Raw genomic sequence first — 72,089 nt, forward strand, 5'->3', positions numbered from 1 at the left:
AAATTTTGTATTCTCATATAATCTTCTTTATCGACAAAATCCAGCTATGAGAGATATATACTAATGTGTTCCACAGCGGTCTTATCATCTTCGCCACTAAATTTATAAAAATCAGATACCCACCAATCATTAGGAGTTTTCAAGTAATCATAGCATAATGTGTAACAACCCAAAAGCCCACACACCAAAAATCACAACTACAAAATTTTTCTTAAAAACTCCCATGTAGTGATGAGTGTCATGTATAGAAACCCAACCTAAGAAATGCATTAGGTCTAACCCAACCAAGACAACACATAAGCATGGCATGTCATTTGTTGATTATGATTATTTAATTTCTAACAAAATAAAATGTTGCATACAATGTAAACTTAAATTGTGATTTGGATTCTCATTTGCTTTATGTTATGCTTAACAATTCCAATAAAGTAATAAGCCATAAAGTTATTATTAAACAAAATTCCCTAAACTCCAATGAACAAGTTACCTTAGTTTTAAATTCAAATTCTAAACCAAATTTGAATTCAAACAATGGAAAAGAAATGAAAAATAGAAAAAAAGAAAAGGAGAAGAAGGCCTCCCAGCCAGCTGCTCGGCCCAACCTGCGCGACCAACTATCGGCCCAGCCCTCCACTTCTCCCCCTCCGCTGGCCCCCACGCGCGCAGTAGCAGGCCGGCCCCAACTCACGCGCAACAGCCCAGCTCATGGCCTAGCGCGTTGCCCACGCCCGCGTGCCCTGCTGCCTTCGCCATCTGCCACTGCCACTTGGCCCCATGCGTCAGCCACACGTCGCCCATGCCCGCGTGTTTCCCCGTCTCACTTGTAGCCGCTGCCGTTGGACCCCGCATGTCAGCCCTCCTGTTCTTCTTCTCCATGCCGCGCTCAACCGCCGTGCGACCAAGAGCCGACAGCGGTGGCAGGGGCGGGCTAGGGGTCATGCCCAGGGCATGGTCCTGTCTCCCCCTTGGCGCATCGCCCACGCGACCTCCACACCAACCACCCCACGCCGCAATGCCGTTCGATGCCCACGGTGCATCACCAATCGTCCGCCCGTCCGCCGAAGATGGAGCTCAGAGCTCCGGCTATAAAAGCCCTAGCCCTAGAGCCCTAGCGCTCGTCCCGATGCCCCGCTGCCACCTTAGTGGCCGTCCACAGCCCACCTAAGCCAAGAGGGAGAAGAGGAAGAAGAGGGGGAAAACGCTAAAGCCGCTGTGGGGGAGGAGACTGCCGGAGCCGAGAGCGATGCCGTTGTCTACATCACCGACGCGGTTTGGCACTGACACTGCACGACTACCAGAGTTACATGGCCTCGAATTGACACGACACCACCATCCATTCTTCCATGCCACCCATGGTGAGCCCCCCCCCTTCCGGTCTCTCTCTGCCGCCGAACCTCACCGTCGGCCATGGCGCTCCACACCTAGGGGCACGTAGGCCAGCGCCTTGTCTCCAGCCACTAGGAACACACGCACCCACACACACCCCACGACCATGCTGTGACCACCCCGTGGGAGCCCCCTTGATCACCCATGCGCATCGCTGTCGTCACCCTATCGCCATGGCCGCTGGAGCCCCCACCGATCACCAGGGAAACCGAAGCCCCACCTCGAGCTCAGGATGCGCTCGCCACGTCCACACAAAGCCGTAGAAGCCTCATCTACCCAGCACTAGCCACTGGAGAGCCTGCGTGTGTGGCCTCACCACCGGCTGCCGTGGCCAACGCATTGGAGGACCTCGACCACCACTTAGACCTCAGGATCATGACCGTCGTGGCCCGGGGAAGCTTTCCCCCTCCCCAATTGAACACCAGCACTGCCACGGAGGCTCACCGGGCACTCGCCGTCGATGGGAGCACCGCCGCAGAAGAAAACAGGGGAACACACCCTCGCCGGCCACCCATGCGTGAGCTCAGTGCACGTGAGCCGAGCCAAGGAGAAGAGACGGTGGACTTGGTCCACCATGCGCCCTGCCATAAGTCCATGGACCATGAGTGCTGGTCCACTGTGAGCCACACAGTGTGAGCCACGCTGTGGACGAAGCCCAACAAGAGCCCACGGCCGTGACATGGCAGCGTCACAACGTGCCATGTGTCCGGCCCGGCCTGGCCCAGATCAGCCCAACCCGAAGCCCGTTTGAGACCTGGTCGTGTTGACCGTTGACTGGTCAACATTGACTGTTGACATGGCCCCACATGTTAGTGACACGGACATTTTAGACCCACACGACAGGCAGCTGACGTCATGCTGACGTCACACGGGACCGACATGTCAGCAGCCCACGCAGCCAGGGTGACGTCATGCTGACGTCATGTTGACATCAGCTGCTGACGTCAGCAGCCCTAGGCCCCACATGTCAGTGACCCTAACTGTTGACCATTGACCATTGACTTGACGTTGACCGATGTTGACTTTGACCGGACCCACCTGTCAGTGACCCAATAGCCTTTGGCCCCACCTGTCGGTGTGGACGACGTTGATGACGTCACGCTGACATCATGTTGATGACAGCTGGGCCCCACCTATTAGCTCAAAACCGTGATGCTGACATCAGCAAGCCACGTGGACTAACCACAGCATGACACGTGTCAGCCCAGGATTAATTCAGCCTTTTCCATTTTTAGAAATAGATTTAAACTTCGAAAATTCATAACTAATTCATATGACCTTAGAAAAATACGAAACTAGGACCAAAATTCATCTAAAATCAAGCTCTACGCAATGAACCCATGTTTGAGTGCATTTGGCTCTTTTGAATTTTCATTGCTTCTTTGTGCTATTCTATAGATGTCGCTAACGCGACTATAATGCTATCGTTTGCAGACTCAGAGGAGAAACAGACAGACGAGGATCATGAGTACCGTGAGGAGTATGGAGACGACTACACTGAAGGTGCCACATCCCACCCAATCTCGTAGTACCTATTACGCATGGCAAAAATAGAAATGCTAGTGCTTTACTTTATAGTTATGATCACACTATGGTAGGACTTGCATGGTAGTATGCTTTCCTGATGGCCTTTACCTTAACACAACCTTACCCCTGCTCACCCTGCTGTTAGGCTAGTCACACACTTGCTTATTACTTCTACAACGCTTACACTACATTGATGCGTATTGGAAACTAGGTGATAATTGAACTATGAGGAGAGTGCTGCGTGTGTGACTTGGGTGCATGGAGGGTGAGGGTTGTGTCGACCAAGTTGGAGTATACGACGAGCCTAGGGCAAGTCATGCCGTGGGGTGCTACCTAGGCACCCCTAGAATGGATACCTATGGTGGGTAAATGGTATATGAGGTGGCCCTAGGTGTGAACCTATGATGGGAGGAGCCTAGGGTGGAGGTGCTATGGTGGCATGGTAAATGGAAACCCTGATGGAGACATTCTGGCTTGGTCACCCCTAAGGACTTACTAGTACTCAGATTCACCAGGAAGCCTTACGTACCACTCACCCTATATGATGTAGGACGGCCGGACTACTTGGTAGGATATTGCCACTACTGCTAGGTTGATAGCAGACAGTGCGAGGGAGGTATGGGGTGCGGAGGATTTCCCCCACAAGCTTTCGAGACTTCATGGAGACCTTGTGGACCCTGGCTCATGACTCATAGTTTTAGCCACCCCAGACTAGACTTGGGGTGTACCAGGGCTGAATGGTAGAGTGGCATTATCCTAGGCTAGCAAGCGGCCGGAATCAGCCCAGTTGACGACGGTCAGCGACAAAGGTGGATCTTGTGGTTATGTAAAATCTCTGCAGAGTGTATGGTTGATCGATCGATACATGTGCCGACTTGTCGGCTATGGACCTTTCCTGGGTTTCGCTTAAACTAGATAGAGAGATGAGTGCTTCTTTTCTCCCCTGGTGAGTGAGTATTCGAACATAGCCAGGGGCTATGGGCCTTGAGACAGTGCTGAGAGGGAGTTGGCCTATCGACTGAGTGATGGTATGGTTATGGTATGGTGATGGTGTGGAGATGGTGGTATATCGATACTAGGATCAAAACCTGACGCTGGAATGGGAATGGGTGGAATAGGTGTGGGAATGGCATTAAAACTAAACAAACTACTATTATATATTTGATATGCTAATGCATAGGAAACCCCTAGCCTTATAGGTTCCTTTTGCATATATCTAGCTTGCATCCAATTTCCACAAAGCAATGCTCATAGGGTCGGGAGTGGCCAGTACAAATCGTACTGATAAATTTTGGCACATAGGTTCTGCTGAGGAGTTTAGCTCCGAGGAGTTTGACAGATGAGGGGTTTGTGCCTACGCTCGAGTTTGGCAATCTTATCTTCATGCTGTTCTGAATGAATGCTACTTTTGATTCTACCAATGTGGCGATGTAATAATTTATGTAATTCTGCACTATTTGTACTCTGATATTATCATTGTATGGATGTGATATTCAACTGAAATTTGGGTAATATGATCTACAACGATCTTATTACACTTCAACGCTGTGGATTTCCCTTCGTGGAAATTGGGGTCATTTCAGTTGGTATCAGAGCCATACTTGGCCATAGGACGAAACCCTCAGAAATGGACGATAGAATAGTACGTGGACAACCCTTCTTTTAGTTATATACCGACCCTGCATTTACTTTTATGCAAGGCTTATCTATTTATTGACCTGCTAACACCTGTCCCCTTGAAACATGCAGATGGCAACAAACATCGATTGGCCACCTCTAGGACCACTACCTCTGGACCATGCCAAGCTTACCTTTGACCTACATGAGCTCAGGGGTTTTGCACATACCCTCTGCCGAGTTCTCATCATGTTAGGAGTCCCTGATGAGCTTGTCAAGGTCACCTGCACTGGGAAACCAACTCAGGAAGGAGGAATCAAAGGACCAGTTGTCACCTCAGTCGAGTTCCCAGCTAGCACCACCCTACCTTCTATTCTAGCTTCCACCGAGATGACCATAGAGGACACAGTTGAGGAGGGACTGCGAGCTGTCTCCCACAAGGCACTTTATAGAGTGATGAGGGACCACTACAAGCACCTGAAGATGACTAGAGTTCTATCTACTCCCCTAGGCCCTTGACCTCAGCCTTACCCCTAGTGAGCAGAGTTTCATAGCTGGCAGAGTTATCCTTACTGAGGAGGATAGATGCCTTCACGTCTCAGCTATCCACCTACTAGAGCATGATAGGTATGTGACTCAGCTTGAGCAGAAGAGACGTTAGGACAGGACCCTTCTATGGGAGCACCAGGAGCGAGACTCGCAGGGAGCATAGGAGCGAAGCTAGTCTACTTGAGATAGTTGCCAAGTTATAGGATGAGCTCAACCATCATGATGAAGTCCACAGAGCCGAGGTCACTGACTTATAGGACAAAGCAGCTGACCTAGGACAATAGGAACTGCTACCTCAATAGCAAGGTCTTGGAGTTGCAGAGAGAGCTTGGACAACAAGAAGGCTAAGTTCAATCCGCAGAGGAGATAGAGAGAGATCCAAGGGGATTGATATGTTGAAGATCCAATCTTGGAATAAGACCATGACTCAAGAGCTAGAGGAGTTCAGGAAGAAGGCCGTTTGCAACCAGGGTCACCTGATTGAGGCACTCAGGTAGACCGAGTACCTATAGGACAAGTGTGAGAGGACCTGGCAGGCTTAGGCAGAAGTCTGATAGGAAGCGCCTCAGGGAGATGAAGGGTATGTGGGATCAGCTACCCAAGGAGATTCACAGCAAGACGAAGCCTAGGATAGAGGAGTTTGAGTTAGCCCTGACTTGCCTCAACCTAGATGCCTATCCTACCCTACCTAGAGCCAAGCCTACTGAGGAGCTCGCCGAGGCCTTGAAGTACGTGTCCTGACTTCACAAGTCTGATGAGGAGATTGAGATTGAGAACAGTCGTATCCCAGCTGCGGTATACGAGTTAGAGTAGAATGACCCTACGTGGTCATGAGTCATGTCAGTAGCTTCCGTAAGTTGTACCCCATGATGTACCCCTTATGAGATGTATTATGAGACATTATGTGTAGTACGATTCTCGCACGTCTTTAAGTGTAGCTACTGGAGATGATGCTATGTAATAAAACCCATGTAATGAATGTTTTGGATCTTATTGCATCTTATGGATCTTATTGCTTCTTTGTAATGAGTGTTGGATAGTAGTGAATGTTTTTCTTTAAATCATCAAAAATCATGTAATCATATTGAATTATAAGCACTTTTGGCACAAGCACTAAATTCTCTATGATCTGTGTTGTAGATGCCGAACCGCTGATCTAATCGCCTAATGAACCATGGACGTGCGCCCACCCCTGAACCAGTTGAACCAAATGGGAGACGTGGTGGCAACAACCGTGGTCATGTGGCCGTGGCCGTGGACGTGGAGGGATACCCTTCCACCTGGAGAATACCCCACCACCTGAGGAGAACATTCCACCACCACCACCACCAAACCTGGCAGAAGTGATGGCACATCAGACCCAGCTTCTTGCAGCTCTTGTTCAAGGAGCAAACCGTCGCTAGGGAGGTCAGCAGAATGACTTCCAAAGGAAGCTAGAGGGATTTCTAAAGCTAAGGCCACCTACCTATGATGGCACCGACCCTGACCCGCTTGTAGCTGATGACTGGCTCAAGGAGATGGAGAAGAAGCTTGATCTCACTACTTTCACTGATGATGAGTGTGTTGGAGCAGCCACACACCAGCTCACAGGGTGCAGCACGCGCCTAGTGGGATAGTTTCAGTGATTCCATGAGGACCCTACCCACATCTCGTGGGATGAGTTCAGTTGAAGCATTCACTGAGTACCACATTCCCAAGGGTATCATGGAGGCCAAAGCTGAGGAGTTCCGCAACATCAAGATGGGAAAGGACTAGGGTGACTGAGTACACTACCCGTTTCACTAACCTTCTACGCTATGCGCCTCCCTATGTTGTGAACTCGGAGAAAGAGAAGCTATACTATTACCACAAGGGACTTAACCCGCACATCAAGCTGAAGTTTGGCGATATTGAGAGTAACACATTGCGTGCTCTGGTGGATCGCTGCATCTAGATTGAGAAGGATCGTGCTGAAGCTTGGAGAAGAGTACAGGGAGAGGAAGCGTAAGCCTGAGGAGTCCTTCCATGGATGTGATCGCAAGAGGTTCCGCAGAGATGCACCCTCCAGGGAGCACTCTCGCCACAACAGGGATGACAACCCTGGATCGAGTAGGGCTAGTGGAGGCTACAATGCCAAATACTCCCGCCCTGCTCAGGATCGTTACACCCAGGACCATTATGCTCAGGACCGCAACACTTAGGACCGTTCCAACCGTCCCCGCTCAGTGAATGAACGCCCAGCACAGAACCGCTCTACACCAAGCACTAGAAACTGGAAGGCACCCACGCCAACCCCTATAGGCAGTGCGCCTTTCACCTGCTTCGCTTGTGGCCAACCGGGTCACAAAGCTGCTGAGTGCCCTCAGAACTCAGCTGCTCAAAAGTCTCAGTTCAAGGGATCTACTACTCGTGGACGTCTCAACCATCTGGACATCGAGGAAGCACAGACTGCCCCTGACGTTGTGTACGGTATGTTTTTAGTTAATGGCAACACTGCATCAGTTCTATTCGACTCTAGAGCAACTTGTTCATACATATCATCCAAGTTTGCACGAGAGCATGACCTACCTGTAACCCCACGTGAAAAGCCTATCATCACCAGTTCACCGTTAGGAGACCTAAAATGCACCCACATCTGTAAGGGAGTGAGTCTTACCATTGAGGGCCTTGTCTTTAAAGCTGACCTAACCCTTTTACCTTCCACTAACCTAGATGTCATCTTAGGTATGGATTGGTTAATCATTCACCGAGGTATCATATCATGTTCACCTAGATATGTCCAAGTGACCCACCCATCAGGCCAAGTCATTAGATGTGAACCCTAGTCTAGGAAAGTCCACCTCTATCCTATGTGCCCTTAAAGCAAGTTTAGAATCACAAAAAGAGGAGAAGACAGTTCATGATGTGCTAGTAGTCAGAGACTATCCCAATGTATTCCCTGAAGAATTACCGGGTATGCCACCAGACCGTGATGTAGAGTTCATCATTGATCTATTATCGGGAACGGGACCCATTGCCAAGAGACCCTATCGCATGTCAGTTGATGAACTAGGCTGAGCTCAAGAAATAGCTTGATGAGCTCATCTCGAAGGGATATATCAGACCCAGTGCTTCACCCTGGGGATCCCCTGTTCTATTTGTCAAGAAGAAGGATGGTTCAATGAGAATGTGCATTGATTACCAGAACTTGAACGTAGTCACCATTCAAGAACAAGTACCCCCTGCCAAGAATTGATGATCTGCTTGATCAGCTTCAAGGTGCCAAGTATTTCTCTAAGATTGATCTCAGATCTGGCTATCATCAGATGAAGATTCGAGAAAGTGATATTCCAAAGACAGCTTTTGTGACTAGGTATGGGCAGTTTGAGTTCACTGTGGTGTCCTTTGGACTCATGAATGCTCCCGGCATACTTCATGAACATGATGAATAAGGTTTTCATGGATGAACTAGATAAGTTCATAGTGGTATTCATTGATGACATCCTTGTCTATTCACCCACCGCTGAAGAACATGAACATCATATGAGAACTGTGCTTGAGAAATTAGCCCAACATTAGCTCTACGCAAAGTTCAGCAAATGTGAGTTTTGGCTATAGGAAGTTGCCTTCCTAGGCCATGTACTATCAGCTGAAGGTGTCGCAGTTGACCTAGCCAAGATTGAAGCTGTGAAAGAGTGGGATCAACCCCGTAATGTGATAGAAGTTAGAAGTTTCTTGGGATTGACTAGATATTATCGCCGATTCATCAAAAACTTCTCTAAGATAGCCCATCCAATGACTAATCTTCTAAAGAAGACCAAGGAGTTTGAATGGATGCCCAAGTGCGAACAAAGCTTCTAGGAATTGAAACAGAAGCTTACCACAACTCCTGTGCTAGCATTGCCTGGTATCGGCAAAAATTTCGTAGTCTATTGTGATGCATCCCGTCAAGGACTTGGTTGTGTATTGATGTAAGATGGAAGAGTGATAACATACGTGTCTCGACTAGTTGAAAGAACATGAGAACCGTTACCCTACTCATGATCTTGAGTTAGCAGCAGTTGTGCATGCCCTGAAGATCTGGAGACACTACTTGATAGACAACAAGTGCGATATCTATACGGATCACAAGAGCTTGAAGTACTTTTTCACTCAAGAAGATTTGAACATGAGGCAACACCTGTTGGCTAGAGTTGATCAAGGACTATGACCTAGAAATTCACTATTCATCTAGGAAAAGCTAATGTAGTCACAGATGCTCTCAGTCGCAAGAGCTACTATCACACTTTGATCATTGAATCCGTACCGCCTGAGCTCAAGGAAGAGATTGATGATTTCCAACTTGAGATACTACCACACGGCTTGTTGAATGAGCTCCACATATAGTATGATCTCACAGAACACATCTATCAAGCTCAGAAAGATTGTGAAGAAATCGAATATCTCCGTGGTCTGATGAAACTAGGCTATAAGACCAACCACCATGAAGATGAACAAGGAACCATCTGGTTCAAGAAAAGAATCTATGTTCCATCTGACCCAGTGCTATGAGAGAAAATTTTGTCAAAAGCTCATGATTCTAAGTACTGTATCTACCCTAGAGGTTCAAAAATGTATCAAGATTTGAAGAAACACTTTTGGTGGAAAGGCATGAAGACAGACATTGCAGGACATGTGGCACGATGTGACACCTGTAATAGAGTCAAGACTGAACATCAAAGGCCTGCAGGTTTGCTAAAGCCTCTTGACGTCCCCGAGTGGAAGTGGGAGAGCATATCCATGGATTTCATAGTTGGATTGCCCCGTTCATAGAAAGGCAATGATTCCATCTGGGTGATTGTTAATCGCTTGACCAAGATTGCTCACTTTGTACCAGTAAAGACCAAGACCAATGCCAAAAAACTAGCAGATCTATACATTGAACATATTCTCAGACTACATGGAGCTCCCTCTAGTATTGTATCTGATCATGGCCCTCAGTTTGTGTCTCGATTTTGGGAAGCCCTACACAAGTCCATTGGAACCAAACTTGACTTTAGTACCACTTATCATCCACAGATAGATGGATAGACTAAACGAGTAAATCAGATCTTAGAAGACATGCTTCGCTGCTAGTGTACTGAATTATGGCTCTGATTGGGAGAAGTGCTTACCCTATGCAGAGTTCTCTTACAACAACAGCTACCAAGCCAGTATTAAAATGTCACCATTTGAAGCTCTGTATGGCAGACCTTGTAAGACACCTTTGATGTGGTCCCAACCAGGAGAAAGATCGTTCTTTGACTCCGCCAAGATTCAAGATGCTGAAGAAGGAGTTGCTCAAGTGAAGGAGAATTTGAGAATTGCTCAAAGTCGATACAAGAGATATGCTGACAAAAGAAGAAGAGAACTTGAGTTCAATGTGGGGGACTTCGTCTATCTTAAGGTATCCCCGCTATGTGGGACTGTCAGATTCCATGTGAAAGGGAAGCTTACCCCTAGATTTGTTGGCCCATACAAGATTTGCAAGAGGATTGGAAGGCTCGCCTACAAACTTGAGCTACCCGAGGAATTAGTGGGTATACATCCCGTATTCCATGTCTCTCAGCTACGCAAGTGTTTGAGGGTGCCCAATGAAGTAGTCCCAACTGATACACTTGACATTCAAGATACACTTGAGTATAGAGAACATCCTATCAGAATTCTAGGACAGAGATACCAAAGAGACCCGAAGCAAGACTATTCCTATGTGCAAGATCCAATGGAGTAATCATACTGAGAGAGAAGCAACATGGGAGAAAGAGTCGGACCTCTAGCTATGATATCCTTACCTCTTTGAAGAGTACATTACACTTTAATCTCGAGGACAAGATTCTATTAAGGGGGTAGGACTATAACAACCCAAAAGTCCACACACCAAAAATCACAACTACAAATTTTTTCTTAAAAACTCCCATGTAGTGATGAGTGTCATGTATAGAAACCCAACCTAAGAAATGCATTAGGTCTGACCCAACCAAGACAACACATAAGCATGGCATGTCATTTGTTGATTATGATTATTTAATTTCTAACAAAATAAAATGTTGCATACAATGTTAACTTAAATTGTGATTTGGATTCTCATTTGCTTTATGTTATGCTTAACAATTCCATTAAAGTAATAAGCCATAAAGTTATTATTAAACAAAATTCCCTAAACTCCAATAAACAAGTTACCTCAGTTTTAAATTCGAATTCTAAACTAAATTTGAATTCAAACAATGGAAAAGAAATGAAAAACAGAAAAAAGAAAAGGAGAAGAAGGCCTCCTAGCCAGCTGCTTGGCCCAACCCATGCAACCAACTACCGACCCAGCCCTCCACTTCTCCCCCTCCGCTGGCCTACGTGCGCGCAGTAGCAGGCCGACCCCAACTTGCGCGCAACAGCCTAGCTCATGGCCCAGCGCGTCGCCCATGCCCACGCGCCCTACTGCCTTCGCCAGCTGCCGCTGCCACTTGGCCCCACACATCAGCCACACGTCGCCCACGCCCGTGCGTTTCCCTGTCTCTCTTGCAGCCGCTGCCGCTGGACCTCACATGTCAGCCCTCCTGTTCTTCTTCTCCACGCCGCGCTCAACCGCCGCGCGACCAAGAGCCGACAGCGGTGGTAGGGGCAGGCCAGGGGTCATGCCCGAGGCATGGTCTTGTCTCCCCCTTGGCACATCACCCACATGACCTCCACACCAACCACCCCACGCAGCAATGCCAGTTCGATGCCCACGGTGCATCACCAACTGTCCGCCCATCCACCGAAGATGGAGCTCAGAGCTCCGGCTATAAAAGCCCCAGCCCTGGAGCCCTAGCGCTCAGTCCCGACGCCCCGCCGCCACCTTGGTGGCTGTCCACAGCCCACCTAAGCCAAGAGGGAGAAGAGGAAGAAGAGGGGGAAATGCCAAAGCCGCTGTGGGGGAGGAGACCACCGGAGCCGAGAGCGACGCCAGTCGTCTACATCACCGACATAGTTCGGCATGGCACTGCATGGCTACCAGAGCTACATGGCCTTGAATTGACACGGCACCACCATCCATTCTTCCATGCCACCCACGGTGAGCCCCCCCCCCCTTCCGGTCTCTCTCTGCCGCCGAACCTCATCGTCGGCCATGGCGCTCCACACCTGGTGTGCGTAGGCCAGCGCCTTGTCTCCAGCCACTAGGAACACACGCACCCACGCACACCCCATGACCATGCTGTGACCACCCCGTGGGAGCCCCCTTAATCACCCGTGTGCATCACCGTCGTCACCCTGTCGCCATGGCTGCTGGAGCCCCCACCGGCCACCGGGAAACCGAAGCCCCACCTCGAGCTCGGGACGCCCTCGCCGCGTCCACATGAAGCTGTAGAAGCCTCATCTGCCTAGCACTAGCCATTAGAGGGCCTGTGTGCGTGGCCTCGCCATCGGTGAGCACTAACGAGCCGCCGACCGCCATGGCCAACGCACTGGAGGACCTCGACCACCACTTAGACCTCAGGATCATGACCGCTGTGGCCCGGGGAAGCTTTCCCCCTCCCCAATTGGACACCAGCACTGCCACGGAGGCTCACCGGGCACTCGCCACCGACAGGAGCACTGGCCACGGAAGAAAATAGGGGAACACCCCCTTGCTGGCCACCCATGCATGAGCTCGGTGCACGTGAGCTGAGCCAAGGAGAAGAGACGGTGGACTTGGTCCACCATGCGCCCTGCCGTAAGTCCATGGACCATGAGCGCTGGTCCACCGTGAGCCACATGGTGTGAGCCGCGTTGTGGACGAAGCCCAATAAGAGCCCACGGGCGTGACATGGCAGCGTCATAGCGTGCCACATGTCCAGCCCAGCCTAGCCCAGACCGGCCCAACCCGAAGCCCGTTTGAGACCCGGCCGTGTTGACTATTGACTGGTCAACGTTGACCATTGACCTGGCCCCACATGTCAGTGACACGGACATTTTGGACCCACACGACAGGCGCTGATGTCATGCTGACGTCACACGGGACCCACATGTCAGCAGCCCACGTAGCCAGGGTGACGTCATGCTGACGTCACGTTGACATCAGCTGCTGACGACAGCAGCCCAGGCCCCACATGTTAGTGACCCTAACTGTTGACCATTGACCATTGACCATTAACTCAACTGTTGACCGATGTTGACTTTGACCAGACCCACCTGTCAGTGAACCAATAGCCTTTGGCCCCACCTGTCGGTGTGGACGACGTTGATGACGTCGCGCTGACATCAAGCTGACGTCAGCTGGGCCCCTATCTATCAACTCGGAACTGTGATGCTGATGGCATGCTGATGTCAGCAAGCCACAGTGGACCAACCACAGCATGACACGTGTCAGCCCAGGATTAATTCAGCCTTTTTCCATTTTCAGAAATAGATTTAAACTTCAGAAATTCATAACTAATTCATATGACCTCAGAAAAATACGAAACTAGGACCAAAATTCATCTAAAATCAAGCTCTACGCAATGAACCCTTGTTTGAGTGCATTTGGCTCTTTTGAATTTTCATTGCTTCTTTGTGCTATTCTATAGACGTCGCTAACGCAACTATAATACGATCATTTGCAGACTCGGAGGAGAAATAGACAGATGAGGATCGTGAATACCATGAGGAGTACGGAGACGACTACACTGAAGGCGCTACATCCCACCCAATCTCATAGTACCTATTACGCATGGCAAAAATAGAAATGCTAGTGCTTTACTTTGTAGTTATGATCACACTATGGTAGGACTTGCATGGTAGTATGCTTTCCTGATGGCCTTTACCTTGACGCAACCTTACCCCTGCTCACCCTACTGTTAGGCTAGTCACACACTTGCTTATTACTTCTACAACGCTTACACTACATTGATGCGTGTTGGAAACTGGTGATAATTGAACTATGAGGAGAGTGCTGCGTGTGTGACTTGGGTGCGTGGAGGGTGAGGGTTGTGTCGACCAAGTTAGAGTATACGACAAGCCTAGGAGCAAGTCTTGCCATGGGGTGCTACCTAGGCACCCCTGGAATGGATACCTGTGGTGGGTAAATGGTATATGAGGTGGCCCTAGGTGTGAACCTATGATGGGAGGAGCCCAGAGTGGAGGTGCTGTGGTGGCACGGTAAATAGAAACCCTGATGGAGACATTCTGGCTTGGTCACCCCTAAGGACTTACTAGTACTCAGATTCACCTGGAAGCCTTACGTACCACTCGCCCTATATGGTGCGGGACAGGCCAGACTACTTGGTAGGATATTACCACTACTGCTAGGTTGATAGCGGACAGTGCGAGGGAGGTATAGGGTGCAGGAGGATTTCCCCCACAACCTTCTAAGACTTCATGGAGACCTTGTGGACCTGGCTCATGACTCACAGTTTCAGTCACCCCAGACTAGACTTGGGGTGTACCAGGGCTGAATGGTAGAGTGGCATTATCCTAGGCTAGCAAGCGGCCGGAATCAGCCCAGTTGACGACGGTTAGCGAGGAAGGCGGATCTTGTGGTTATGTAAAACCTCTACAGAGTGTATGGTTGATCGATCGATACTTGTGCCTGACTTATTGGCTATGGACCTTTCCTAGGTTTCGCTTAAACTAGATAGAGAGATGAGTCCTTCTTTTCTCCCCCGGTGAGTGAGTATTCGGACGTAGCCAGGGGCTACGGGCCTTGAGACAGTGCTGAGAGGGAGTTGGCCTGTCGACTGAGCGATGGTATGGTTATGGTATGGTGATGGTGTGGAGATGGTGGTATATCGATCCCATGATCGAAACATGGCGCCGGAATGGGAATAGGTGTGGGAATGGTGTTAAAACTAGACAAACTACTATTATATATTTGATATGCTAATGCATAGGAAACCCCAGCCTTATAGATTCCTTTTGCATATATCCAGCTTGCATCCAATTTCCACAAAGCAATGCTCATAGGGTTAGGAGTGGCCAGTACAAATCGTACTGATAAATTTTGGCACACAGGTTCTGCTGAGGAGTTTAGCTCCGAGGAGTTTGACGGATGAGGGGTTCGTGCCTACGCTCGAGTTTGGCGATCTTATCTTCAAGCTGTTCTGAATGAATACTACTTTTGATTCCGCCAATGCGGCGATATAATAATTTATGTAATTCCGCACTATTTATACTCTGATATTATCGTTGTATGGATGTGATATTCGACTGGAATTTAGGGTAATATGATCTACAACGGTCTTATTACACTTCGACGCTGTGGATTTCCCTTCGTGGAAATCGGGGTCATTTCATAATGGGTACGGTCTATGATAAAGTGGGCACCTTCCATTTAGAGAAACCATATGGATTCCCAGTATGGGCTAAATCTTCATCGATTCGGCTAGATTTGAGAGCAACATATAAAGCCGAATCATGCCTGTTTGCATGTGCACACATTGCTGAAATTTCATTGATTCGGCCATAATTATTAGCAATATGTGGAGCCAAATCTTGAGTTTTAGCACTTGAATGCCTTGCTGAAATTTCACTAATTCGGCTATGGTCATGAGCAAAATATGAAGCCGAATTATGGGCATTGATCTTTTGTATAAGGTGATGAGTTTTTATTAATTCGGCTATGGTTACTAGTAACACGTGAAGCCGAATCATGAGTATTAGCACTTAAATACCTTACTGAATTTTCATTAATTCGGCTCAAGTTGGGAGTAACATATGAAGCCAAATTATGAATAGGAGCATTGGCATATGGTGCTGAATTTTGAGAGTAATTGGCTAAATAATTAGCATTGTCATAGCCAATTCTCTCACTCATCGGCATGTCTTGTGGTGAAACCACATATCGTGAACTTATAGTCGATGAATAAAGATTTACATGTTGTATGTTGCTAGTAACATCAAAACTCGAAGAATTTACAATTGACATCGGCTCTTGACCATAATATTCATAATCATGATGTGTATTATGAGGAGCATTAACAAAAGTATTAGCCGATGTAACATATCTAGTATCATTATAGCTAGCAACACCAACATGAGAGCTCATAGAACTTGAAAAATAATTATTGGAATCATAAGATGCATTTGCAAGTTGTACCTCGGGTAATTAGTAGTAGTTTTGTGATAAAACACCTTGGTACTACATGATTTAGAACTTGACCGCCTTGCTGAATAGCAAACGAGAACACAAAGGGTCAAAATCATATGCAATCGGCCTTTTGGGCCAGATGCAACTGATAATGGCGAGCTCAAGAAAATAGATCAGTGAGAAGTAAGGCTAGGGCGAGAATATTCGGCTACAAAGTAGAGCCGAAGCAAATTCTTCCCCAGCGGAGTCATCAAAAAGTGTGTTGACGTCGGAAGTAATCCAAATCAAACACCAATAGGGCCTTGGACGCCTGGGCCGCTATGGACCGAAGAACGCAACGAGGATGTCACACTTTCAGTGGTGAAGAACAAAGAGGTTTACAAGCAAACCACCGAAGGATAACCATCGTGCTTACGTGATGAAGAATTGGCTAGTTTTTAGGCTAACTAACAAAGAAACCATCGAAGCTCTCGCCCGGGAGGGACCCCATCAGGATAAGGACGTCGCCGGGTTGCCCTAGGTTGGCCTGGCAAGCCTAGGACACTATCCTTGGTCGTCGGATCAAGGGATGAACAGCATGGGGGTGGAGAAGAGGGTAAAAGGGTTGGAGTAGAGGTAGTAGATTGATTTGTTTAGTGATGGGATAGATGAGAACTCAATCGACCATGTATCCCTTATTTTATAACGGGTAGGGGTGGTCTTATCCCATAGAAAAACTAATGTGGTACTATTGTCACGTTGCATTATGGAGTTTTTCATAGATTGGATCAAAACTATCATGGACCTATTTAAATTGGCTTGAGCCCAATTTAAGTGTCAACACAGTGCAACCGTTTATTATATTCACTCTCTAGAGAAGAAACAAAGGATAGGGACGAACGTTTCCTCTCATAGTCTTAGCAACATCTTTGTTGGCGAATTTGAGCCACAGGACACTAGGTACATGCAACCAGCAAATTAATCTTGCTAGCTTCGGCCGGTGTTTTGTGTGGTGCATCTTATCCACAAGCACGTGTCCGCCAAGAAACCACAGGCATCAACTGCAGATAAAAATAGAAGTAGGAAAAACATGTGATGCCAACGGAGCGCACCAATCACTGGCCGTGTGATGCGGTGCCTACTACCAGTACTACTTATGTCGCGCTCGCTCTCTCACCAAGCACACACTGCACAACTGTGGCCTTGTGGTTGTCAACTTGAAAGGAAACGATATGGACGACAGCGTTGTAGCAGCTGCAGCAGCTTTGCCATCACCGTGGAGCCTGCTCCAGGGGCTCCTTGCCCTGCTGATCGTGTTGGTGAGCTACCGAGCCGCGGAGACATTCTGGCTGCGACCGCGGCTGCTCGACCGGGCGCTCTGGACACAGTGCCTCACCGGTACTGAGTACTGCTTCCCGGCCGGCGACCTCAAGGAGAACGCCACGCTCAACAACGAGGCAAGATCAAGGTCTATGCCGCCGTGCCATGACATTATTCCCCATGTGATGCCGCATCTCTTCAACACTGTCAAGAAGCACGGTATGTCGAACTTTCTTCTCGCCCATGCTGTGCCCCCCCCCCCCCTCTCTGTCTCTGAACTCATTTGCGCACTCCTCAGACTCACTACGCCAGATTCTTACAGCAGGAACGGGGGCATTTTTACTGTAGGGGCGGCTGGGGTTGGGGGCGCCCCTACAGTGGGCGTCCTCGGCCCCAGCAGCCTAGCCGCCCCTACAGATGTCACTATAGGGGCGGCTGGTAACCTGAGCCGCCCCTACAGTTGGGGCTGATCTGTAGGGGCGGCTCAATCACCAGCCGCCCCTGCAGCAGATGTCACTGTAGGGGCGACTGGTAACCTGAGCCGCCCCTACAGTTAGGGCTGATCTGTAGGGGCGGCTCAATCACCAGCCGCCCCTGCAGTTATGACTGTAAGGGCGGCTGAATCACCAGCCGCCCCTACTGATGGCGCACGAAAAAATAGCAGCCACCCTCTTCTTCCACCTCGGGACACACTCTTCTACACACACAAAAAAGGTTGGGAGGCCTTGGGCTCCTCCTAAAAATTGCTCTACTAAGGGGAGGTTTTGATCTCAAATCCTTTGGTGGAGAGGCTCTAAAAGGTAAGGAAATACGTCTCCAACTCTTTATTTAAGTTTAATTCGTTGGTTAGTGAGTAATTTGATTTTAGGTTTTCTCTCTCTTCCATGGAGCTTGAGCTAGTTATGAGTGAAATTAGACCCTAATTTTCACTATACTAGGATAAATTAGGTAGGAAAGTAAGATTGCACCCTTTATTAGTACATCTTTGTTAATTTTAGTGTAGTATTAGTGAAGTTTGATGCATGTGTCATGAAACCCTATATCTAGATCTAGGATTTTTTTTTTCTTTTTCAATTTTTCCTTTATGTGACTAGGGTTTGCATGTAGGTGAATGTGTAAGATTTTAATTGTTGCTAATGTGTAAAATATCCTCTACCATGGCTACTAATTATCATTTAATATCTATTTTGATTCCTTTCTATAATGTGTGTTTTTAATTAGTTATGGATAAATAGGCCATTAATTAATTATTCTCTACCATGAAATTGGAATGGAGTTTGCATGAAAGGTAGTGGATGAAATATTAAATGTTGCTAATTGTTTTATTTGAAATTGTTTATTTGAACCAATTAATTTATATTTTAAAATATTTATGCATTAATAATCAATTAATTAACTATCCTCTACTACCATGGTGCGTGTCTCAGGTATATACAATTATTCTCGAGTAATATTCTTTCTTTGGTTATTTTGTTTCTATAAGATGGACTACAGGAACTCTTGGATGTATGGTTCGTTAAGACACGACGCTTTTTTCCGTGATGAGGTGGACAAATTCATCAAAGCCGCAGAGAAGCATGTAACGACGTTGAAAGAGAATAGCGACACGATTATTTGTCCCTACAAAGATTGCAAGAACCTTATTGCATTTCGAGATGTGAGTACCATCGAAGAACATCTTATTAGAAGAGGATTTGTTCTGGACTACACAGTGTGGATTCATCATGGTGAAACAGTGGTTATTGATGACAGCGACGATGATCTAGCTGATGAAGCTGAAACCCAAGCATACTTGTGCCGATTCACAAATGGTCTTGAGCAACAAATGGATCGTGAATATGGTAATCAACAAGGTGGTGGCTTTGGCAATGAACAAGGTGGTGATGATGCTGGTGGTGCCAGCAATGATGGCGAAGCACGTGAGGAGGATGCAGATGACGGTGACAACTTGGATGAAATGCTTGGGGCCTTTGGACCAGAAATATTAGAAAAGAGCAAGAGAGGTCTAGAAAATCTTGAGAGGGTGACAAAAGCATCGAAGAAGACTGTGTATGATGCTGAGAAGGGTTGTCTGACATACTTCACACTGCTATGTTTTGTGCTTGAGCTACTCATCCTGAAGGCTAAGTACGGCTGGTCGGACTACAGTTTTAATGATCTGTTGTGCCTCATGTCACGGTTGCTCTCACGGCCAAACATAGTTCCCGCCAACACATACCAAGCGAAGAAGGTTATAAGTCCACTCACATTGGGGGTTGAAAAAATCCATGCATGCCCCAACCACTGTATCCTTTTTCGACTGTGGCACATCGTTCGAGACTTTAGATACATGTCCTAGGTGTGGGGCTAGTCGGTACAAGAACAATGACCTTCAAAGTGGGGTGGAAGCCTCCACAGGAAAGAGGAAGAAGGATGGGAAGAAGGTGGTGCAAGAATCTTAGCCCCTAGAGGAAACTCCATTAGGCAACGATACAAATAAGAGAAGAATTCCTGCCTTGGTTATGTGGTACTTGCTAGTGATCGATCGCTTAAGGCGTATGTTTCTGAACCCTAAGGAAGCCACACTGATGACATGGTGGGATGATGAGCGCAAGGTGGATGATGGTACGATCGCACACCCAACCGATTGTAGCCAGTGGCAAGCGTTCGATGCCAAGTACAAAGTAGAATTCAATGATGACCCACGGAATGTATGGTTCGGCTTGAACACCGATGGAATGAATCCCTTCAATGAGAGGATGACCGACCACAGCACATGGCCAGTCATCTTGACCATGTACAACCTCCCAATGTATTTGTGTCAGAAGAGGAAGTACCTTCTCCTCACCATTCTTATCTCTGGCCCCAAACAACTAGGCATTGATATAGACTGTGTTCTTGGAGCCTCTGATGCAAGAAATGGAGAGGCTATGGAGGTATGGGGAGCCGATGTACGATGCATTTCGGTGGGAGAACTTCATATGCAAAGCAATAATATTTGTTACTACCAATGATTACCCCACGTTGTTTGCCCTGTCTGGACAGTTCAAAGGCAAGATTGGATGCTTAGTCTGTTTGCATGGTACTAAATGGGTGTTCCTAGATGGATCCAGGAAGATAGTTTACATAAGGAACCGGCGCTTCTTAAAGACAGGTCACAAGTACCGCTGGCAAATTATACCTAAGATACTATGGCAACATCCTAGAGGATGAACCCCCTCTAGAGAGATGTCATAATGGAGAACATGTGTTCAGAATGGTCCAAAACATACACGTCGTCTATGGAAAGAAGAATCCGGATAGAACGATCAGAGATAGAAGCACACCTCCCATCGAAGGTGTACCATTCAAGAAGCAATCGATCTTCTTTTAGTACCTACCTTATTGGCCAGACTTGGAGGTCCCCCATGCCATTGATGCGATGCACGTGCAAAAGAATGTCTTTGAGAGTCTCATGGCTACCTTGATGGAAACGGGCAAGTCAAAGGATGGTCTCAGATCACGGAAAGACATGGTGCAGCTAAACATGATGCGGGAGCTTTGGTCGGTACAACAGGATAATGGCAAGTACAGTCTTCCCGTGGCTAGCTTCAACCTAACCCTAGAAGAGAGGAGAGCTATATGCAATTTCCTTAGGGGGGCCAGAGTGCCGACTGGGTTTTCGGCGAACCCAAAGAAGCTAGTGTCGATGAAGGACCTATCATTAACATACTGCAAGGCTCACGATTGTCATGTAATGCTGACAGTGTTCCAACCAATTGCAATCAGGGCTATAAAGCTAGAGTTCCTAAAGATGGCCATCACCCGCATATGCTACTTCTTTTCGAAGATCTCACAGAAGACGATTCACAAGCAAGAGCTGAGTGACCTACATGAATTCATGGTGGAGACCCAAAACCAGCTAGAGATGTGTTTACCTCCCGCTTTTTTTGATATAATGGTACATCTCATGATTCACCTGGTACATTAGATCGAGGCGCTGGGCCCTAGCTTCTTGCATGAAATGTGGTCCTACGAGTGGTTCATGTCGGTTCTAAGCCGATACGTGCATAACTGAACACACCCAGAGGGCTCCATGATAGAGGGTTATAATTCCGAAGAAGTCGTCGAGTGCTGCCAAGAGTGGCTAAAAATACAGAGAGGGATTGGTAATCCCTATTCTCGTCACAAGGGAAGGCTAGCTGGGAAGGGCACAAGTGGTAGGAAAGTGTTCCTTGACAATGATTACAGAGAGGTGAGTCGGGCGCATTACAGTGTCTTGTAGAGTATGGCAGTGATGCAACCATACATTGATGAACACATGGCTATCATTATGGCCGAGAGGAATGGCCGTTCAGATGATTGGGTTATGAAACAGCATAAGCAACGCCTGACATCATGGTTGAAGGACCAGAACATACAGCCTGGAGAAACCATAGATTCTATTACCATCAGTCGGTTGGCGGCCGGGCCATCGAAATAGGTGACGTCTTGGAATGCTTATGACATCAATGGGTACACATACTATACCGACACAAAGGACAAGGAAATCTATGAATCAGAACAGCGGCGTCCAAATAGAGGCTCTCGACGGAGTGGGGCGAAAGGTCCTGTACTTTGGCATAATTGAAGATATATGGGAACTTGACTATGAAAGGGATATAAAGGTGGCCCTATTTCGATGCTGCTGGATCAAGCAACATCAATTCAATGAGATCGGACAGAGAGTCGTCGACCTCCAGAATGTAGGCTACCAGGATGACCCTTGGGTGCTCGCTGAACGTGTCGTGCAAGTCTTCTATATGCCCGACCCGCAAAGTAACCTCCCCCAAAGAAAAAGATAAAGCACGTGGTGGCCTCCGGGAAACAACATATCATCAGAGTTGATGGCGTGGACGATGTTGAAGCTTACAATAAGTGCAATAAGATGTCGCTATTCACAAACTTTTGTAAGAAGATCGAGGCTGTGGAAAAGAACCTGCCCAAAGATGTATTGCTATGGGAACGAAAAGGTGTCAAGGGAAAAGTTATCACGGTGGGCTAGCTAGTTTATGTAAGTGTGTCAGTGTTCATAAGACTACATTCATGTATGTGTATGTGAGACTACATTCATGTATGTAAGACTACATTTATATATGTGTGTTTGAAACTACATTTATGTGTGTGTTTGAGACTATATTCACGTATGTTTATGTGAACAATGTGTACTAAGAATTTATCAAATTATGAAATTACCAAAATAAAAGTTGTCAATATATACATATGAAAAGTTTGAGCAATTTAAATTTTGAATTAAAAAAATGCAACTTCAGACAAGATTTTGGTACCCCAAATGATTTCAGCTGAAAAAGTGATAAATACCAAAGTTGAATAACTCATCAAGATATACAACTTTTGTATTGGTCATTTCTTCATATGACAAAGTGGTAATGATATTGTTCACAAATGTGACACATCTCTCGTAAGGTTTTATAAACTATGTGAGACATGTGTAAGATTAGTGAACAATGTGTACTAAGAATTTATCAAATGAATAAATGACCAAAATAAAAGTTGTATATATTCATGAGTTGAACAACTTTGGTATTCATCACTTTTTATGTTGAAATCAATTTGGGTCTCAAATTTTGGTTCGAACTTGTCCTTTTTCAAAATTTTAAATTTGAAAGGTTCAAATTTTGTGAAATGACAAGATGACTAAAATAAGAGTTGTATATATTAATGAGCTTGAACAACTTTGGTATTCATCATTTTTATGTTGAAATCATTTTGGGTCTCAAATTTTGGTTCGAACTTGTCATTTTTCAAATTTAAAAATTTGAAAGGTTCAAATTTAGTCAAATGACAAGATGACCAAAATAAAAGTTGTAGATCTTGATGAGTTGAACAACTTTTGTATTCATCACTTTTATATCTGAAATCATTTAGGGTTTGAAAATTTGATTTGAACTTGTCAAATTTCAAATTTCAAATTTTAAAATGTGTAAAACATTATCACATCCAAGTTTGATCACACTTAAATGTTGAAGCATGATTTTAGAAATTTTTAGAAAAAAAAAACCATCACATTTGGAGTTAGTATGAGGTAGAACAACTAGTTACAAAGTTTACCCACAGATTAAAAAGAGAAATCACACTGTTCTAGATGATCCTTACATGATCATAGTAAACAGTGTGATTTCTTTTTTTAATCTGTGGGTCAACTTTGTAACTAGTTTTTCTTTCTCATGCTAACTCCAAATCTGATGATTTTTTTGCTAAAATTTTCTAAAATCATGCTCTAGCAATTTATTTTGTTGGTTTTGTCAATATATACATATGAAAAGTTTGAGGAATTTAAATTTTGAATTTAAAAAAAATGCAACTTCAGACAAGATTTTGGTACCCCAAATGATTTTAGCTGAAAAAGTGATAAATACCAAAGTTGAATAACTCATTAAGATCTACAACTTTTGTATTGGTCATTTCTTCATATGATAAAGTGGTAATGACATTGTTCACAAATGTGACACATCTCTCGTAAGGTTTTATAAACAATATGAGACATGTGTAAGATTAGTGAACAATGTGTGCTAAGAATTTATCAAATAAATAAATGACCAAAATAAAAGTTGTAGATATTCATGAGTTGAACAACTTTGGTATTCATCACTTTTTATGTTGAAATCAATTTGGGTCTCAAATTTTGGTTCGAACTTGTTGTTTTTCACAATTTCAAATTTGAAAGGTCCAAATTTTGTCAAATGACAAGATGACTAAAATAAAAGTTGTAGATATTAATGAGTTGAACAACTTTGGTATTCATCACTTTTTATGTTGAAATAATTTTGGGTCTCAAATTTTAGTTCGAACTTGTTATTTTTTAAAATTTCAAAATCGAAAGGTTCAAATTTTGTAAAATGACATGATGACCAAAATAAAAGTTGTAGATCTTCATGACCTCTACAACTTTGACAGTTTATCAAATTTTTATTTAAGATCATTTGCTGTCTCAAAATTATTTTAGTAATTTTGATTTTAATTTTTAAAATTTAAATTTTTTTTCAAATTTTTAAAGGTTCAATTTTGCAATTTTAAACTATTATAATTGTTTTAGTTATTGTATATGTAAATATATCTATAAAAAAATAAATATAAAATTTTGTATTGTATTACTTATTATTTACATGTGAATAATTCATTTTAATTTAGAATTTTGAAAAAAAAAATTAACTGTAGAGGCGGGCCCTACAGTGGCTAATTCAGCGACTTATAAGCTCAGCCGCCCCTACCGTGATCTGAGATATATCAAACTCCGCTGGCCACTAGAAGTTGAATTTGCCGTCAGGCTACTCGCCCGCTCCGCCCGCGCTCGCCCGCTCCGCGCCGCCACCCGCTCTCCCCTTCCCCTCCGACCACCACACCACTCTCTTCTCCGCGCAGCTACAAGGTTAGGGTTTGGGACCTCGACCTCCTAAGAACCAAAGCCCTGTCCATCCCTCCGGCGCGCGACGCTCGTCACGCTCACGCAGCACGCTGTCGTCTCGCCCGTCTCCCCCCCGAACCAAAGCCGAGCCGAGCTCCCGTCTCCCTGTCTCCCGAGCCCCGCCCCGACCCGACCGCGTCTTCTCCTCCTCGGTTCGACCCCTCCACCACCTCCATGGGGTCGTCAGAGGCCGACGAGGACCAGCTCCTCAAGAGCTTCCTCGCGGAGGTCAGCGAAGCCGAGCAGGACAACGAAGTGCTCAGGTCTTCGTCCCCTCTCTCCCTTTCTCATCTTCTCCACGGCGGTTCCCTTTCGTTGCGAATCACCGTTGCGCGTCATGTAGCTTCAGATCCCATTCGTTTCGGGTTCTTCGTCTCTATTGTGCGGCCAAGTGGATGCAGCAATTGGCTGGGCGCCAAGTCTCGCTGAGATTTGGGGAACCCTTTAGCTCGAATGAACCCTAGGTTGCGTTTGTACGATCGTTCGCTTTTTCTAGTTGCCTCTATACTGTGCTAAGCGCGTGGGAATTATTGCTTAACCGTTTTTTGTTGTTAAGTGTACCAAAATTATTATTTATTTTGTTGCTGTGGAAATCCGTGGTACAGGAAATTGGCTCCTGCCACTTCCTTATGCAATAATTATACCCTGGTATAGCCATAGAATACACAGAATGTGCGGTTTTGAGCCGTCGTTGGTGTCTGAGTTAAGTAGCAGAGCGTTGGAATTAGGAATTGTTCAAGTTTGGTTGGCAGGAACTAGACCTTGCCAGTTGGATGACTGACCTAATGTTTGAATTTAAAGTTAATCTTTTTGTGCACGATGGCACCAAACAAGTAAAGAATGAACTACCCTCCACTATCTCTGAAAATCTCCCCTAGCTTAGAAAGTACCCAGTACAAGAGATTAAGAAAACTTTTTACAAAACAAACACGCAAAACACAGAGACACACAATCAGAAGAAACCCACATGGGCCTTCCTCCAGGTTGGCTTTTAACTTTTTTAATTCATCCGCCTTCTCCTTAGTGGGATTCATGTATCAACCAGAAGAGATCTGTGCATTTGTTTTGTGGGATTCATGTATCAACAGTATTCATAGAGATTTAATGTTTGTCCTTGTTGCTGATCTCCAGCGAACCAATAGTAGCTATGGTGCTTCCAAGAAAGGATTACTCAAACAGACCCTCTGGGTGAAAACTTTTTTGGAGACTACCCCAATATGCAGATGACACGCTCCTCATCCTCCCAGTAGATGCTAGACAACTTCTCAACTTGAAATGTCTCTCTAAGATCATTCTCTGACTCCACAGGTCTGCATGTTAATTTTCACAAATCCTTCCTAGCCCCTATCAATGTGCGGGAAGAAAATTGTTTACAGCTCTCTCTAGAACTTTTGGATGCAGTGTGGGATCCATGCCTTTAATTTCACCTATTTGGGGCTCCCCCTAGGTGCCACTAGACCCACATTCATAGATTTCACCCTTCCTCTCCAAAATTGAAGGTCGGTTAATGGGAGTTAGCAGATATCTGTCCTACCATGGCAGGCCAATCTAGTAGCTTGCTGCCACTGTATTGATCAATTAACTGGTGCACTATCATACCTCAACTTTGATATTATGGTTAGTGACCTATTGTGTGAATTACACCTCAACTTTACGGTTAGTGACTTATTGTGTGAGACTGAATGCTGCTAGCTGTTTAGGATCGCTGAGTGGGATCCTCAACCCTCCATGAGAGTTTTTCCTTGTGATTTCTGAAAATGAATCCCCATCCTCGTTTATATTAGAAACACAATCTCTTATGCGTCATCTCTTCATCTTCAACATTCATGTCTGTCTCGAGTCCACTTTCATCCCCTCTTGTCTTCTTTACTACTGCAGGGTTTTTCGCTGAGCGAGAGCAGCTGGGCTGCGGCCCCATTTGTGTAATCCGGGAGCGAGTATCCAGCAGGTGAGCACCAGATATATCTATCACAAGAATTTTACTTCTTCATTGTACTATAGTTTGGATTTTAGTACTGTAGGAGTGCACATTTTATTTCATGGACTTGTTGTTTATGAATTATGCTTAGCAGTGCTTTTCATAACATGGGATAGAAATTAGTTTCAGTTGTTTGGATTTTAGTATGGTCATTGTTGTGTTAGTTGTCTTTTTTTTCTGGTTTGAGATTGTCAGCCGGTGCATATTTTAGTTTAAAGGTTAGGAGATTTATGATGAGAGACTTTATGATACTGTTGTACTGTTATACTGTTGATCATTACTCGAGGGTTGAGAGACTTTATGATGAAAACCCAGTCATGTCAGGCACGGATAAATCTTTAGGCTGAGCAAATAGTATATCGTTAGTGGAAACAAATATCTAAACTCATGCTCTACAAGCAAGTTGCCCTGAGCTTAAATAATGTTCAAGTCTAAATAATGTTGGTCTCTGCAAAGGAAAGGAATAAATTGCAAATGATGGGCATCTGTTCTATATACTTCAGCAAACATACTGTACTGCAGTCTCTAACAAGTTGCAGGAGAGGTGGCAAAAATGAATGCCCTCCTGATTAATCAATAAATTGATTGTACAGTGGTAGCTTAGTTTGTACTTTGTCCTACTTAATATTCATCAGCTACTGATTCAGCTTATTGTTTACATAATTCAGTCTTCCTCTTGTGCAATTCACTAACTATTAACAAATAGAAACATGCACTGTACTTTAGCAAACTGTTATAGAGAAAAAAAGTTTACCAATTAGTTAAATGAAGCAACATTATTCCTTCACTATCAGGCAAATAAAGCATCCCAAGTACTTCTAGATTTCAGTAAATGGCAATAGAGCTGAAATTGTGTGAAATAGATGTAATCTCTCTTTTTTTAACAGCATGATAGACAACTATACTACAGAAAAGAATGTAGAATTAGGACTGAATGTGTTCCTTCCTACCGTTTGCTGCAAAGTTCACTCTACTGTTTGTTGCAAACCTCACTATTCTCCAGTTTTCAATTGTTTAAATCAGATAAAAACACTTATTTGAGTCAAAAACTCCATGTCCCAGCCACTCACGAGAATTAGATATTTTTCCCTGATGCTACAAAATAGAGGGGACAAATAAACTTACTGTAATATTATAGAGGAGACATACCTGACAAATAGGATCTATAGCTTCTTTGTACTCGCACACTGGAAGTTTAAATACATTCAGTATATTTCTGGTGTTGGTAGATACGGGTCCTCTCTGTGTTTGCTACTTTGAATCTGTTGACTTGAATAACGGAGGTTTCAATATGGTTGTTGTCTATTTCAGTATATGCTGTCTTGTAGCAGTGATCGCGCTACTAAAATTCACCTTGGTTGGAACTTGCTGTGAACTCTGGTGGAACCTTCTTTTGGTTTGTAGGGTCCTGCATTAGTCGTCAAGCAAGAATCTGGGTCATCCTGTTTTTTATTATTTACATGTGAATTTGATATATGTTAATTTGACATATGTTAATTTGATTTAGCACAAATAACCGTATTCCTGTGAATAGCAAGGTTAACTACACGGATTTTGCCCAAAAGCTACAAAGATTAACATATATGTTTATCATCATTCATTTTCAGTTTAGATTCTGGGGCTTTTGTGAATGAAATATCTAATTCTGTTGAATAGTAGTAGCTCATTATATATTGGAAAAAAATGGAGAGATTGCCTTGTAGAGAGCTCTTTCTGTTTAGGTATGTGACATTATGTTTTTTTTTATCATTGGATTGGACACATTAATGTAAATAAACTGCTGCTACTGAGAAATGTATGATGAATTTTCTAAAACTACTCATATGTGTCTGGATGGTTAAATGCTTCCTACTGTGGTTGGTTCCTTTAGAAAGGATTCTACATTTCTGTCAATTGATAGCAGTTAGCAAACAAATGCACTTTGTATATTTTATAATTAATCACTACATTTCTGCCGAATAGCATAGGCCTCCTCTGTAGCCTAGTGGTGTTTATTTCAGCTGCTAGCTGCAAAAGATTCTCCTCTGTAGCCTTAACAACTGGCTAAGCCCCTGCAGATGATTCCAAGTTCCAACAATTATCAATTAGTTTTAGTAGATATTCATATGTACAGTCAACGAAAACATGGGCTTGGTAACTGGCCGGGTGATGGCTTGTGACCTTCTGTCATTGAGCCTGTACTGTTAGTTCCTGGACTGTAGGAGAATCATTCTATTCTTTTTTCGGACATCTACACGTATTGACAGTAGGGGTTGTTTATGGTGACTGTCAATCTTAGATCTGTCTGCAGCTTATAGGGATAAGCTTGTACATATATGTATACGAGTGTCTGTATTTGTGCTGAAATTCATTAAAAAAACTATACACTTTACATGTACTACTACTACTAGTACTACAAGTACTAGTAGTACTACTACTACAAGTACTACTACTACAAGTAATCCAGTGGGTTCCTTTAGAGTGCTTTCAACTACTACTACTACAAGTACTACTACTACCAGTACTACTACAAGTACTACTACTAGTACTAGTACTACTACTTGTACCACTAGTACTACTACTTCTACTACTTATACTACTTTTTTTTCTTGCATCTCTTAGAACAAGGCACGAAATGTCGCGAACATCAAAGAGTGCATCCCGATGCTCCGTGAATGATGAGCAGCCATCCCATGGAGAGCAAGAACTAGATGACCAGCTTACTCAGGAGCAGTTCGATAACGAGTTAGAAAATGGTCTAGAAGTGATGCTTACTCAGGAGGACCTTGTCGATGATGAGGATCCAGTGGAGGGAGCCTAGGGAAGAGAAGGCGGAGAGGATGCCCAAGGCGAAGAAGGGGATGATGATGAGGATGACGACACCTCATCAGGGGGATATGTAAGTCCCGAGGATCCTTTCCCACTAGAACCCAGACGGAGGCCAACGGAGGACGAGTTGGACAAGGATTTTGATCCGAACGATGAGGTACTGGATAAAGCCTTACAAGCTTGTAAATTTGGCTAATGCTATGGCTATATGTTACCTCTGCTAACACTTTTGACCTGTCATAAATACAGGTCGTCCCTACTCAACCTTAGAAAAGACGACGTCGGCCTCCGGCTCATCTTGCCGGACAATACGTAGCGGGGCAAAGGAGATCAGAGGAAGGAGCCACAGATACTCACAATGAGGCCTCCACTCCACAACCTCAGGACACAACCACGACTGAGACTGTCCAGCCAAAGAGGAAACGAGGGGGATTAGAAAGCCAAACCAATATCACGACAAGGCATGCTATGTGATAACGGAGGTCGGGCCAGACGGGCAGATCCTTGAGCCATATACATACAGGGTGAAATTCCGTAATCACATCGGGTTTGTAGTTAGAGATAAGTTGAACCCAGCTATCCGTGGCTGGAATCTTGTACCTATGAGCCAAAAGGTAGACCTATGGGAGAAGCTGAAGCAGAACTTTAGGTTTCCAGAGGGAACGCACGAGTTGGTACAAGAAAATGCTTTTAAGATAATGGGGCAGAGCTTCCGACGTTGGCGGTCGGATCTAAATAAGAACTTTATCCAATAGAAGTTAACTTCTTTCCACGAGTATGGCAACATAACTCCTAGTCAATAGGAGGAGCTTGTGGCTGAGAAGACATCAGAGGCATCATTGGCCCTCAGTGCCCGTAACAGCGAGCAGGTGAAGAAGAACCAACACTACCCTCGTCTAGGCCTCGGTGGCTACGCTGGTAAGCAAGAGGTCTTTAGGAAGATGGACGCAGAGGCCGAAGCTGTCAGGGAATACGGAAGTGCCGAAGTTGAAGCCACGCCTCAAACAGTGGATATACGCGAGGAGTGTGGATTCATCCGGTAGTAGCCTCCAGTTTGCTAAGCCGGAGACCAGAGAGGTGGTATCAAAGATACTGAAACTTGCTGAAGACAAGGAGAAGGGCGCATTCAACCCTTCTAGAGAGAGGGACGAGCTTACCAGTTGCCTTGGGAAACCCCGAGCACACAGGACGCACCAGGGGGCTAGGGAAGAGGATGTCCTAGAAGCACGTATTCATAGAGGAGAGGCACATGTATAAGAAACATGGCAGAGACCGAGAGTCTAATTTTGAGCGCCAAGTGAAGGCTCTATTTGAAAAGATGTTGGTGGAGAAAGGACTGTCTACGATGGAGCCACAGACACTAATGGGGCCGCCCGGAGAACTAGCGGTAGTTGGCAGCCCTCCAGATGTTCCCAGCAGTCAAGGTTCCAATGCAACCGGAACCCCCGTCGATCGCATATGGGCACCAACCAGTTGCAAATTGGTGGTTTCGATGGGCAGGCAAAATGTGATCATTGAGGTGGCAACGGGCGTGGCACATCCTCCAGGTGGCACGTGGCACAATAGGGACATCCTGCAGGACTACACTCGGGTCGAGGTGCATACCGTGAAGCTCGAGTTCATGACTTAGAAGATAGAACACCCTACTCCCGAGGGGCTCGTGTTACTCGGAGACGTCATGAACCAGTTCATCCTCTGGCACAGATGGGACATTGTATTGACCGAGTCTTCACCAACTCCTGACTGAAGTTCATCCTCTAGAGCGACCCGTCGAGGACGGGGAGGTATACTCACTGGCCCATGACCATGACCACCACATGCTAGATACTTCTTCACCTTGTATCGATCAAGGGCATGATGACATGCCACATCCTTCTCCACCTCGTACCGAGCATGGGCATGATGACATGCCACGTCCTTCTCCAGCTCGTACCGAGCAAAGGCATGATGAGATGCAACATCATTCTCAACAAGCGCAGCCGATACATGAACAAGTGTCTCATAAACAGCAATTGCCTCGTGAACTAGCCGATACGTGAAGAACAAGTGGCCCCTGGAGCAGATGATGCACAAGTTGACAAGGACGTGCTCGAATAGGAAGCTCGAAACAAAATCCCAATCAAGATAAGGCCATCGTATGTGGGCATTAATGACGTCTCGTCGGTGCACAAGTGGATGGCCCATGACCAGTTCAAGCCTAAGAACCAAGTAAAAGAATTTAGAGCACCAGCTTCTGAGGAGGGCACCACTAGCAAACTGCACAAAGGGTTTAAAAAGTATCCAGCTATTGATAACCTCAAATGGTCAAATGATTGCCCGAATAAATATGAAAAAGGCAAGAACTTCCTACCAAACCGAGTCATACAGTGCTTGCCACGTGGAATGAGAAAGTTCCACGATTGGTACTTACGTGCTCAGATAACAGAATTAGAAATCTTACAAGCATGGATCCCTGCCGGCACATTTAGAGCCCCAGGTGGGCAAATTGCTGTTGAGTTTAAGAATATCCAGGCATGCTTCCACCTCGGACGAATGTAAATGAATCTAATTCGCATGTGGTGCCTATAAGTTCTTGCCCTCTCGATATGATATGAATGTAATCTTTTGATTTTGTTGTAACTAACCCGCGCCATGATTTATAGAATGTAAGCGGACTTTGTGAGAAAGAGGCCAGCTCTGAAAACACGGGTATATAGACCCTTCACCTAAAACAAATTTTAATTACCCTAAAGAGTGGAAACTAGATTGCAAAGAACTAGGAGGTGGAAAGACACTTAAGGAAAAAGAGGATATCAGGAACAAGAAAATATTGGAAGAGTCCCTCAAGGTTGCGGCATACATTGCCCTATGTTTTAAAAATCTCTAACAACACGATAATATATGGATACCATACCACTTCAAGTAAGTTCGACTGTATACTTAGCTTTGTTCAATATACTTTATTCGATGTAAAAGAGCTTATGTGTTCCTTCTATGACTAAATTCATGCAGCGATCACTGGATTTGCATAGGCGTCTGGCTCTCACATAGCATGGCATGGGTCTTTGATTCAGCGGATTTCTCAGTCGAGACATACAAAGACTTCATAGCGATTGTCAAGATGTATACATATCGACAATCCTCATTTTAGCTACTATGTTTGTATACATACTTGTAAGGTTCAATGTGGGATACTAACAAGTTGTATTTGCTAAAACCATTGGAACAGGGCATTCAGGCACTATGTCCTAGGAACGTAAGGAGAGGCATCATCCAAATAGAAAGGAAAAGTTGTATGTCAAAACTCTATGTGCGGTAAGTGTCATTTACTTTGGTACTTCATATATTACGTGTCTGTCAATAGTATTACTTAACGTCTCCATATGCAAAACACAGTGCCCCAAGCAGAAGTCTGGGAGTCTATATTGTGGATACTACACATGTATTATGATGAGTACCATCGGTAGCTACAACAGAAATCCTAATTTGGTAAGTTTGAACCTCTTCGCTCGTAGTATGAAAAGTTCGCATATGTTGTGATATAGTAAACCTAAACTCGTTCTCTTGTAGTTGGAGAAAGATAAAGACACGAGAAGGAACCCATACAAGGATGATGAGCTCTTAGAGATGGTCGACGACCTTTGCAACTTCATAATGGACCAGATTGTGTACCATAAAGGCACTTACCATCATCTTCTTTCCGATTTAGGTAGTAATCCTCTATACTAACATATTCGTGAGACTGATAGGCTAGCCCTAGGCCATTGATGACAATGTGGACTTGTGGTATGGTTTGGATCAGACTTTGGAATGGTTTGGACTTTGTTTTGCATGTGGACTTATGGATTTCTTAATGGACTATGTTATAATGATGGACTTCATAATGGACTATGTTGTAATGATGGACTTTTGTGAATTATGACTTGTGATGATGTTCTAAATAATGGTTTTGTGTTTGTGGATGTATATATGTATATTTGTGGCGGTCAGATTCGAATTTGAATTATATATATATATGGTTAGATTTGAATTTGAATTATTATTTTTTTGTTGGAAAATCCACTGTAGGGACGGTTCTTGATTGAACCGTTCTTACAAATACACACAGCAGGGCGGCTGGTGATACAGCCGTCCTTACAGAAGTCCACTACAGGGGCGGTTGATATAACCAGCCGCCCCTACTAGAGGTCACTGTGGGGGCGGCTGAAAACACCAGCCGTCCCTACAGAGTGCACTGCAGGGTGGCTGAAAACACCAGCCGCCCCTACAGAGGCACTGAAGGGGCGGTTAGAAAACCGTCCTTACATAGGCATCCCTCTGTAGGAACACCCTGGGAAGGGTGGCTGACGCAGCCATCCCTACAGAGGCTCTAGAGCCGCCCCTATAGTTAAATTTTGTAGTTATGACTAACACATCCTCCTCCGCTGCCCCCTCCCTCACGCTTCCACCGTCATCCCCGACCAACCGCTATCTCAACCGCCACCATCACCGTGTGACGTGAATTTGTTGAATGTTTGCTTCTGATCTGACGTGAACATTGAGGTTGACGTCGCTTGACTAGCTAGTGTTGTGAATTATTGGCCACCCGACAGTCTTGTTCACATGGCAAGTTAATTCTTCCCTAGGGCATCTCACCTGTCACCGGACCTATGGCAAGTTTAATTTGTTCCATGTTATATTTCAAATTTTCATCCCATTTGTAAAACAATATTCTTATGCAAATATAATTTCAATTATCTATATTTTTAAAACACGTTCTATAATATTTTTGTTTGTTTTGCAAAACATTATTGTCGCGCTTGTACAAATTCAGTTATAATAACTGTACAAATTATTACTTCAAAGTGTATATAAAGGTCTAATGAATTTGTGTTAATAATATTTGCCCATGATTTATAACCTTGTGTACAGCACTATGTTTTGTTCTAGGCGTCTTATGCTTTTTATTCCATTTGCATGGCTTTTTCTAGGCGTAGGATTTTTTGTTGTTCTTCCTACACAAATTGTTCTTTCACCAAATAAACTTTTATTCCGATTCAAATTGTAGGTCAAAGGTAAAATCTTTCTTTTGTGAGTTTGAATGGTTTATTCCTGCCTTCTAGTAGGTGTACAAACTTTTGTGGGGGCGCCTATGAATTTTTTTTTTAATTTTAACACTTTGAAAACTAATTTTAAATCTAACACTGTCTGTTTTTTTTAATCTAACACTTTTGGCCGCCCTATTGCCCTAGCGCGGCTAAATGCTTGTGTCGCGCCATGTATGGTGACGTGGCAGAGGGCTGACGTGACGATGACCGGAATCGCGGACTGATGACGTGGCAGGAATTGTCGCGCCATCGACCTTGGCGCGGCAGTGCCACGCCCTGATCCGTGGCGCAGCAGAGCCGAATGAAACCTCGTGGCCAGTCCCGCCTGCCCAAGCAGCAAGCCCGCCTGGCCGCCGTGCCCGCCGCCCGCCCGGCGGTACCTGGACGGTTTAATCGGAATGCGTCGCGCCGATAATGGGAGTTATTGTAAGTATTGCTTGACGTAAAATCAATAGTGGATTTGTTTCTGTCTTTTGTTGATTTTTTTTCACGGCCGAATAGAGAATTTGATAAGCCAATGATATTTTTCCGTCTTTCATAATACGGTTAACCACCATGTTAACTAATCGATTACGAAAAATTAGATCGGATTGAAACGAATATTTTTTAAGGGAACTTATTTATTTGACTTTTTAGCCCCATATTGTAGGATTCCAAGGACACCAATGCACCTGAACATTTCGTAATTGAGTTAGGCTGTGATATAGTGTAGATCGAATAAGACACAGGTATGATAGTAAAGAGAGCGTAACCTGGTGTTGTGTCAGGACGTTGAGACCATCAGTGTACTCCCTGTAATTGCGTATCGCATTCCCTCTAACTAACTCTGATTCCGTCCAGATAAACAGAGCTGTAGGGAGTGTATCTTGCCCGTTCCATTGCTGCATTGAACACGATAATGAATTAGACATTAATAAACTCATCATATGTAACCATATCGAAGAATATAATGAACAGAAGTACTTACCGGTAAACCAGTACTAAGGGGCCTCCCAACAGGCCAACGTTCAACACCAAACCTAGAGTAGGCATAAGCAACCCCCAAGGTTCGCATACCCTAAGGTGCAACGGCAGGCAACGCATAGCTATCGATACGTCTATGCCAGGACTGCGCTGCCCCTAGCTGTATGCCGCTATGTTCTTCCCACGACTGGCGTAGTATGTCAAGGAAGATCTAGCTGATGGTGTTGTCCGAGGCGTCTGGGAAGAGGAAAGCACCAAGAAAGTACCAGAGCCACACTCGAGCGAACCTATCGATCATAGCCTTCTCAGTCTATGGGTCCAAGTAATCAAAGCGCTCTGTGATCCAGGATGCACGAAACACCAGAACTTTTCCTGAAATTGACCAAAGAAAATGAGACCCGATGGCTGCAGAAAAGCAATGCAAGTATTAAATTGGCTTGAATTTCTCACTTATTTTTCTTGAAAGCCTCGTCATTCGGTGGAAGAAAGCTAGTAAACTGAGCCACCAGCTCCCTCTAGTGATCATTGTCAACTATCCCTATCACTAGAAGTCCCCCCAACCGAAGGCCAAAAATAGCCTTCACATCCTGCATGGTCAAGGTCATATCGTCACAAGGTAGGTGGAACGTGTGGGTCTCAGGTCCTCCACATGTTATAAGAATAGAACAACTGTTAGTTACCTCAAATTTGTTACAAGAAAGTTTATGTACAAAGAATGCACTCGCACCTATCTACAGCTGCAGTAAGTAGTGCTGGGTCAAGGGGCAGAAGACCGTGGTTGACAACACGGACAAGCTCGAAGAAACCGGCACACCGTATATACGGTGTGTAACGCTCGTCCCACTGGTGTACCTTGGTGTGCGTGCGGAGCCTCAAAGTAGGCAAGACCACCTCTGCGTCGTTGTCACTCAAGATGTGTACTCGGTGCTGGTCGTCGTACTCCACCTCAAGAATGAGGTACAATGGGTGCTGCGTGGGAGGGGCCATCCTGTTACAAATTGATAAACAAAGCGTTAGAGTATTCAAATTAACAAAATTTAAGTTAACATTATGTAGCATTGCAAAATTTGAACTACTTGTTATGCAATACGAATACAATATGAAACCACATGTATATATTCAAAGTAACATTAACAGATATATCACGCACTAGTAACATAAACAACTTCACTAGGAATATAAGCATTTGACGAAACTTCATGAAGTCATCAAAATCGACGTATCACACACTAGTAAGTACCGACATTTATAAACTAGTATCTATACCCAAAATCCCTAACTAAATAACTAACTATAAACTAAATAATAAATACCTAATCAATCCCTAAACCCAAAATCCTAACTATACTAGAACACAACCTTAAACCTAAAAACTATCTACGTAAATCACAAACAAATTCACTAACCTAACTATCCTAAATCACTAACTACCCTAAGTTTGACAAACTATCATAAATCAATAACAATCATAAAACCCTAAATATCCTAAATTACTAACTATCCTAAATCACTAATTATCCTAAAATAATAATAATCAAAATAACATGAAATCGAGAGGGAGGTACCTAAGGAGCGGGCGGCCTTGACGCATCGGTGTTCGTGGCGCGGGCGGCGCGGGCGCTACGCGGCGGGAGTGGTTGGGCGCGGCGTGGGTGGGCGCGGACGCGGACGGGAGCTGGCGGCGGGCGCTGCGCGGCGGCGGGCGGGTGGGCTCGCTCGCTCGCGATATTTATTTGGCCTAGCCGCGCTGTCGTGCCAAGATCGGTGGTGCGGCAGAGCCCTACCACGTCAACGATCGCGATTCCGGTCGTCGCCACGTTAGCCCGCTGTCGCGCCACCATGCATGGCGCGGCACAGGCATTTGGCTGCGCTAGGACAATAGGCGTGGCCAAAAGTGTTAGTTTTAAAAAAACAGGCAGTGTTAGATTTAAAATTAGTTTTCAAAAACTGTTAAAATTAAAAAAAAATCGACCTATACGACCACCCTGATGGCAGCGTGCACCGCGTCGTCCATCTAAAAAATAATTTTCTCGTCACCTTTTTCACCTTGTGCGCCCCCATCGGCCCACTTCTGTGACACCACGCATGACCCAATTCCAAAATTAGCGCATCCCCGCATGGGGTTGCACGTAGATTGTTGAACTAGTCTTTTCTACATGCATGGACTTGCTTGGGAAAGTGAGCCAGATATTTCTGTAAAGTTTTAAAAAGCTATAGTTGCTAAACTAAGAATCAAAATTAAATTTCGATTTCACCATTGTATTTGTTACAATAAATTCTTCGAAACAAGATCTCACATGAATATATTTAGATTCTATTAACGAACATTTATGCTATGAAGATAGAATATTTTTATTTTATCGAGAAGATGGTGATGTTCTAGATCTTAAGATAAGATGTTCCACCTTCATAAGACAAATGTTCTAAGTTCAGAAAAACAATGTTTCATATTTAGGATAAAAGCATTCTAGAAAAATAGTATTATAATATCCACGACAATAAAGAAAAGATGAATAACAAGAGCTATAACATGTATAAAAATAGATAAATAACATAAATAGAAGCAAAAATAATAAAAGATGGAACAAAGCATAAGTAAGGAACATCACATGTATACTGCAGAAACATTATATCTATCTTATACAAATATAGAAATTGAAAGAGTGAATCCGTAATAGAAAAAACAAACAAAGGAAAAAGGATAAGACAAAGAAAAGAAAGGTCATCTAGCCTTTGTAAATAAAAATACGAAAGAAAGAATGAAATAAAAAATAAAATATAGCATAGAACATCACATGTATACTACTGAGCATCAAAAATACATCACAGAACTAAACATTTATACTACGCAAACATTACAAAATATAGCATAGAACATCACATGTATATTACTGAACATCACAAATACATCACACTTATACTACGTGAACATTACAAAATATAACATAAAACATCACATGTATCATTAAATGTAAACAATAAAAGTGAAAAATAAAATTTGTGAAGTAATTAATTACTCAAATAACAAAAAACAAAAATTGCAAATAAATAACATGAATAACCAATGATAAATAAATAGAAAAATTAAAAACTTCAATAAGGAATAGAAAATATAAAAGTCAGCATACATACTACTCGATCATGGCATGTACCAACATAAAATATAAATAAAATAAAAACTAATCAGAATAAAATAAAAATTGAATATGAAAACAAAACAAAAATAATCTACATAAACATAAAATAAAATAGAAAATAAAGGTAAATAAAAGAAAAGAAAGAAAAAACATGGAAACATGAAAAAGGAAATAAAGATCAAAATTAATACAGTAAAATAAAAATAGTAAAATAATAAAGAAAAAGAAAAGAATGACAAATGTCCACGAAAATGAAAAAAAGAAAACGACAATAAATGAATGAAAGGAAAGAAAAAAGAAAAAAAGAAAAGGAACACATACAATAAAAAAGAAATGAAAATAGAAATAGGAAGAAAAAGAATAATAAAAGACCACCGAAAAAGAAAAAGGAAAAATAAAGGAAATGAAAAAGAAAAGGAAAACATAGAATAAAAAAGAAATGAAAATAGAAAAGTAAAAAACAAAAACAGAAGAAAAAAAAAGGTACATACCTGGAATCGTAACGTGATTACGGGAGCATGCGCTCGGCGTCTGGCAGACTCGTCACGTGACGCCGCGTGGGCCGTTGTTTAGCCAGGCATCGTGTTTAATTAATTAATTAATTCTGGTGCCACGGAGGGGGGGGGGGGGGGGGGGGGGGGGGGGGGGCGGGTGTCGATGCAGGGATTTCATCCTACTGGACGGCAACGATGCTTTTCGAACTTTTGTCCCACTTGAATAATTCTTATCAGGCAGGCCAGGAAACAATCTAAAAGGCCCACTAAGACAAATATTCAGAATTAAACACACAAACAATTGAGTTTTGCTCAAAAAAATATTAGTCTGAAGTTAGAAAAGGAAAAAATGGTGGAGGTGGTCAGCAACGTGATTAGGGGAGGGTCCAAACGGGCAGCCATGTCATACTTATCATGGGTCCACAGGAGCACGGTTTGCTACCAGGCCTTGCAATGCTTGTTCGCGGGCTCACTCCAAGGACAAGGCATGACATGTGGATGGTTTAAGTGGGCCGGGCTGGCACGGTCAACCCATAGAGGCCGGTGGGCCAGGCTGTGCGTCAACCCACATGTTTAAAAACCTCTTAAACTGAGTACTTGGAAATTTATATTTGTTTTTGGTGCATTTCATACATGAATACACAGGAAAATATAGTACATAGTTGAATACTTGATACATTTCTAATTCAATTCAAGTCTTCGTACTTCAATCACTTCAAACCTTCATACTTCAATCAAGCTAAGCATAAAGAGATCAACGTATAGGATTTTTCATGAGAGAGACCAAGAGCCAATGATACTACGAGATGTGAGGAGATATGGCATAAAGGGCTAGAGGCCGTGGTGATGGTGAGTTGGTGGCGCTATGAAGAGCACTCATGTTGGAAAAATGAGGTACTAATTAGGGATTTTGGGTTAGGGTTTGGGTTGAGGGCACAAAGACACAGGTTATATACCATGTGGTGGTTTTAACGGGTCAATCATGCCGATTGTTTATACAGGCTGTACCCATGCCTACCCGTCGTGCCACATCAATGACCCACGCAGGAACATGGGGTATCGGGCCGTGCCAGTCGAGGCATGATCTGGATATCACTAGCAGAGAAATAGGTTGTAGTTCTGGTTGGGAACTAGCTTTAGTCCCGATTTCCCAACCAGGACTACGAATTCGGGACTAAAGGTCCTGACTTTTAGTCTCGGATCACATAACCGAGACTAAAGGTCCATCATCAGAAGAAAAATAAACAAAATTGTAGGGAGACCCCTCTTGCGATGTGTGAGATTCGAACCCAGGATCTCTTTCCTCACGCATAAACTCCTTACCAATTCAGCTGTACATCACATGTGACAGGGTCCTGGACACTCTCCTTTTGAATTGACCTATTTGGTACCTTTAGTCCTGGGTGGGAGACCTTTAATCCGGGTTGGTGACACCAACCGAGACTAAAAGGTCATCCTTTAGCCCCTGTTGGTATTACCAGCCGGGACTAAAGGTTGAAGGACCTTTAGTCCGGGTTGGTAACATCAACCGGGACTAAAGGTCGACCTTTAGTCCAGGGTTGGTAACACTAACCAGGACTAAAAGTGGCCTGCTGCGAATGTGTGCTAGGACAGGGGCCTTTAGTCCCTGTTGGTAGCTCCAACCGAGACTAATTCTTTCTTTACTCCCGGACGCAAATACCGAGATTAAAGCTCAAAATCGAAACAGATGAAAGGTCATTTGTCTACCAGTGTATATAGATCGTGTCGTGCTTTGGACCATGCTTACGCGGGGCTGTGTCCAGGCTGCATACTTGATCCCGGGAGGTTTTGGATTTGTATCACCCTTTAAGATCTGACTTGTCGCTATTTTCATGTTTAAGTAAACAAATTCAGATAGTCCTTGTCATGCTCATTTCCCTAAATTTGTACATTCCTACAAATGGAAAGTTCCCTAAATTTTATAGGTTGAATTGAAAGTTTCATAGCTTTAACTGCACATGCAAACGCTGAACTGCAGGCGACATTTGTATCACCTGGTTCGGACCAATTCCCAGGGTGGTTATCACGGAGGCAGAGTTAATCAGAGACATCCTATCTAACAAGTTTGGCCACTTCGAGAAGTTCAACATCAACGAGCGGCTAATCAAGGCCTTCCAGTATATGTACATCCCAGGCTTCATGTAAGCACTTTCTGATATGTCACATAGTGCCGTAATTCTAGTACATTAAACGTCATCACATTCATATGTGTGCGCTCATGCCATTATAATATAACTATATATGCAGGTTCTTCCCGACACAGAACAATCGGAGGATGAACGAGATCAACAGGGAAATCGAAGGGACTCTGAGGGGCATGATCGAGAAGAGGGAGCGTGCAATCGAAAACGGCGAAGCGGGCGGCAATGACGGGCTCGGTTTGCTACTGCAGTCGAACCACTACGGGAGAGGTAAAATTCCTCGAGTGTCGTAGACTTTCTCGAGTGCTAAAAATTGGACACTTGGTAAAGCCAATCTTTTCCGAGTGTTGCACTCGAGGACGAATAGCACTCGAGGAAGAGAGGCTTTGTCGAGTGCCACAGAGTGCCTAGCACTCGGTAAAGAGCGGCACTCGACAAAGGCCCTCTTCCCCAAGTGCAACACTCGGGGAAGAGCGGCACTCGGCAAAGAAAAATGTTACTTGACGGCTCAGCCGCCCACGCCGTTAAAAAAAATCTTCCCCGAGTGCCTTTCCTGGCACTCGGCGAAGAGGCTGGCTTCCCCGAGTACGCTGTCATGGCACTCGGCAAAGGGCCTCTTTGCCGAGTGCCAGGGAAAACACCCGGGGAAGAATTTTTTTTTTGTTTTTTTGCCCCTATTTTTTTGTGAGGCCTTCTCACATTATTTAAAACTCCTTGTTCAAATTTGGGACAATTTTGACTTTTTTATGGTATATTTCGTTAATTTTTTTTCATTTCGTTGAATTTTTTTGCATACTTAAAATTTGAACTGCAGGTGCATGAAATAATGGAATTTGGTGATTCAAAAAAATGATATTCAGGATATTTGGTGTATGTTGAGGCCGTATCCAGGAACTCACATGAAATGTCGAGCATCTTGTTGACGTAACATGGCGAGGTACTTGCAGGAAAAGTGTATTTAAATCATATAAAATCCGAACAAAGTCCGAAAATCACAAAACTTGTCGGGGCATCATGTTATCGCATGTAGATGCTATGATAAAAAATTAAGAAGGTTTCGAGCAAGTTGTGACGTCGGATGCCTAAAACCCAGACATCTACCTGACCTTTTCTTGCTTTTGATAATAACCTGACCGGCCATATCTATATTATTTGGCCCTTTCAGAAACTGAAGCTCAACTCAAAAAAACTCACTCTGTTTCCCTCTCATTGATCTTGAAAGTGGCGAGAAATGGATCGTGATGATGTGGCTGGCTTTTATTAGTGGAGGTTAATTGCAAACATATATTCCTGACCTCGTTCTGAGACTTCTAATTAACCCAGTACAGTACGCAGTGGGATCTGTTCTTTTCATCTTTGGTATTAATATATTTCTTGATTTGAATGGGCAGGGCTATTAATATTAACTCCTTGAACGATCCTTGACATTGGAGCATGTACAGATCAGCGAGCAGTAGAGTATAAAGGTACTTCCATTGGCACACTACTACCACATGCCATGCATGTTGTGTATGCTCTCTATTAATTTGTCAAGTTAGCACGACATATAGCTTGTATAGACAGCGAATCGATCGATGTTTACTTGCAGGTATCTGAACTCCTGAGTTGACCCGGCCCGGTTGATGAATGGCAGGTGATTCAGCTAATTAATTCATTGTGATATGTGAAGAAAATAAAGCCAAATCAACTCTTCTGCTGAGGGTGGAGCTGAGGCCACCGACTGGCCAAATCTGGTCCGCTTCAGCTCAGCTCTGCTCTCGATCCCGGGGCTTCCTTTCTTGGCATACGGTCTGTCCACCGACAACAACCACATAGGCGCCGGTCCTGCCTGGGGCGTGTGCTCAGCTCAGCTCGATGGATAAGGTAGCAACGACCAAATTTGCTAATAATAGCATTGTAATTAATTTTTGGGATTGTGTGACCATGATCAAATTACAAATGCGTGATGGAATCCGTGTGCTTAATTCTATCTCGGTCTATGCAACAGGGTGTGTGCTCGTGCTTAATTACTCGATCTAGCTTCTATTTGTACTCGCAAGTCAGGTTTTCCAAGTCTTCTATGTGCGTGACACTAGAAACAAGAGACGACGAGTGGTTCTCTCTGGGAAGAAGAGGGTTGTCAGAGTTGAAAATCAAGGGGAGGAGAAAGAGTTCAATTATCAATCTAATGAAATCCCTCCTTTCGATACTTCCATCCTCCCTAAGATTTCAGCGAACGTACTAACACCATACCTAAGAGATGGTCATAAGGAGGATGGCCCCATGGCAAAAAGACACCGAAAACGGCAAGTACACACAAAATAATGCTAATGTGAGTTTTGAATATGCCCTGTGATTTTTTTTAGAACAAGGTGATTTAGCAAACTGCTTAACTTGTTGTTTATTTGTGCAGGTGAGCTCCTCAACTGCTTAATTTGCTGGTGCTAAAATTCAAGCAAATGGAATCTGATATGTATGATATATATACTTGGTAGAGATAGGAGCTAGCATGTGGATGTATATGTTTAACTCTTGCAGTTGGTTGCTTTCTGGTGTAAAATTCTAGAACTGAGTAATTAATAACTATATATATATGGAATAAATTATTGGTGTTGGAGTTGGCATAAACATACTGTATGTTCATTAGCTATATATTCTGTAACTGAGTAGATATACTCGCAGAGATAATGCCACGAACTCTATTAAAATGCCATTGAACTAGTTCGGTTGTTACCATGCAACAGTGTTTTTCATCATAAATAAACACAGAGAGAATAAAATTAAGCAGGAGCAGCTAGCTAGCAACAGAGGCTCTGTAGCAGCACGGCAATGGTAAAGGAGGCCGTAGCATGACGCTTGTCAAGTGAGAAGGCCGGGAAGAAAGGCATTGCCAAAATGAATATAAGACAGCGAACCAGGAAGACTACCACACTGGAATTTTCTACTTGGGAGGCATAAAATTCTAGTTAATTTGCGGTCTTCAATAGAGAGGGGTTCTCTAGAAATTTAAGTAGGCTCAGGAAGAAATTTCAAAGAAGTAGGCTTTCGAAAATTCTTGTTGAATTTCTTGCTTGGGAGGGATAAAATTCCAGTTAATTTGCGGTCTTCAACAGAGAGGGGTGCTCTGGAAATTTAAGGAGGCTAAGCAAGAAATTTCAGAGTAGGCTTTCGAAAATTCTTGTTGAAGGAAAAGGAATTTTTGGCTGAGAAGAATTTTTAAGCTAGCTTGGACCAGAAAATATAAGTCAAGGATGATTTTAGGAAGGTGTCTAGAGAAAATAGAATTGATCTTTTGAGCACTTAGGACACCTGCAAGTGATATAATTTCGATCCCGGCCTCTATACAGTACGGCATCCTATCACTGATCAAGAGAAGTTAAAATAAAATGAAATTATCTCAAGTTGAAGCATGACTTACTAGCTTTGAAGTAATAATTGAGGGTTCCCATTTCTCATTTGGACTTTTCACATCGATGATTAAATGAAAATCTCACGAAACATCCTTAGCTCTTTATTGCTTTGTCATTATATTCATCAAAACTCACAAATAGGATTTGTTGCACTTACAAACTCCCTCTTTTTGGTGATTGATAACAACACATATAAAGCTCACAATTTGGCACTTTGGATATGACAAGCTCCCCCTAAATATATGCATATATGTTTTGAATCTATAATTTGGCATAAAAGGCCACATATATATGCACAATTTTAGTGAAAGTGCTAGGAAACAAATCATATAGATGCATGCTTTCCTAGGTGTGCAAAGGTGTCACAAAAATAATCATGATGAATATGACATGGATATCACACAACAAATAAATGAAGGCATACACCATCACAAGTGATATGATATTAGATAAGCAAACTAACATTAACATGTCCTTACAACCATTAAGTACCAACTAAAAATCACACATAGTTCATCACAATATATAGTCATACAAGCCCAAAATATAGATAGAAGTCAACAAGAGATATAGATCATGATACAAGTCCAAGGTCCATACATAAATAGCATATAGATAAATGAGGCAAACATATATTTTCTCCCCCTCTAGCGTCAAGCACCAAAAAGAAAGATGTCATTGAAGAACACGTGTGCCTCACTCGTCGTGGTTGACACCGTCATCCTCCTGGGTCTCAGCGGGTTGCTATCCATCGGAAGTAGAAGGGTTGACACCGTCATCCACCTGGGTCTCACCGGGCTACTGTCCACCTAAAGTAGAAGGGTTGACACCGTCATCCTCCTGGGTCTCATCGGGCTGCTGTCCACTGGAAGTAGAAGGATAGGAGGCGGAGTAGAGAACGTCAAAGGCAGGCCCGAAGAAGTGACCAGCTATACCATAGGTGGCGGAAGCCCATCCAGAGGATGAGCTGCCACCAACACCCTGCTGAACATGGGACGAGGCCTGTGGCTGCTCATGGATGTCAAACTATGTCTGTTGTGGCTGCACAAAAGACTACTGAAACAATGGATTCCACCATTCGAGCTGCTGAGGTGCTGGAGGTAGAGGACGAACTAGGGACAAAGTCACACCTACGTGCTCGGCAATCATCTTGCGCTGGACCTCAGCGCGGTGAAGCTCCTCCTGGACAAACCTGTGGTGCTCTCTGTTGGCCTCATAGATGTCCATGGACATCCCAAACACAGAGCGCATACCCTGCAAGAGAAGACCTTGGACGTCTTCAGGATAAGCTACAGCTATGGCACAGGAGGAAGGCAAAGGCACAGACTGAGGCCGAGGTTGACTGGGCTTGCGGCCTCTCCTCTTTGTTGTCTCACTAATTCTCATAGGTTGGTAAGGCTCATGGCTTACTTCTTTGATGAACTCCTTCTGAGTGACTACCTCAATCATCTTCATGATATAGGGAGCATGAGTACAGGACTTCTTAGGATCCCAAGATGTCAACTGAATCTGCCTATAAATAAAGCCAAAAGCACTGAAATCCTCCTCATTACCCTCCTAAAAAGCTTTCAAGAAGGGACCCATAGAAGATAAAATCACTGAAGCACCACCAATCTTGGGAACCAAAGTTTGCCGGACCAACAAATTAAAATAGCGATAAACCTTTCTCATGTTGTTGACGGTGTAGAAGTCATTGGCAGTAGCATCCTCATTGTAAGCAAAAGAAAGATCAATGTCACGGTGAGGGTTGCAATTAAGACGATGTTTGTCTATGTCATCAAACTCAAATCCAAGAATTTTGCCAAAGCGAGCATAAGAGACATAATAGGGCTGACCTTCAATGGAGAAATGCATATAACCATAATGATCAGTTGTGGCCTTCTCATACCAAACAGTAGCAAAGAACTGTGCAATGGTCATGAGATTCTTGAAATTACGCCTTTCCAACATTTCAAGAGCTCTAGTCATCTCAGGATCACCCAATTTGACACAATGATCCCAATCAATGTACTTTTGTAAAACCACTGGCTGACTCTTGGAAAGGATCATTGAATCATAGTAGTCCAGCTAAAAGACAGTCCCAAAGCGAGGATCACGAAAATCAGCATCTCGAGATTCAGATGGACATTCAAACCTTTTGCCAAAGACCTCTCCTTGGTTGCTAAAATAGTCCTTAGGGCGAGGCGGATGAACGTCATCCATAAAACGCCGATCGCCCGGATGGGTGAACAATTGCTCAGTCACAGGAACCAACTCGACATCCACATTGGGCAAGTACAAGTCATCCGCTGCTTTGCGGAAGGAGTTCTTGCCACGTCCTGCTGACACCTTGCACTTGTTGCGTGGAGGCTTAGCAGTGGGCTGCTTCGCTCTCTTGGGGCGAGGCAGAGAAGCATCTCCATTACCCGACTCATCTTTAGGGCGAACCACCTTCTTGCGACCCATCCTGCAGTAGATAAAGCAAGAACAAGTATGAGATATGGCGCAAGATAAAGCTATTAATGGAGGACATGGACTAGTGGCGGAGGAAGGAAAAAAATTTAGGTGTGGCGAAATTGATAACATTGATATCAAAGATTATTTCTCAGTATATTGGTTTATACACATATCAAAAATCATGATTGTCATCTACTATATAAGTAAAAATATTTCGAATAATTAGAAAGATACAAGTAAAGTCAATATACTAATCAAGCATCCCAAGTAATGAAATATTGTGCAAATCCGAGTAACTAAACTCTGAATTCTGAAACTCACCAAGACACTAATGCTAAACTTTCAGATGCATGTTCCTGATTAATATCTATTGTTCCTAATAATTTTCCTTCTTTTATTTGTATGTAAAAAGAAGGGCTCCCTATGTGTGGGATGTGAGATACTACTGAGTCAATCGAATGGACTATGACTAGTCCTGGGTTCATTCAAGGAGTTAGCAATTTACTTAGGAGCCCAAATATTACTGATCTGCTAGGACATAAAGTCAAAATTAAAGCAAATAAATCCTCCAAAGCTAGACCTCGTCAGGCACCAAAACCAAATGCTGGCAAGTAATCATTTATATCTTCATTTTGACTTGAGGATTTTCGGATAACACCAATTACCTCATGAAATAGTGCCAGTTAGTTACAATCGAGAAATTGGCTATTATAGGACTCCAAATGTTGTGTTTCTCTATAATAGGACTCCTAACGTTTGTTTCTCCAAAATAGGACTCCAAACAATTACAATAAGCTCTAATGACATTTTTGTTTCTTTTTAATCTCTTTTGTCATCTAAAAATACATGTATTTTTCGTATTGACCCTATTACCCTTCAGCAAGAGAAATTGGCTAGCAATGTATCGATTCATCTATTTTGGATTTCGTCGTTTCATCTACTCCGTATACGCGCAGTCGCAAGAACACCGACGCTCCTCCTTCCTACGCAAGAACACCGGTGCCCGCTGGCCCTCTCCCTCCCCCACGTCGGTGATCTGCCCTCCATGGAGGAAGAGCCTCCAGCTGAAGATGTCCACACTGGGGCGGTTGCCATGGATGTTGAGGCAATGTCGGGGCCTGCTGCCCTAGCCCTAGTAAATGATGTCAAAAATACAGAAAGAGTTGATTGGTCTACCATACAGATAGTTGAGACAGTTGATGATGAAGGTCGAATTGAACTTATGAGCGAGAGTCAGATGTGTGAGCTATTGGGATTGGGAGATGAGGGCACACCAAATATACCTACACAAGCATTTGATCATCGAATGGATGAAGAAGGCAATGATAATGAGCTTGGTCAAGATGTTGATGGTGCTGCCATTCCTACTAATGATGCCGTACCGGGTGAGATCATCATTTCATATGATAAGAACAACCCATCAATGGAGGTTGGGACACAGTACCCAACAATGGAAGAGTTCAAGCTGGCAGTGCGGACATATGCCATCAAGAAGGAGTTCCATTTAGGAGTAGAGAAGTCAACTATGAAGAAATATAGGGGTTTTTGCAAGTCTGGTGATGAATCGATGGGCCCTTGTCCTTGGAGGATAAATGGGTCGAAACTAGATGGCAGCGCTACTATGGAGGTAAAATATTTTTTGTATCACTTAATTCAATCATTCATCTTGTTATGTAATTTAATATTTTTTTTTGTGTTTTGTAGGTAACCGTGTTAGTTGATAAACATGAATGTGTGTCTAGTGAGAGGATGTAGGTTACAACTCCAAGTTGCAAGTGGGTAGCTAGCAGGGCTATGGATATCCTTAGAGTTGAACCAAACATTGGTACCAAGGAACTGAAAACGAGGTTGGAGACAAACCCAATACATAGGTGTATAATTGGATATGACACTGTACAGCGGGGTAAAAAAATAGCTCTTGAAGAGATTTATGGGAAATGGTCAGATAGCTTTGAGCTATTGTTTAGGTGGAAGGCCGAGGTGATGAAGTGGAGTCCTAGGAGTGTCGTTCAGATCGATGTTCTTGAGGTAGATGGTGAGATATATTTCCACCGTTTTTTCTATGCCCTGAAACCATGCATTGATGGATTCCTGGAAGGTTGTAGGCCTCATTTGAGCGTAGATGCTACAACACTTAATGGGAGGTGGAATGGTCATTTGGCTGTAGCAGTAGCAGTTGATGGTCACAATTGGATGTATCCAGTCGCTTATGGCTTCATAGCTCAGGAAACAACAGATAACTGAACTTGGTTCATGGAACAATTAAAGAAAGCTATAGGTGATCTTCCAGTCCTTGCTATTTGTTCGGATGCTTGCAAGGGCTTGGAGAATGCAGTGAAGAATGTATTCTCCAATGCAGAGCAAAGGGAATGCTTTTATCATATGGTCAGAAACTTCAAGAAGAGATTTAGAGGGTTTGGCTAGATATATCCTGCTGCAAGGGCTTACACAGAGGAGATTTTCTATGACAATATAGCAAAAATGATAAGTGAATCAGCTACATCAGTGCAATTGTTACAGGCCAATCATAAGCTATTATGGTACAGGTGTGGTTTCAATCTAGAAATTAAGTGTGACTATATAACTAGTAACATTGCTAAGACATTTAATAACTGGATTAGAGACCATAAGGACTTACCGGTTGCTGACAATCTCAACCTATGACAAATTTGGAAGGACCTTTAGTAAAATCTTGAGGAAAAAAATATCCAAAATAGCAAGCATTCGTCTATCAAATTAGATCCCCTCCCTCCGGCCTGAATAAATCTATTTCTAGAGTTATCCTAAGTCTATTTTTTAATTAAGTTTGGCTGAATTTGATAGAAAAAGTCTGATATTTATGACACAAAATTAGTATAGTTAGATACAAAATGAAATATATTTTCATGTTATGTTTTTTTTTGTTGTCAGAGATGTTAGTACCTTTTTGTATAAAATTGGTCAAAGTTAAGAAAGATTTGAGTTATGACAACTCTAGAAGTTGATTCATCCAGGGAGGGAGGGAGTACGCATTATCTATGATACTAGGCATAACATTCTTTCGAAGCGCTTCTTTGGTCCTTATAGGCAATACAAATTACAGACTGGCTAACAATGTCCTGAAGGCGTAAGTATGGAGTACAGTGGTTATATCAAAGTTCCTAACTCCCAAGTATGAAGTGGATAGGTCATAGCTTACATACAGTTTGTAGTCTATCTAATTATTCAGGAAAAAGAAAAAATGGGACAATGTAGTTGCATTAGGCTAAGTTTATTAACGGATTTAACAACCATACATTTCCATCACAAAATCATTTAAAAAGTGACTATATAGATGGCATCAGCAAGAAATATTGTGATTTACCGTGTCCAGTGAATCTGCGCCAAGTTTAGAGAATTTGGATTCACCACAAACTTCAGTGTGGTTAGGAAGAGCAAGCTGCTTCTTCACAATTTCACAAACCTTGTCCACTGTATCCTTCTTGGCCTGTCACAATCCATATTTTGAAATGTCATTACCTTTGCAGTATAAGAAAATATACATTTAAAAAGGTGTCACTGGAAGTATTGGTATCTTGCTAGATCAAGAGCACTACAACAACACTAGGAGCAAGTATAAGTAGAAACAATTTTTTTCTTGATTTCCAGAACAAAAGGTAAGGAAAGAAAACAGAGCCCTTCTAACAATAAGGAACTTTGGTGATTCCTACTAGCAGAATCTTTGGAAGCAAAACCTTGGACTTTAACCTCTAGCACAAACATCCCATCCCTACCATGCAGTAAATCAAACTCCAAATCAAAGTGTATACATGCACAGCTAATCGATTCCACCAAATCAAGGGAACTGTGGTCACCACAATTAAACAAGGGAAAGGAGGAGGAAAGATTACCTAGGAGCAGTGTTCTCCATCGTTGCCGCACCAGTGCGGCAAATCGGCGCGCCTGACTCCGGTCCCTCCAAACTTGGGATAGTCGAAACTAGACAGGATTCCTTCTATGAAGGAGACGATGTCTATATTGTGGCTCAACAAGCTAGGCAAGTTTATTATTGTCCATATGCTTGCAAAACCGACCCACGTCTTCAGGGTTGGTATATTGTGCACAAGGTATCACCACATGGTAAATTACCTCGCCCAAACGATGATGATTACAACTTGAACCCACCCACGCATGACGGGGAGTTCTATCAACAAGACGAGGGGCTACCAGGGATGCTTGAGATAGACTTAACCGGAGAGATTGAAATGGAAGTAGACGAGGAATGGGTTGTTGACGAGGAAGCTGCAGATGAGGTGCATGATCCGAGAGACTTGAAAATGCTTGACGGACTACAACTAGGCAATGAAAGTGATGAGGATGAGGCTTTTGATGATTTCGTGGCTCTTGATAGTGATGACGATACCTATCGTCCAGATAATCCCGATCATGAAGAATATTAGAAATACATGTAATACTATGTGATTTTGTAATTACATTTTCTTTATTTTGCATCCCTTGCTAAGTACTTCTCATTTATCTGGACTAATACTGGTTTATTCTTTTTAATTGCAGGTGATGGGGCCCACTAGGAGAAGCTGTCACTCGACTTACTCGAGACCGAGGGGCACGTCAGTGGCTGAGGAGACAGAGACGTCGCAGAGGCAGAGCGGGCCGAGGGGCAGGCCTAGGCGGGAGCCATCGTCTGATCACGAGCGTGGCTCCTTGCGCTCTTCTAGGGACAACGACGTCCATCTACCCACGGTGGACGAGGATGCCGTTCCGCAGATGTACGACGACGTCGTTCCACACGTGTTCGAGGAGGGGGTTCTGCACACGTCCGAGGAGGGGGCAGGGGGTTCGACTTCCTCTGCAGCCTCGAAACCCTATAAGCGAGGTCCTAGCCAGCTCCCGAAGCAACCGATTCCTGTTGACCGCCGCCCACTGTTTGCACCCGAGGGGGATAGGTAAGTAACTTCATATGTTCTTCATTTGATATGTTGAAAAATCATAATAAGAGCTAATAATAACTATTGTTAACCACTTGTGCAGGAACTGGATGCTTATGGAGGAGGGGGTCGAGGCTCGCAATGTCAATGGGATCCTGGGACTTCTGTGCAGGGAACACTTCCCTGGCCTGGTGTGGACGTCGGAGGATGAGGACCCAGAGATACCCTCGTTCGACCAGTACGCCCTCTTCCCCACTGATGGGCACACAAACTTGGCGGATCAGGTGATTACGGAGTTGTGGGTAAGCCTTTCTCGCTCCACGGCCCTCAATTCATTGCATTCATTTGACATTCTTGAAATAAAATAATGGATACCTCGTGTCTTTATGCAGGACTTCTTCAGATGCCAGCTGGGACAGGAGGAAAGGGCGTATCAGGTGGCTTACACTTCCTGTAAAAGGCGTGTCTCGGACTTGTATCACGAGTCCCGCCTCCAGGCGCACATTGACTACAACGCCACCTACCATAATAGAAGAATCAACAGAACTCAAGCAAGAAGAGAGACAGAGATTCTGACAAGGGAGCAGTACCTACAGGTAAATAGAAAACATCTCCTATTGATCTCTTTTCAGATTAACTATGCCTAATTTGATCTTCTAATGGCTTGTAGGAGATTCTGAGCTGATGCGCCACCTTTCCCGATTGCTGGGCTGATATAGTGGACAAATGGTTGGACGCGGACTGGTAGAAGGCACACCAAGAGAAAAGCAAGCACCGTATGATGATGCCAGGTGTACCTCATCATCAGGGCAGCGCCTAGCCTCAGCAAATACAAAAAGGCATATGTAAGTCTCCACCATTTGTCTAATCTAGCCGCGCTCAATTTTGCATGATTCCTGACCACATGTTGTTGTCTTTCTTGTAGGAGGCAGCGCACGGTGGCCAGCTAATTGGCCAACTCACGGCGTATGCTCTGGCCCACATGGGCCTGGCAAAGTCCAACATCGAGTACAACCCGGATGTGGGCCCAGAGGCGTACACCAACTCCAGCGTCCACACCCGCCTCAGTTCGTACACGGGGGCATCAAGGTTAGTCCACGGGCCGGACTATGATCCGAGGACCGAGGAGCGCCTTGATCCTGAGTGAGTGATGAGGATTGGGTAAGGCAAGAAGCATGGGCGGTTCTACATTGGCGACGGCATCCTCGACACGGGCTCTACTCCTCCTCTCAAGTGCCTACGAGCAGCGAGCATGAGCTCTAGCGTGCCCATAAGCCAACGGCCGACAGCGGCGGCGGCACTCCAGGTAAGTATTCTAGTTTCATTCGTCGTTCTTTGACTTTTATGTTCCTTAGCTCTGCATTATTGAAACATTGGGGTCAAATGTTGCAGGCCGAGGTGCAGCAACTTCGGGCCTAGCAGGAGGCCTAGCTTGCTGAGCGAAAGGCTGAGCGGGCCAAGTGGGAGGCCGAGCGTCAGAGGATACAAGCTTTGGAGGCCCAGCAAGAAGGTTTGCTCAAGTTCGTACAACAACTTGGGCAGCAACAAGGTTGGGAGATCCCAGCACAGCTGCTTGCACCACCACCACACCACATCGTCGAGAGTCTACTCCAGTGAGTATAAGTACGGATGTTTTACTTTCTTGCTCATGCTTAGTGTCAAACCTAGTGATGGCCTTCGTGCCGGATTTGTTGATGTGTCGGCCTTCGTGCTGGAAATGTGGTTATCGGCCTTCGTGCCAACATTTTTCTTGCAGGTTTTGGAAACCTCCCCGTGCAGGGGAGGTGCTACCGAAATTTTCAACTTTTCTTTAAACTCCTTACATTTTTATCTTATCACTCACGTGCAATCTCCTCTTTTTTGCAGCATCAATCGGGGGCGGCATCGAACCATGTCGGAGGGTCGCTGGCATCGCACGTCGGGCCATCCCCACCTGGACACTCGCCGGGATCGCACCCTGGGGCATCCCAACCCTCACAGTCGCCGTGAGCTGCCTGCGGAGTCATTTTTATGTATTGAACTTGTGAACTTGGAATAGTATGTACTTTTGAACGTGTGGTTTGTAATATATTGTGGATTTCGGACAAATTTGGTCGTTTGTGATATATAAATGTGGTTTGTGATATATTGTTGTTGATTTGTGGTTTGTGATATATATATGCTTTGTTGTTTACATGGAAAAGAAAAAAACAAAAAAAAGAATTTTTAGAGGTGGCTTCCCAGAGTGCCTGAGCTGTGGCACTCGGCAAAGAGGATTTTTTTTAAAAAAAACAAATTTCTTTGCCGAGTGCCTGAAGCTGCGGCACTCGGCAAAGATTATTTAAAAAAAATTCAAAAATCTTTCTCGAGTGTTGCACTCGGGGAAGAAAATAAAAAAAAGAAAACAGGTGTCGGCCGTCGGCCAACTGGCGTCAAATCTTTCCCGAGTGCCAGCACGTCATTCGGCAAATCCTTTCCCGAGTGCATGATTTTCGGCACTCGAAAAAGACGTCTTTGCCGGATGAGGATTAGCCGGGAGGGTCTTTCCCGAGTGTTGCACTCGGAGAAAGCTTCCCCGAGTGCAACTGGGCCTTCCCCGAGTGCAACTGGCACTCGGGGAAGCCACTGGCTGCTGTAGTGAACATGGAGAGCGGGAAAGGCAGCCTGAGCATGAGCACCGAGGACGTGATCGAGGAGTGCAAGCTCTTCTACTTCGCGGGGATGGAAGCCACGTCGGTGCTGCTCACGTGGACGCTCGTCATCCTAGGCATGCACCCAGAGTGGCAGGACCACGCGAGGGAGGAGGTCCTTAGCGTGTTCGGCAGGGACAAGCAGCCCAATGTCGACGGCCTAGGTCGACTCAAAACGGCAAGTGCTTTTTTTTTTCTTGCAATACCTCTATTACTACATAGTACATATAGTAAATATATCTCTATTACTACATAGTACATATAGTAAATATATCTCTATTACTACATAGTACATATAGTAAATATATTGCAAACACATGTATGCATGTTTGTTTCAAGCCCATTCCACATTATATTACCTGCTAACGTTGTCAATGTGTTATGTATCTAGGTGACGATGATACTATACGAGGTGCTGAGGTTGTACCCGCCGGCAGTGAGTCTAAACCGAAGAGCATTCAAAGACATGCAGATTGGAGGCACCACATACCCTGCAGGGGTAATCCTCGAGCTTCCCATAATTGTCGTCCACCATAATCCTGATGTTTGGGGGAATGACGCACATGAGTTCAAGCCAGAGAGGTTCGCTGAGGGGATCTCAAAGGCGACCAAGGATGACCAACCGGCGTTCTTCCCGTTCGGGTGGGGGCCGAGGATCTGCATCGGCCAGAACTTTGCGCTGCTTGAGGCCAAGATGGCCTTGAGCATGATCCTCCAGCGCTTTGAGTTCCGACTGTCCCCTTCGTACACGCACGCACCGTACACTGTCCTTATGCTGCATCCTCAGCATGGCGCGTCAATTATGTTCAACAAGATCTGATCGTTTTATATGACATCGTCGATCATTGTCAATGAGTATGTCACAGTGCAAAAATAGTAAATTTGTATGGGTAATACTGTGTTATTATAGGGAGTTTAATATTTGTATATCTTAATTTTGGGGTGGAACTAAAACAGCAGGAGATATATTGGGACTGTTTGGTTAGCGCTTCGCGTGCATTTGAAAAGTTAGATTTGTGTGTTTTTTTTTTTTTTAATTTTTTTTAGATAATGGATAAACATCCGGCCTCTACATCCGTAGATGTACACAGCCCAAAATTACAGATAATGATAAAACCAAAAAGAAAGCCAAGGTCTTATAACATGACCAAGACGCTAACTTAAACAATAAAATTGTTTCCATCCGTTATTGGATATCTCTAGAGCAATAACTTCTAATTTCTTGCTTATTGTCGAGAGCGCGTCCTTAGCTTGCTCTTCACGCTGCAGCTGGGCCCAGAAGCGTAACCAGTACGCTCCCCTGAAAATGACCTGCATAATAGAGTTAGATTTTATTTTATTAAAAACAACATCATTACGGCATCTCCAAATAGCCCAACACATAGCAGCCACTCCCACCCAAATCAAATTTCTAATCCTTTTATTTTGATTAGACAGCCAGTTACCAAACATGTGGCTGATTGATCTAGGTTGAGTTAAACTAGTAGCAAAGAAGATAATCCTCCAAATCATTATGGCAATAGGGCAGTCCAGGAATAAGTGTTGAATAGTTTCATTCCCATTGCAACAAACGCAATTCTGACTCCCTTTCCAATTTTTCCTAGACAGGTTATCTTTGGTAAGAATGACACCTCTTTGTAGGAACCAGAGGAAAATTTTTATTTTTAGAGGAACTTTTATCTTCCAAATCTTCCTATGCCGAAAAGATGTATTTGTATCTATAAGGTTGAGATACATGGATCTGACTGAGAATGAACCTGAGCTGGTTAAACTCCATCTAAAATGATCAGATCCATTTATTAGTTCGACATGAGAAATACTTGCTACTAGACTAAGCCATTCTGTAAGTTTATTACCCACCAGAGCCCTCCTAAAAGAAATATTCAGAGGGCTAGTGCTCATTATCTTTGAGACTGTAGCGTGAGGATCTCTCACAATATTATATAAAGATGGATAACGAACTTTCAGAGGCCTAGCACCTACCCATACATCATCCCAAAATCTAGCCGTGGTTCCATCCTTAATATCGAAAGAACCTTTTGCCAGCACCTCATCCTTGATATGCATGAGGCCTCTCCAAAAATGTGAATCATTTGGCTCTTTGTAAGTACTTAATTTCGTTCTACCTGACAGATCCATTCGTTTGATAGCTCTTTGTTTTGTTGTTTCGAAACTTATATGTGCACTGTTTGATTTGCTGCTCAGTACGTCATCAGCACCTGATGAAGCTTGGAGGAGGCTAATGACTGAAGAGGTTTATAAATATGCAAAAGGATGTTATGTGTGTACTGCTTATGTATGACCGAGGAGGGAGGAGGCTCCCGGTTTCTGCAGTTTAAACCTTTAGGCGAATCGCTAGTGAGGTCTCACTGGACCAGTACATATCGTGAAAACCTAGGCAAAAACACCCTGGAGCTTTAGCCTCGCGCTGGATTACTGAAACATTTAAACTGTATCCTGATAGTGATGCATCTAGAGCTAACATGTGTTTTCCTGAGCTGCATGAGGAGGTTTAGTCTTTCTATCTGTTGATGGCATGCTGATTGCTGAGTCTGTAAATGTTTAGGGTCTAGCTCTCTGTCTCTTTGCAAATCTCTGTTACTATCTGCAGATAATATTTCATACTGTCTGCACATGGTATTGTATGGTTATCAGAATGCAATTCTATCATAAGTTTCATGATTGAAATTGTTGTGCTAATTGACAATTCTAATAGTGTGAGTGTGTGACAACGTGATCTGATCATAGCACACGACTTACGTCGCAATTCATAATCTATGGTTTTAACAACGTCATACATAGTTTTCAAAATATCGAATAGTGTTTAGTTAATCTTAACTCTGAAGGTGACTGCTGCCGCTGCTGGCCAACTGCATTATCGATAGATAAGGAAGAACGAACTAATTCATGAATGCTCAACAATTTCCTGACTGTACATGAGTTCTAATGCTAGCTTTTCGGAGCTGCAATGATCAGGTTTAGTCCTGAATGGGCTCACACACTAGATTTTCAAAGCTAAAATTATCAGGTTTGGTTCTTTTCTGTTTCTAAAATACTGGATCTCTATATAGTACATGTACATTTGGCTACCAGTAAGTTTTCTGTGTCCCTGTAACTTTCTTTCAATCATATGCAAATGCAATCAAATTTATATAAATGTGTAGTATGCAGTGAAACAGTTTGTGAATGCAAGAATTGAGAATTTTTTTTTTAAAAAAAAGAAGCATTGTGTTCTTCAGACCCAAATGTACCGGTGCAATAGATTCTAACTAGCACAATCTTATGGGGGCAGCCTGAAAATCATTGTGTTCAAAAGTCAGGAATTCGGGGGCGTGGATAGCTTCGGACGCCCGCGCCGCTGCACCTGCCTCAGTCTGCTGCACCCGCGCCGCTGCGCCTGCCCACCCATCATATTCGCCTGCTGTGCCCGCCAGTCCACGCCTGCTGCTGCAGCGTCCCCACTTGTTGCTGCTGCACATGCTACATGCTGTCGCACGCCAGCGCATACACGTGGGGACTGCCCGTGCCAGCGGGACCGCCTCCGCCTGCCCTTGCCCTCGCTTTTCACGTCTGACACCGAAGATGCAAGACTCAATTTAGTTTTGAAATATCAAAATACAATAATTACAATATATTTCTAAGAACAATAAAATATTTAAAATATAAGTATGAAACACTTGTTAGACACCTAAAAACACTTAAAACCATTGCAAAACGTACGTAATATTTAGATAAAATATTTGCAACATACCTGTGAAATATATGCAACATCTAGATAAACACACTTGCAACATATGTCGAAAAAAAGATGAAACATTGAGAACAGAAGCTTACAATATACGTATACAACCATTGCAACATATGCAGCATCCGATCAACTGTTGCAACATCCATCTGAAACACTTGCAACACACCCCTGACACACTGAAATATACGCTTGCAACATATGTTTTCACCCTTTTTCCGACGCACGACAGAGCGGAGAACGGACGATTCCAGCCACCAACAGCCGAGGATGGTGGCGCGGCCTGGCAGCAGCCAGCCGCACCTGCACCTGGCCTAGGCCCGGCTAGTGACAACCCCCTCTCTAGCGACTGGCCTGGTCGGGGCGAGGGACAGAGCACAACATGGCGTAGCGGGGATGGAGGTGCCACTGCAATCGCCAAGCATGCACGCATGGAGCTTGGAGGCGGAGGACGAGGCGCCAGCGACTAGCAGCGTACCTTGGTGGTGGATTCCTCCTCTCTGCGGGGGACGGAGGCGCCACAGGGTACAGGGCCAGGCGTCGCGGGGTGAAAGCCCTAGTTTGGTTTCAAATAATTGATGAAACTTAGTGTACTGACCCTTGTCATTAAGTGTTGTATATGAGATAGGATGGTACACACCAAGTGGTGGAGCTAGATGATGGTCATGGTGATGGTGGTGACCAAAAGAGATGACCAATTGCTCCAACTTGGAAAAGAAGAAAGAGAAAAACAAAAACTAAGTGTTGATCAAGGCAAAGATATCAAATAGGTTTTTATTTGGCACTCAAAACACCATAGAGGGTGTGAGTGTCATTAAGTGAAGTCATAACTGCATATGCATTAGGACCTAGTGTGCTAACGAATTAACCCTTGGAAAATGCTTGAAAAATACTAACACATGCACATGGGTTATACACTTGGTGGTTAGCATCTTGGAAGCAAGGGTAAAGTGGTTGAAGTGTTAGAAAAAGAAAAGGAGAAGAAGAGGTGCTCCGAACTCAAGGGTTTAGGGGGTCCGGACAATCTTATGGGTCTGAAACCTAACCCTAGGCACACGGGGTGTTGCCGACTGCTCCAGACCCTGCCTAGCAGCGGTTTTGGACCATCTACCACAAGTTTGGTTGTGGCACGAGCTTTGGACTCTAGAGCGCAGCGAGTCCAAACACTGGTGCGCAGGTCTAGATGCAATGCGAGCAATCAAGGAGATGACATGGCGTGAGGAGGTGTTCTAGACCCACACTATTCATGGTTCAGATGGTGAAAGCAGACCAGGTCTAGAGGCAAAAACCCTCTCTAGTTACTTACTGGATCGTTTCAGACCTAGAGAGCGCGAGGGTTCGTACTCTATTTCTTGGGTCCGGTCCGGAGCCTGCGTTGAGAAGTGAAGTGGCGTGGCTGGAGATAACGTTGGTGATCGATGCCTGAGATTGAAAGCATGGCTGGAGATTGAACACGTGGTGGCCATCCAGGGTCCGGACCGACCTTGTTCATGGTCAGGACTTGGGTCCGGAGCCCCCACGATAGAGTAACGACTCTATTTTTTGGGGGGCTCTATAAATAGAAGAGGAACGGCTTGAGCTCACTCTCTTGCACATTTTCATCAGTGATACATCCTTGTGAGCCTAAGCAAACGCCTCCCACTCATCTCCATCATTGATTCATCATTATAGTGAGATTGGGAGTGATTCCTTGTGCATTTGCTTGAGTGATTGCATCTAGTGGCACTTGAGGATCGTTGTGGCTACGAATTTTTTGTTACTCTTGGTGGTTGCCGCCACCTAGACGGCTTAGAGCAGCGAAGGGGCATTGGTACGAGTTGGTGATTGTTCGTGGCCATCTCCCGGTGATTTGTGAGGGGTTCTTGACTTTTCCCCGACGGAGAGCCAAAATGTACTCTATTTAATTGTGCGTGTCATTGAGTTACCCTCACTTTGAGTAGGTTCTTGTAGCGCCCTAGTGTGGGCATGGCGGGGTGCCAATTAGCTCACGAACCACCAAGTGAATGGTCGACACAACAGGGATGTAGCTTGTCGGCAAGCAAGTGAACATCAGGATAGATCTTGATGTCATCTCTTTGTGTTCATATTGTGATTGATTGATCATCTCTCTTGCCATGTGCGGTATACATCTCTCTACCTCTTGTATTTACATTCATAGAGATATCTTGTGCAGAGGTAGCTTAGTAGCTAGTGTAGCCTAGTTGGTAATTTAGTTAAAATTAGCTAGCTCACTAGTTAGTGAAGTAGAGTCATAGCCTTGTGTGTGCTTAGTGATCATAGTAACTACAATTGTGGTATAGGTGGCTTATAACCCTTATAGAGTTAGAGCAAAATTGCATTTCACCCTTTAGGTTACTAACCATTCACTCTAGTGAATTTGTAGAGAATTTTTACAGGCTATTCACCCCCCTCTAGCCATTTAGGACCTTTCAAGTGGTATCAGAGCTGTGGTCACTGTTTAATCAAGGCTTCACAACGTTCGGCGTTAAAAGATGGCTCAAATAGTGTTGAACCATGTTGGGGGCAAACCACCACACATTGATGGCACATGCTATGATTATTGGAAGATAAAGATGAAGATGTATTTGGGTTCAGTCAATGATAGAGTGTGGGATGTGACTGAGAGTGATTATGTGATTCTTGATCCCACCAACCTCATCGAGAAAGATCAAGCCAACAAGCAATGAAACAATATAGCTCTCAACACTATCTACAATGCAATTGATTTAAAGGTGTTTGAGCAAATTAAAGATCTTGAGAGAGCTAGTGAAGTACGGAAGAGATTGGCGGAAACATATAAGTGCACACCGGCGGTCAAGAGTGCTAAGTTGTACATTCTCAAGGACAAGTTGACAAGCTTTAAGATGAAGGATGATGAGAGCATTCCAGAGATGTTCCATAGATTACAAGTGATTGCCAATGATTCAAGGCATTGGGTAAGAAAGTGCAAGATGATGATGTCTCCCACTGGTTCTTGATGTGCCTACCTCTAAGGTTTGAGACATTGAGATTGATCATCATAAGAGGAGGATTGAAGGACATAACCCCTAACCAAGTACTAGGTGATGTCATGACACAAGAGACATATCATGTGGAAAGAAAGGGGTTGACCAAGATGAGAAGAAGGATGATGACAAGACGAAGAAGAGTGTGGCATTCAAGGCTAGCACATCATCCAAGAGCAAGGGCAAGTCAAAGAAAGAAGAATCAATTAATGATGATGAAGAAGCTAGTGACTTTGATATGGAATCCATGGCTCTCTTTGTGAAGAACTTTGACAAGTTCATGAAGAAGAAGGGCTACAATGCAAGAAAGAGAAGGGACAACTACAAGAATAAGGATCAAGTGAGAAGGTGCTTTAGGTGCAAGAGCAAGGATCACATCTTGGTGGATTGTCCATACAATAGTGACAATGTGGAGGATGAGAAGAAGAAGAAGAAGAAGAAGAGAAGAAGAAGGAGAAGAAGGAGAAGAAGATGTCCTTCAAGAAGAAGAAGAAGAAGGGTGGCTCATATGTGGTGACTTGGGATAGTGATGCTTCTTTAGATGATGACGACTCTAGTGACGATGAAGACATCCAAGAAGAAGGCACTTGCAAGTATCGCCATCAACAACAAGCCTTCTCTTTTTTGACACTCCATCGACATGCTTCATGGCAAAGTCCACTAAGGTACAATTCGATGATGAGTGCGATAGTGAGAGTGATGATGATGAGAAGTACTCAAAGGAGGTCCTCATGGACATGATGCAACAAGCTCAGAGTGTCTTGAGTTAAAGAGAAAGGAGTGCAAAGACTCATAAGAAATGCAAATCTCTTGAGCAAGCCTTTGATGAGCTCAATGCTACTGATGAGAGGCTAATCGAAGCCTATGAGAAGCTTGGCAAAGCTCACTATAAGCTTGAAAAAGCTCATTCTTCTCTCCTAGAGCAAGGCAAGAATGAGATTATTATATCATGTGACGTAGGCTTGACTTGTGATATTCTTGATGAATCTTTCTACAAGCATATTGTTGTTGCTCCCGCTAACCCTTCTTGTAGCACTATCACTTCTACTTCACCTTTGAGTGATGGTTTCACTTGTGATGCCTCACTAATGGTGGAAAATGAGACCATCAAGAAGGAGGTAAATGAGCTCACTCGTGCCTTAGACAATGCCTATGGTGGAGATGCCCGCTTGCTAAAGTGCTTGGGTAGCCAAAGATTTTCCCTCAATAAAGAGGGATTAGGCTATACCCCCAAGAAAAGCAAGGTAGCCTTTGTCACTCCCAAAACTAGCTTTTTGAAGGGCAATGGTCGGTTTTGCAATAGATGCAAGCAAGTTGGGTATGTAGAGCAATATTGCAAGAACAAGAACAAGGAACCTAATGTATCCTCAATCAAGTTTGATTCTTGTTATTTGTTTACCAATGGTGCCAATGGTGTGAAGGCTAAGTTCATTGGTTCACCTATTGTGGGCTCAAAGAAGAAAGCCATTTGGGTACCAAAAAGCTTAGTGACTAACCTTCAAGGACCCAAGCAAGTTTAGGTACCTAAAGGAATTGATCTTCTTTTGTAAGTCAATTATAAAGCTAGAGGAAGACATTGGGTGCTTGATAGTGGGTGCACACAACACATGACCAGTGATTCAAGAATGTTTAATTCAATCAACACCAATGATAGCAATGGTTATGATTGTTGACACTAGATATGACAAACAGATAAATCCGCAAGAGCGTAGATGTCAATGTACCTTTCACCCGGGAGTATTCCAAGGTATCAAATTTCCATAGGGAACGTGAAGTGAACTAGTTAAGAAACAAGAGCTTCCAATGATAGAACAAGGGTAGTGATAATGACTAGAGAGGATATCTGTGGTTTCTATGAACTAATGCAAGACTAAGGATAACTATATCATGGTTGTTTATTTTGGGGCACAGCTCGCCTAGCAACCAGGAGGGATAACTACACAAGGTCTGCCATGAGCCCTATGATTTAATAACTAGACCTATCATGGTGGAATATAGAGGATGGACAGGGCTGTCACCACCTGCCACCTACCACAATCTATCCGAAGGCCTAGCTATAAACATAGGCAAGCTATAGCCTAAGCACCACGCTTAATCTATAGCCTCACTACTCTAATCTTGTTCATGATGAAATGAGACTAGAGCACTCTAACCAAGTGGTGAAACTAGTAAACACAATAATATAAATAATACTTAAGTAATGCAAAAGAGCAAAGTTACCACAGAAGACGCTAGACTTCACTCGAGGAAGAGCTTCATTCGCCGAAGCACAAGTGGAGAGGATGCCGACAGCCCTAGCTCCTCCCCAAGCTTCTCCTCACTCCCTCCCTATCTTCTACTTCTAAGTAGTAGAGCTACATAGCTTTGCCTAGCTACTACTCTCACTTGGAGTGATGGAATGAGATGGTGCCCTTCTCCATCGAGCACCACTACCCCTTTTATAGTGTGGAATGGCAATGGGGTTACTTATAGAGGGTGGTGAAGGTTGATGGAGGTGACTTGGGCACCAAGCGACCTCCTAGGGCGTCGGCCGGCATAGGATATCACCGACTTTTGATTGTAGGGCCTTGATTAGCTCCCAAAGGTAGTTGTGTTGATAGCACATGTGAAGATTTGGATAGGAAGGTGGTTTCAAGGTCCGTTGGAGCTCTCCAAGTCCATGATAGCCCATGGATCCAAGACCACTCCATCTCAGCCTATGAAGCAAACTGATGTTGGATCAATGGTGGAGAAGCCTTGGAGGACCTCTCCCACAGATCAGTAATGTGGTAGGGCTACTTGGGGCATTGGCCAGTGCCTAGGTGGCACTAGTCGACATGGCATGTGGGCCCCTGTGTGGCAGAACCACCCGAAATAACACGCTTTTGGAGGTGCTCATCTTCCACTAGACACTAAGCACCCTGAAAATTAGCTACATCGGATGGTTCCGTCGAGCACACCCCAAGGGAGAACTCAAACAATCCATGTTTTCTCCTAGGATCCCATAATGAGAATGAGTTTATTGTACTTAGTCCATTTCACACAACAAGAGTTTTTGGAAATACATTATTACAAAACCAAGTTCAGGGTGCAGGATTTAAACAGTGGAATTGAAATAAACATCTGATGATAAAATACAAAGATCCATCTATGCCCACCAGAAGAACCCTCCACACAACAGCTACTCCTCAAGGTGCACCTACAATAGGGGTAAATAAACCCTGAGTACACAATGTACTCGCAAGACTTACCCAACTAGTGGAAATAATTTCTTGACTCCAAATGATATGATAAGCTTTATGGTTTGCTAGGTTTCCTTTTTGCGAAAAGCAATCTAGTAGTGAATCCTTATGTATGTATTTTATTAGCAGTCATGATTAGTTTATTAGCTAACCATTCTATGTAAGCACCTATTCTACTTTCAAGCAAGAGTTGAGCAATTAGATCCATTTCACCATCTTTCATCTTCCAATTATTACTACGGTGCTAGATCATAGAAAAGTCATACCGTATCACACGGCGATTCATGAACCAATGTATCCTAGCTGGGTATCCTGAAACACATGCCCCGCTTATACGCTAGGCACAAGCAAGACCAACCCACCACTCTCCTATCAGGGGTCTAGGTCCCCATCCAAACTTGCACTCTAAGCCCCCACTTCTGAGTCCTAGACTTAGTGTGGTGCTTAGACCTCCACCATCCCCGCCTCCAATCAGTCAGTCTAGAAAGAGCCAAAACCCATGACAAGAGAGCAATGAGCCTTCCCGCTCCCATAAGCAAGCATGTGCTCAAGATAATAAGTCTGTGACTTGACTAGAATCCACAGCAACGGACGGTCCTTAACCGACACAAATAGGGAAAATAGTGTAACCAAGCTATGCCCCATTGGCCACGGGACACAACCTATTACACCCACCAATACCTGTACCATATCCCTACCCGATATCCATTTCCTTTCACCATTTTATCATGAGAGTAATAATAATAATCACCTATTGTGAGTAACGGTAGGTTACTCATGCTACCTATAGTCCAAGTATAGCAGCTACTCGACCTACGCTAGTAGGACTCATAGGTAGGTTATCTATGCATGTAGTTTTAATATAAATCCTATAACATAAATGCACATCACATATATATATCCAGTGATTATTCAAAATAAGGGCTATGCACCGGGGTTTGCCTTGGGTAGGCAGATTGTCAGCTGAGTCAGTCAGTGATAGCTCCGAGACCTCCTTCTCATACTCCTCGATCACCTATTCGTACTCCTGCTCTCCGGCAGTCACGAACTCCACCAACTCATTCTCTACTTGCATGCAATGATGATGCAACACTTAGCATTTTGGCAACAACAACTCTTAAAATAAGAACATACATGCTAAGATACTAAGCTAGCTCTAATGACTAAGTCACTAAGCTAATCATTATCTCTACCAAATAGATTCCAAGCTCACCCTATAAGTGCTTAATTTTTATAAACCAATATCATGCCATTATTCATTTAGCCTTAATGGGTATTTAGTTACCATATTAAATAGTCTATTTTAGGACTACAAAAATTACAGTGAGCACATAATAATACAATGAAGCTACTACAAAAATTTTAGGGTTTTTGTTATCATCAATCTACCACAAAAAATCCTACAATAATTAACTTAATAATATTGAGCACTCTCAAATGATTTAATAGCTCCTGATATCAACAAGCACATATATGAACTAAATACACTAACAGATAGATCACAATTTTAGGAACCTAACAAAATTGGTTTCACAATTTTTGGATATCTAGATTATTTTATATTAATTACCAAAGTTTAGCTCAGAATTAAAATGAAAAGCTATTTCTATTTTCCACGAAAAAGATAAACCCATTTTAGCCCAATGAGGCCCACGTGAGGTGCGGTCCACGCGCGGAGGTGGCTCACGGCGGGGAGCCTGCGTGCACTAGCACTCTTGCAAAAACGCCCTCACGTTATCAGACAATAGCGTGAATACTACACGTACTATTTCTATAGACAGCAACTTTGCAACAGAGCCCTCGTATGTTTTCACCTTCGCACTAAAGACATCCCCGAGATGCCCCGCGCTCACCGGCACGGCGGGCGGTGGCACTAGGCGGTACGCCATCCACCCGAGTCTTTTGTAGACCTAGCTAGGGGACCGATGCTCACCTATGGACCAATGCGCAATGATGGGTGGTGGTTGCATGAACGAGGATGAAGCAAAGCGGGCTCTCCCTAGTGGGGGTGGCCTGCAGCGGCGGCAACCACATTCTAGTGATCCATAGTGTACAACAGATAATAGAGGTGATGGGTAAGCATCAGTGATGCACCATGATCCTACCAGTGGTGGTGTCCTGGCCGGAGATGCCCCAAGCAAGTTTGGTCGCGTGCATGTGGTGAGCTCGACAGCGAACCACAGCGACATGGCTGTGTCAGCGGCATGGAGGTGGCACTAGGGTTGTGACTAGCATGCACATGTTGAGGAGGGGTTTTAGGCGAGGCTAGTGGTGCAGTCAATTTGATGTGAGATGGCGAGGTTGGAGCTGGCCACAATGTGGCGGGCTGGGCCTTAAAGGCATGGTGGCGGGAGCAAAGCTCCAAAATTAGTGCTCGGCCTAGCCGTAATCAAGGTGGGGTGGGGCGGTCGGCAAGAGGACATAAAGGCGGAGATGCAGGCATGAGGAATTGATGAGAGGTGCTTGCTCTCTGACTCGCTGTGACCGTGACTCAACGGCGGTAGAAAGTAGAGGAAGAAAGAGAGAAAGAGAGAGACGGGGCATGGTAGGTGGGCTCATCTCATCCTCGCCTTGGTGGGACATGAGCGGCAAGATCGGAAGACCCACGCACTAGTGCTAGCCAACAAGCGCGCGCGCCAGACCAGCGTGGCCCACGCGGCCACACTGTCTTAATTGACATGGCGACTACGACTCGACCACATGCGCATAGAGATGCAGCGGACAAGCGCAGATGTGACGACTATGTGATGGCAGCAGTAGCATCGCAATGCAAGGCAGCAGTGGATGGATGTGACGACAGCGCAGCACAAGGCTAGGCAGCAGGGCACGGGGCTAGCGACTCGCTGTGGCCGACCTTGGCCAAGCCTAGGCGGCACGACTGGCCAAGCGCGGTCATACGGGGTGACCACGCGGGACACAGTCATGGGCACGACGCATGGTGGCTGCACGGTGACCGCACAAATAGCGCCACCATCCCGAGACATGTGACATGCATGAATTTTAAAGCGCTCAACACGTCCAAACGGTCGCTCTAGGAGCTAAACGAGCTTCACCATGCTCAAGATGGCATATGAGACTATCAAATCGAGCTATAACACTATACCACCCTTTAACCCAATCTCTCTCAATAAATTGCTAAACATAGCAATGTCTAGCTATTTGACAGACTTGAAAATTTCTAAGTTTTTGAGCTAAATTTGATTTCAAGTTCCGTTTCTAGACTATTAGAAATACCAGCTAGTAACATTATTTTTCTACAGCAAGTATTTCACTGTCATCTACAAAGTTTGCACTTTCAACTTTATTTAAGTATCACACACATGTTCTATAGTATTTTTGTTCAATAAAGATTAGTTTCAAACCCTACTTGATATGCATGAACTATCGAATCAACTTTCGTTTAGCATTTTATTGATCATTTTGAGTTACGGAAATTGATCTACACACTTTATCACATGCATTAACACATAAACATGATGCTCATGACATAGTTTAGCAAGTTGTTTAAGCGGTAACACCGAGGGTATTACACCCTGATCCCCTGCCATGTCCACTTCCCTCCTATGTGCATATTTTCACCATTTTTTGCTAAAATTCCTGCATACAAATATTTTCCATGTACAAGTGGAACTAGTTGAATTATAAAGTAAAATCAACACATGTGATGATGATTTACCTCACTTTGCTTAGCTTTTTGGAGAAATGTTGATGGTCAAAATGGGTGTCAGTGACCGTCAACAATGATAGTATCACATTTGGTGACTATGGCAAAGGTAAGGTCAAAGGGCTTAGTAAGATTGCTATATCCAATGACATGAGCATTTCCAATGTGCTACTAGTAGAGAGCTTGAACTTCAACTTACTATTTGTAGCTCAATTGTGTGATCTTGGATTTAAGTACATGCATATTTGGTGTGGATGATGTAGAGATCATAAGTGTAGATGGCTCTAACTTGATCTTCAAATGCTTTAGATATGAGAATCTATACTTGGTTGATTTCAATGCTAGTGAAACACAATTATCAACATGTTTGTTCACCAAGTCTAGCATGGGTTGATTATGGCATAGAAGGCTTTGTTATGTTGGAATGAAACAATTGAATAGATTGATTAAGCATGACTTGTTTAAGGGCTTAAAGGATGTGGTCTTTGAAAAGAATAAGCTATGTAGCTCATGCCAAGTGGGGAAACAAGTTGGTAACACACATCCTAAGAAGAGCATCATGAGCACATTTAAGGCATTTGAATTGTTGCACATGGACTTATTTGGACCAACACAATATATGGCTTTGTGATAGTGGATGATTACACAAGATGTACATGGGTGTTCTTTCTTGACAAGACTGATGTATTTGCAACCTTCAAATCATTTGTCAAAAGAATTCACAGTGAGTTTGAAACAACCATCAAGAGAGTTAGAAGTGACAATGATACTGAGTGTACTTAGTTGAGAGGAAAAATAGAACCTTGATTGACATGGCAAGGTCAATGTTGAGTGATTACAATGTGAGTCATTCATTTTGGGCCAAAGCAATCAACATGGCTTGCTATTGTAGCAACCACCTCTATTGTCACCCAATGATGGAGAAGACATGTTGATAGAATATCATCGGCAATCCTCCAAGGGGTACCCATGAAGGTAGATTGATTGACAGAGATATGTGTAATCGAGAATAAGAAGTCAATAGAGACACACGAGTTAGACAGGTTTAGGTGTATCAAGACCCCAGATATGCTGCCCAAGATCAGTACCCTGATCTGAATAGCATGGAGCAGCTCGATAGCACACCAATGAGACGTAGCAAGATCCAACCACCAAGGGAGTCCTTAGCTTAGCTGCTGATGCTTGCACAAATAATCCAAATACTAAGGAGTCCGCAGCGAGTCCCTAGCGTAGCTAGCGATATCCGAGCACCGAGGAGTCCCCGACGTAGCTGGTGATGTCTGAGCACCGAGGAGTCCTCGGCGTAGCTAGCAATGTCTAAGTACCGAGGACTCCCCAGTGTAGCTAGTGATGTCCGAGCACCGAGGAGTCCCCAGCGTAGCTGGTAAGCCCCCAGCATAGCTGATGATGAAGCACAAGCAATGAACAATCCGGTCAACTGGTCGGCGGTGAAGTGAGCAATGAGTAGAAGCGACCGACGAATAGTCCGATCAACTGGTCGGCGATGAAGTCTATGAACATAGCGGTTCGACCAGTTGATCAGTGGAGAAGCCTAAGCACCAGGTGGTCCGATCACCTAGACGATGATCCTATAATACAAATATATAGAATGGGTAGTACATGATGTAAAAATATATGAACTCTAGAGAAGAATCAGCAATGGTGATGAAATAGCATATGCAACTCGGCGATCAGTTGGTGTGAACACTTAGTGTTATTATGAAGATGTATTTATATTTATTATAAACTGCCCGACCAGCTACTATGTAGCTGAGTCTCCAGCCCTAGCTTGCCTGTTAACCATAACGCGGAACGCGGAGCCCGTGTGTGTGTAGGAAGAACAAAGCGTCGCTAAGAAGCTGCTGCTGACCACCCAAAATGCAGAGGACACACACTCGTGCATGTGTAGAAAGGAACTGGAGACAGGGCCGTCTCTAGGGACATCCAAGCGTCAACATGACTGTTCGGGGGTTCACCTTAGACTTAGCTGTATGTCATCTTTAAGATGGTATACATGAAATAAAATCGTTTGGAGAACAGACATGGAGAAAACGGCTCGGAGAAACATCTTAGCGATATATGAAGATTGGAGAATATTTAGAAAAATATTAAAAAGGGACTTAGCTTTAGACAGAACATCTGGTCGGCGGCTTATCTGGTCGGTGTTGATGAAGTTGCCCGGTGCTCGAGCTTTCTGAACTGTCATCATGGCGGTGGTCACGGTTGTCACGGTGCCATTCTTCATGGCGATCATCATTCCAACACAGCAAGTGGATGGAGTAAGTAATCCAAGCGACGTCATCCTTATGCCTCCAACCTCTTTGTGTTGACATATTGATTGTCCATCTGCAACATCTCACCAATCGTCCATGGTGACTTTCGGTGGAACTTTGAGCTTAGATCAGGATGGTGGTGGTGTAATCAGCGAGCCATAATATTCAAGTAGATGGACGTAGATGGAGGAAGCTCAGATGGCTAGCTATCTAGGCAGCTCACTTCGTGTTGGAGTTAGTTCATGAGCAGTAGATGTGTAGATGCAAAGCACATCCTAATAGTTTGTGTGGCTTGCATCTTCCTTTATCTGCTTGAGGCCAATGTACGCGTGCATGTGCCATCATGTGATGCTGTTGATGAGCCTGTTGATGGCCTGAGCATGTATGCTGGCTAGAAAAATTATTCCTGGGGCTTGCGGTGCAGATGCTGTCGGAGAGGTAACATTAGCTACAGCGTTTGTCGACGGTTCTAGTCTTGTGCCACGTCGGGAAGCTGCCGATGCAACATTGTCACGGTGGCTGATGATGAGTAATCCAGATGCGTTTGAGGGCACCTAGTAGTGCACCTAACACCCGATGCTAGAAACACTGATTCAATCTTGCTAGGCTTGGGCCGCCGCTAGCTGCCCTACACGGTCTTCGTGATCGGTAGCTGTGGCGATTGCGGCGCTATGACTTGGCCACCCATGAGACGTGTGGGGATGTGTCGATCTACAAAGACCTTGGGGACATTAGCTTCATCGTAGGGCACTAAAGATTGCCACCACCATACGTCGTTGATGGAGGACACCACCGTGAGATTTGATGAAGAAAATCCTCATCTGGTTCACCACAGGATCAGCGCGCACACCCCCTACTGGCGCGTTAACTGTCAATAGAATATCATCGGTAGTCCTCCGAGGCGTATCCCATGAAGGTAGATTGATTGGTAGAGATACGTGTAATCGAGAACAAGAATGCAATAGAGACACACAAGTTAGATAGGTTTGGGCCATTAGCACGACGTAATACCCTACTCCTGTAGTCTGTTGGATTATATTGGCTATTGTATGATATTGCGTGTGTTTGGAGGGGATCCCTATCCGCCTTATATAGTCTGGGGGCGGGGTTAAAAGTCAGTTAGATCTAGGAGATAACCGGAAAGTAATAACTGATTACAGGAATCATGGGATCATACGTATCCTAACATATCTCGTAGTATCTTTAGGATATCTTCTCGGTATCTTGCGGGATGCACCGAGCAGCGCCGTGCCCCGCAAGGCTTCATCTTATGGGCTGGGCCGCCCCTAGGGGCGCAGCCCATGTGGTCTACCATGGGTATCTGGGGTCATACCCCACACAAAGACACCTTATGAGCTCTTGAATGGTAGAAAGCCAAATA

The 72,089-nt window shown here is 44.1% G+C and overlaps 2 protein-coding genes and 2 pseudogenes across 2 annotated transcripts; 3 read left to right on the forward strand and 1 right to left on the reverse strand.

Moving 5' to 3' along the window:
* The first annotated feature begins 17,256 nt into the window (after window positions 1-17,256).
* LOC136460784 (cytochrome P450 CYP72A616-like) lies at window positions 17,257-41,695 on the forward strand. The gene is made up of 3 exons (XM_066460357.1): window positions 17,257-17,590; window positions 41,240-41,402; window positions 41,509-41,695. The coding sequence occupies exons 1-3, from the start codon at window positions 17,284-17,286 to the stop codon at window positions 41,693-41,695; spliced, it is 657 nt and encodes a 218-aa protein (XP_066316454.1). The 5' UTR covers window positions 17,257-17,283.
* Window positions 41,696-45,589: 3,894 nt separating this feature from the next.
* LOC136460785 (uncharacterized) lies at window positions 45,590-47,236 on the reverse strand (annotated as a pseudogene).
* Window positions 47,237-52,909: 5,673 nt separating this feature from the next.
* On the forward strand, window positions 52,910-54,120 carry LOC136460786 (uncharacterized; annotated as a pseudogene).
* A 633-nt stretch (window positions 54,121-54,753) lies between these two features.
* LOC136460787 (cytochrome P450 CYP72A616-like) lies at window positions 54,754-55,620 on the forward strand. Its single transcript, XM_066460358.1, has 2 exons — window positions 54,754-54,978; window positions 55,192-55,620. Exons 1-2 carry the CDS (start codon window positions 54,754-54,756, stop codon window positions 55,618-55,620), a joined length of 654 nt encoding a protein of 217 aa, XP_066316455.1.
* The last annotated feature ends 16,469 nt before the right edge of the window (window positions 55,621-72,089 follow it).

The sequence above is a fragment of the Miscanthus floridulus genome, chromosome 6 (assembly GCF_019320115.1).
Source record: "Miscanthus floridulus cultivar M001 chromosome 6, ASM1932011v1, whole genome shotgun sequence".
NCBI lineage: Eukaryota > Viridiplantae > Streptophyta > Magnoliopsida > Poales > Poaceae > Miscanthus > Miscanthus floridulus.

Excerpts from the sequence above, each read along its gene's own strand:
- LOC136460784 (XM_066460357.1), top strand. The coding sequence starts at position 17,284 with ATGGACGACAGCGTTGTAGCAGCTGCAGCAGCTTTGCCATCACCGTGG. Across the intron at positions 17,591-41,239 it reads CAACACTGTCAAGAAGCACG|GCGACATTTGTATCACCTGG; the intron begins GTATGTCGAACT and ends GCTGAACTGCAG. Across the intron at positions 41,403-41,508 it reads ATGTACATCCCAGGCTTCAT|GTTCTTCCCGACACAGAACA; the intron begins GTAAGCACTTTC and ends CTATATATGCAG.
- LOC136460787 (XM_066460358.1), top strand. The coding sequence starts at position 54,754 with ATGGAGAGCGGGAAAGGCAGCCTGAGCATGAGCACCGAGGACGTGATC. Across the intron at positions 54,979-55,191 it reads GCCTAGGTCGACTCAAAACG|GTGACGATGATACTATACGA; the intron begins GCAAGTGCTTTT and ends TTATGTATCTAG.